This window comes from Oncorhynchus gorbuscha, linkage group LG23, assembly GCF_021184085.1.
Source record: "Oncorhynchus gorbuscha isolate QuinsamMale2020 ecotype Even-year linkage group LG23, OgorEven_v1.0, whole genome shotgun sequence".
NCBI lineage: Eukaryota > Metazoa > Chordata > Actinopteri > Salmoniformes > Salmonidae > Oncorhynchus > Oncorhynchus gorbuscha.
The window spans coordinates 69,981,528-70,044,979 of record NC_060195.1 but is presented as its reverse complement, the minus strand read 5'-3'; the positions used below and the strand labels follow the sequence as shown (position 1 = coordinate 70,044,979).

Sequence of the window (63,452 nt, the reverse complement as noted above, 5' to 3'; positions counted from 1 at the left end):
TACAAATATAACCTCTCTGCCCCCACCTACTGTAAGGTTAGTAAACTGTTGAAGAAAATACATTTCCTTTGCGGAAAAGGGGAAGGGGAACAACGATATCAAAACCAAATAGATAAATAACAACATCCCACTCGTTCAGTCACAGTCCTATTCAAATCACATCCCTACACAGTCTCATGGGCCTCGTAGGGAGGAACATCTTCAGTCAGTATTCCCTGCAATCAGTGAAGTAAAGTACTTAAGTACAAATATTTTAAGTAATTTTGGGTGTCAGGGAAAATGTATGGAGTTTTGGGGTATCTGTACTTTACTTTTGATATTTTTGACATTTTCCCTGACACCCAAAAGTACTCGTTAGATTTTGAATGATTAGCAGGACAGGAAAACATTTAAATTCGCGCATCCCTACTGCATCTGATTTGGCGGATTCACCAAACACAAATACTTTGTTAGTAAATTATGGATGTGGTCTTAAAATCAATCTGGAGTGTCAGAGTGCGCTTGGTCGTTCGTAAATTCCGAGCGTTGTCAGACTGTCAGTTCGTATCGCTCTCGGAGCGTTCAGAGCCACACTGGACGCTCTGGCGGAGGAGGAGGGTTGATTCAAGCGTTCTGACCTCACAACGGCAGTCAAGCATCCAAGATAACTGGTTAACATTGGCTGGCTTGCTGGCTACTTTCAGTACAAATGAGAGAACTCTGACATTTTACTCGCCTTAGCAGAGCTGGTTAGGCTGTGTTCATGTTATCCAGAGCATTGGTGACTTTAACTGTGCTTCAGGCAACAATTTAATTACGCTTTATTTGCCGACGTTTCCTGTCACCGGCCGTATTCACGGCTTGTTAAGCTTTGGTGGTTGATCAATTATTCTGTCCTCTGGCACTCAGACCAGAGTCCTCTGAAATCGGAGTATATACTATAGTATATAGTATATATATATAGTGTTGGAGTGTGCCGCTGACTATCCGAACATTTAAATGAGAAGAAAATAGTTTGCTTAATATAATGGCTTTGAAATTATTTTTACTTTTACCTTTGATACTTATGTATATGTAAAAGTATAACTTTAGACTGTCCCCTCGCCCATACTCGGGCGCAAACTAGGGACCCTCTGCACACATCAACAACAACAGTTACCCATCGCCCCACAAAAGCCACAGGCAGCCCTTGCAGAGCAAGGGGAACTACCTACTTCAAGGGCTCAGAGCAAGTGACGTCACCAATTGAACCGCTGTTTCGCGCGCACCACCGCTAACGAGCTAGCTATTTCACATCCGTAACATACAGTGGCGTGCCGTGGGCCTGGGCCTTCGGTGAGGTCCTACACAGTCCCACCCGAATTAATCCACCTCTTATTACCATCATTATGATGCCATGGCTCTACACACTATACATTTAGACAGAAAATCAGTATAACCAAGCTGTGCGTCACCTTGAAATTGACATTTTTATTCAGAGAATTGCAGGGGAAGAGTACAATACAATACAGTACAGTTCATCTAATAGGCAAGAACATAGTCGAGTGCAACAGAGTTACATTAATATTCTTCTTCTATCCATTTCTGGTCCACAAACTTTGAGCTTTTAAGTCCCCAAAAAATACACTTCCTGTTTACCCAAAACCATAACACAATCAATGAGTCTTTTCAATATTTTCCTATTTTTCTTCACCTTTTCATTGTGCAGCTCCATTGCCCTGCGCGTTTGTTCGTTGAGCTGTAGATCCACTCGGGTGTCTCCAAAAGTTTTCAAAAGCCCCATTGCTTGTAAGTGCCCAGCCGTACTTTGGTGTCTCTTTGCTGCCTTGGTTAGACAACTCAAGTTTGCAAAGCCAGTGTGGCTCCAAACACCAAATCGATCACTTGCAAATAATAGGCATTCCCAGCAGTACACTTTGCAGTGCTTCTCGGTGCCTGTGAGCCATTAATAGCGCTCGTAGTTGGAACTTTGAAAGTGGCGAACGAACCCCTTTCCCGCCTGTGACAGGCTTTGTCGCGTCGGCGTCGGGCAACCTCTCCTTGCAATGTCTAACTTTTCTTAAAAAGTGTGTCTTGAGAATGGCGTTATAATTATATCCTCGACCAGATCGATATCTTCTCCTCCTTCCGCCATTGTGGATTGAAAAAACAGCTTAGTATTACGCAAATTAATTTGTTTATCAAATTCCGTTTCCAGTGCCCATAGGACTTGCCTTTCAATATTGGTGATCCAATCAAAAGACGTGCACGCACTATTCCTGCGAGCTGGCTCCTGTGTAACACTCCTGTGTAACACTGCACGAACAATTCATGTTTACTATCGGTATCCTTCAACTGGTAAACGACATTATGAATCTCAACAGGCTGCGGGGCATCCCCTGCCATAGCTTCCTCAGCTTCCTCAGCACCAATCGCTCTTTAAACTATTTCCCGCGCCTCCCAGTAGGAGAACTACTGTACAGTTTCTTGATGTGGATGTTCCCTGAAAAATACAAATTGATACATGACATTGGTCAGTTTTACCATGGCAGGTTAGGAGACTGAGGTTAAGGTTAGGAAAAGGGTTAGGGTTAGCTACAATGTAACAGCTTTTGTCCCAACGCAAAAGTTCTCAACCAATGGGGAGCATCAATTGGTGTAAAAAGAAAACGATATCAGACCAATGCCCCTCATTGAGTCATCAATTACACCTCTTTCGGAAAGGGTCCAGGCTTCCAGTCTGAAACACCCATGCAACGGATAACAGAGAACGGTTCCCCTAAATTGCGGTCTCAATTGACACCTTTTCTGGATCAAGGGTTCCCCAGGCTTGCAAGACCAGTCAAAAAGCTGCTTTTTCCACTGTGCTCGTGGGTGAGGACATTTTCCGGGTATGGGCGAGGGGACGGTCTAAACTTATACTGTTACATTTTCCGTACTGCAGTTCAGCTGAAGCACGGCCCAATTCCTATTGATGGCCCCATTGCGAAGTCACGTTTTTTTTAAACAAGACAATTTACTCATCAAGTCTGTAAACAAAAAGTATTCTGAATTATTCAAGTAATTGCCGTAGTCAGATTTTTTTCCCTTCACTCACAGCCAAGGATAACCATTTTAGATTCATGCTGTGAGGTGGGTGAGATTATGCCACATGCAGATGCTGAAGGGAAAACACACCTCTTGACCTGCTGTGTATAATGTAGGTGAAGGTGCAGCCTCGTCTCATAGACTAGGTGTAACATAGTAAATATAAATCAGGGACTCTCAAAACAGTATTATGTTACATTTTTCTGGTTCCATAAGACAGATGGTTACTAAATACATGGAATTTGGTGGTGCTGTGCTGTAACAGCGAGCTGAGCCAGTTGAAAGTATTGACAACAGGGACATATTGTTGGTGACTGTGTGCTCCTTCATTAGTTTTGTGTTTATTATTATTTTACTTCTGGTACCTTCCTACCTGAGAGGCATGAGGCCTGTGTGGCGTTGCACTGTTAAAATCATCCCAGTGTGGAGATGAAACACCTGTGTGTTACAAAGCCACATGTTCTGTCCTCTCTGTTCTACCCAGGTGTTTTAATGTGGGTAATACAGAGATAATACTAATACCGAGAGAACCACTGCTCTACCTAGGTGTTTTTATGTTGGTAATACTAATACAGATAACCACTGCCCTACCAAGTGTTTTAATGTGACTCATACAGAGATAACCATTGGACATGCATTGTCCATTATGCCATTGTGTTTATCACTTCAGATCCTTAAATTGTAGTTTAAAGCATATACAGGGCATTATACAAGACCCCTTGACTTTTTCCACATATTGTTACGTTACAGGCTTATACAAAAATGTATTAAATGCATTTTTTTACCCCTCATCAATATACACACAATATACACATAATGACAAAGCAAAAAAAGTTTTTAATAAATTTGTCAATTTATAAAAATTAATACCCTTTCCTCTGAGACTCAAAATTCAGCTCAAGTACATCCTGTTTCCATTGATCATCCTTGAGATGTTTCTACAATTTGATTGGAGTCCACCTGTGGTAAATTCAAATGTATGGATATGATTGGAAAAGGATCACACCTGTCTTTATAAGGTCCCACAGTTGACAGTCCAATCAGAGCAAAAACCAAGCAATGAGGTTGAAGAAATTTTCCGTGGAGCCTCAACCAGGTTTGTGGTGAGGCACAGATCTGGGGAAGAGAACAAAACAATTCTCAACTCTCTGTTGGCTGGGCTCCCCACTTGTGCCTTCAAACTCCTGCCCTACATTGGGCGCAGACCTTTTAAGGGCTCCTGAGTGGTGCAGTGGTCTAAGGAACCTCATCTCAGTGCAAGAGACATCACTACAGTCCCTGATTCGAATCCAAGCTGAATCATTTACTGCCTTTTAAAATAACATGCCTGACTTACTTAAACAAATGTGGTTTCTACTGACAATTGATATTTACAAACTATGGCATAAGGGGAAGGCAAGAGGCAATCCGCAATTTTGATTAAGACATTAATGAGCGAGCTAGGATGGACGTAGTCCAGAACATGGGACATTCTTACAGTATTCTCCCTGTACGCCAAGTCAGAACCGTAAGATAAATAAAGGGGCATATATGCAGACAATGAAAATTCTTACAATATTCAATGATTACATTTCTCAAAAACAGGTTATATCCTACATGTGAACCACCAAGTTGCACTCACCACGCAGTCCTTCGTGGGCATATTTTGTCATCAAACTTCATCAAAGTCTGTCATTCTCTGGATTTATGGTGCTTTCAAGACAACTGGGAACTTGAATTTTAAAAAATGGAATCATGATGACGTCAGTGATCTTCAGGTCGTAGCTGTAGAAAGAGGCCCGAGTTCCCAATTTACAATTCTGAGTTGGATGAAAGTTCAAAACCCAAGCTCCCAGTTGTTTTGAACTCACACAAGTCAGATTTTGCAGTACTGTGTTAAGTTGATTTGAGCAAGGCACAAATCAAGCTTCATTGACAGCATGGCCAATGTTGAATGTTTACAGTTTTAAACTAGGAAAAGAGCCCCTTAGACTTGGGACCACACAGCCACTCCAATGAATAGCAGGCTAATGATTGCTTTGCAATGTTTGCAGTTAGCCACTGATCCCTTCCAAACCACTCATTGTTGAATTTGCAATTTGTTGTGTGATGTTTGTGTCCAATGGCCGATGAGCACCGATACATTTTATCCATAATTTCTCATTATTTCTTTTCATATGACAAAGATTAAAAAGGATTTGCCAGTAGATTGTCGACTTGATTCATGATGATGACTGCTAGCTCAGATTTTGACATGGTCGAACATATAATTTATTTCATATTGTTTTATTGCTACAACTGTGGGGCTCAAAACAGGTGGCTCACCTGCCCTGAATGATGGGTCTCCACTGAACTTATCTAGAACACTGCAGTGCGTCTGGGTGTTTAACCTTCCCAAGATCCCCCATGTCACCCTGCTCCTCCGTACATTCCACTGGCTTCCAGTCGAAGCTCACATCCACTACAAGACAATGGTGTTTATTACGGTGCAGCAAGAGGAACTGCCCCATCTCTACATTCAGGCTCAAACCCTGTATCCCAACCCGAGCACTCAGTTCTGCCACCTCTGGTCTCAAGGCCGTCCCACTGCTACAGGAGGTCAAGCTCCCTCTCAGCCCAGTCAAAGCACTTGTGGTTGTCTCACCTGGCAATCTTAAGATGAATGTACTTAATGTGCTGGTGACATCACAGGGTCAGAGAAAACTCCTGACTGTAGTCATACAAAAAAACACTCAGCCCATAAGCACTGTCAGATCAGAATACTGAATACCATAAGAACCATTCATACTGTCAGATCTAATATGAAGAACTGAATACAACCATAAGAACCATTACAACCATAAGAACCATTCATACTGTCAGATCTAATATGAAGAACTGAATACAACCATAAGAACCATTCATACTGTCAATGAAGAACTGAATACAACCATAAGAACCATTCATACTGTCAGATCTAATATGAAGAACTGAATACAACCATAAGAACCATTCATGAAGAAGAACTGAATCTGAATAAGATACTGTCAGATCTAATATGAAGAACTGAATACTAAGAACCATTCAAAGAGAAGAAGAGGTTGACCAGTACATATTCATGTAACTTTATTTCTCATTGGCAGATCAATAAAGTTTGCTTCAATGCAGTTATCCAAACACATTCATGATCAGTAACTAAAATAACTCATCTAGTTTTAAAGACAATTAATAAACACATGTATTCATTTCATAAACTGTGTATCATTAAATAAAGTTGTAAACCAATCCCCCCCAAACTAATGGTGAAAAGTGATCATCACACCATCTCTATCTGATACATGTCAGGGGTGGAAGGTAGACTAGTGGTTAGAGCATTGGGTCAGTAACCAAAAGGTTACTAAATAGAATCCCCGAGCTGACAAGGTAAAAATCTGTTGTTCTGCCTCTGAACAAGGCAGTTAACCCACTGTTCCTAAGCCATCATTGTAAATAAGAATTTGTTCTTAACTGACTTGCCTAGTTCAATAAAGGTTAAAACATTTTTTTAAGCGTCTACTAACTCCTTCCGATGGACAACCTGGTCTCAGAGCAAGATGTATTTTATGTTACAAAAACATCCGTGCCACTCCATTTAGTATGTTACGTTCCACAAAATTGTTTATGTCCCTGTTAGTGAGCATTTTAGCCTTTGTCAAGATATGCCACACCTGTCAGGTATAGATTATCAAGAAGCTGATAAAACAGCATGATCATTACACAGGTGTACCTTGTGTTGGGGACAATAAAAACACAATGTCACAGATGTCTCAAGTTCAGGGAATGTGCATTTCTCATGATAACTGCAGGAATGTCCACCAGAGCTGTTGCCAGAGAACTCAATATTTATATCTCTACCATAAGACACCTCTAATGTCCTTTTAGAGAATTTGGCAGTTCATCCAACCGGCCTCACAACTGCAGATCACATGTAACCATGGCAGCCCAGGACCTCTTCACCTGCAGGATTGTCTGAGGGGGGCTGAGTAGTATTTCTGTCTGTAATAAAGACCTTTTGTGGGGAAAAACTCATTCTGATTGGCTGGGCCTGGCTCCCAAGTGGGGCTATGCCCTCCCAAGTCCCACCAATGGCTGAGCCTCTGCCCAGTCATATAATATCCTGAGAAGAATAACAGAGGGTATTCAACACCAAGTGCAAATCTTTACAGTAGAAGCTAACAAAACAAAACACACTAAAACTGACAAGGTGCACACTGATTGGTAAAGTAAAGAGAGGCTAAAATTATATAACGCTCCCTTTCCTCTGCAGGGTTCTCTCACAGTGAGAATCTATAGGATTACAGTGTTCTTCATTCATTTCTTCATTTGATCCAATTCAACGTTACAACTTATTTTATGAGATGAGAATTAAGTGATGGAGTGACTTTATTCTTAGCTGGTCAGAGAACTGATGAGGCTTTTCTCCTTAATGTATACGTTGGTGTGTTTTTAAGTTGCTCTGGTGAGAGAAACCTTTGCCACAGCCAGAGCAGACGTAAGGCTTCTCTCCAGTGTGTGTTCTCTGGTGAACTTTTAGCTCATTTGATGTTTTAAAACATTTTCCACAGACTGAGCAGTAATAAGGCTTCTCTCCTGTGTGTGTTTTCTGATGAACTTTTAGCTCAGTTGACGTTTTGAAGCATTTTACACAGTCAGAGCAGGAGTAAGGGTTTTCTCCTGTATGTATACGTTCATGTGTTTTTAAGGTATCCAATCGAGAGAAACTCTTTCCACAGTCAGAGCAGAAGTAAGGCTTCTCTCCTGTATGTGTTCTCTGGTGAAGTTTTAGCTCAGTTGATGTTTTAAAACATTTTGCACAGTCAGAGCAGTAGTAACGCCTCTCTCCTGTGTGTGTTCTCTGGTGTACTTTTAGCTCAGTTGATGTTTTAAAGCATTTTACACAGTCAGAGCAGGAATATGGCTTCTCTCCTGTATGTACACGTTCATGTGATTTTAAATTATCCAATCGGGAGAAACTTTTTCCACAGTCAGAGCATGAGTAAGGCTTCTCTCCTGTATGTATACGTTCATGTGATTTCAAGGTATCTGATCTGGAGAAACACCTCCCACAATCAGAGCAGGAGTAAGGCTTCTCTCCAGTATGTACTTGTTTGTGTGCTTTTAAGCTGCTCATTTGAGAGAATCTCTCCCCACAGTCAGAGCAGTAGTAAGGCTTCTCTCCTGTATGTATACGTTGGTGTGTTTTTAAGGTATCCAGTCGAGAGAAACTCACCCCACAGTCAGAGCAGGAGTAAGGCTTCTCTCCTGTGTGTATTTTTAGGTGTGCTTTTAGCTTTGATAGAAATGGGAAAATCTCCACACAATGTGGGCAGTGGTGAGACCTCTTAGCTCTGTAATCTTCCTGCTGTTGTTGTCTGGATGCAGGGAATGTCTCAACGTGGTCTCCTGTGTGAACAACATCAGAAGAACCAGTCAGTTGGTGTGATATACATGTCAATCAAATGTATATTAGGAAGCCCTTCTTACATCAGCAGTTTGTCCAAGTGTTCTATAGAAACCCAGCCTAAAACACCAAAGAGCAACCTATGCAGATCGAGAAGCACAGTGGCCACGAAAAACTTGCAAGAATGGTAGGAAGCTCGGAACCTAAAGAGGAACCAGGCTCTGAGGGGTGGCCAGTCCTCTCCTGGCTGTACCGGGTGACATAAGTATTCATATAAGAAGGCTGTACAATACAAAAGGGGAATAAAACTATTCTAAAACTGGGTAAAAGTCGTGACAATTATGAGCCATATCATCCTCCACTCACTATCACAAGAGTTAGTAACTACACAGCCATATCATCCTCCACTCACTATCACAAGAGTTAGTAACTACACAGCCATATCATCCTCCACTCACTATCACAAGAGTTAGTAACTACACAGCCATATCATAGAACTTTACTACTTCACTTCTTTAGTCTCTGAACACTCCAGACAGCCCAGTGAATAAAACACATGAAATAACATCTACCTTCTCATTGAAACAGTTCTACTGCAACTTTTAATGCACAGTGGGAAGTTGGAATGAACAACAAACTTAGATAGATAGAACCTGCTGTTACCATGAGAAACAGATGTTCCAATCTTCTCCTCCTCTTCTTCATCTTTAATGTTGACATTCAGCTCCAGTGTTTGACTGCAGTCTTCCAGCTTCACTGATGCCATCTCTGGACCCTGCAGTGCAAACTGGGCTCCACTGTCACAATCAGGACCCAGTGACTGTAGGTTTGGATTCAGTGTGGAAGGAGAGAGACAGGTTGGGTTTGTCCTCACTGTTGATGTTACCGGCCTCAGACTTAATTCAAGTCGTCCTGTAGATATAATGAGAAACGGACACAAAAAGTTATTAGAACTTCTTTATTATAACAAAATATATTATAATGTTTTCTTGTTCATTTCTCTCATTTCCATTTATCAGGTAACTAATCACTGACAACAAAACATTCATTCACACTAGACAAAGTGCACACTTTATAATTGCACAACATAAATGCACTTAATCTATAGTAGATTCCCTAGATTAAAATAAATGACTCAAAAACCATTTAGTTTTAGGCAGCACTATGTACTATTTTCCTGAATAATATTCACTGTATTCTATAGTGTTATTTTGGCCTTTGGCCGTCCCCAGCTATCGTCCAACGGAGAGGGATGGAGGACAGAGATAGGGTCGTAGCAGAATCACAATTAGTTAGGTAACATTGATAAATAAGATGTTTTATTTACATAATAATGCTTATGTGAGATATTTGTCATTAGAATGTCTTCTTTTGGATAATACTGTTGGCAGTTGCATTTTCCTCTCTCTTCTCCAGGGGAAAGTCACTTGGGGCCCAGAGAGGGGAGAGGTCAGGCTTGTCTTCATATGTGAGGGTATCTGTTAAACCATGTGAAGGGCTCCACAATATCTGTACACCAGTCACTCCCTACTTTTCCCATATTGGGAGGAGGAGTATGGCAGTGTCTGGAACCATTGTATGTCCCCTCTTGTGTCAAAACTTATTTTGACCTAGTATATGACCTAGAGGTTCACTACTCTCTGTGAGCTTGTCCAGAAGAGGTTGTATTTCAGATGGGAGTATCTAGAATTGACAACTGATATATGCCATTGGATGAGGTAATGGTTTGGTAATATGAAGTACCAAGAACGAGAAGTAGAACCTCGTCTAAGAGAGCAAACTGAACAATAAGTTATTGCTAATGCCTTCTGGCTATTTACTCTCTCCAGTAAAAGACTTCCTTTGTAATGTTCCTAATATCTGTTATTCGTCATGTGAGTTGAGAGGGGTGTGTCTTGGCTATAAATGATACTAAGAATTGTTTTGTAAGCACTCTCAGAGAGTTCATTTATAGACACTGAATTGATCTGAGAGTCATAGGGCCATGGTGAAGCTGAAATATAATTAAAGATGGACTTTATAATATAACTCTGACTTGTGTGTGGTTTGCTCTCTCAATGTTTAGTAATACAGGAAATTACCACGACAATAGGGAGAGAAGACAGAGATAGGGAGAGAAGGCAGAGATAGGGAGAGAAGACAGAGATAGGGAGAGAAGACAGAGATTGGGAGAGAAGACAGAGATAGGGAGAGAAGACAGAGATAGGGAGAGAAGACAGAGATAGGGAGAGAAGACAGGGAGAGAAGACAGAGATAGGGAGAGAAGACAGAGATAGGGAGAGAGGACAGAGATAGGGAGAGAGGACAGAGATAGGGATGGAGGACAGAGATAGGGAGAGAGGACAGAGATAGGGATGGAGGACAGAGATAGGGAGAGAAGACAGAGATAGGGAGAGAAGACAGAGATAGGGAGAGAAGACAGAGATAGGGATGGAGGACAGAGATAGGGAGAGAAGACAGAGATAGGGATGGAGGACAGAGATAGGGAGAGAAGACAGAGATAGGGAGAGAAGACAGAGATAGGGATGGAGGACAGAGATAGGGAGAGAAGACAGAGATAGGGATGGAGGACAGAGATAGGGAGAGAAGACAGAGATAGGGATGGAGGACAGAGATAGGGAGAGAAGACAGAATTAGGGATGGAGGACAGAGATCGCTGTCTGTACATTGCTCCTGTATTACCACCCTGCACATAGATCCTGTATTACCACCCTGTATATTGACCCTGTATTACCACCCTGTATATTGATCCTGTATTACCACCCTGTATATTGATCCTGTATTACCACCCTGTATATTGATCCGGTATTACCACCCTGCACATTGCTCCTGTATTACCACCCTGTATATTGATCCTGTATTACCACCCTGCACATAGATCCTGTATTACCAACCTGCACATAGATCCTGTATTACCACCCTGTATATTGATCCTGTATTACCACCCTGTATATTGATCCTGTATTACCACCCTGTATATTGATCCTGTATTACCACCCTGTATTACCACCCTGTATATTGATCTTGCATTACCACCCTGTACATTGATCCTGTATTACCACCCTGCATTACCACCCTGTATATTGATCCTGTATTACCACCCTGTACATAGATCCTGTATTACCACCCTACATAGATCCTGTATTACCACCACATAGATCCTGCACCCTGTATATAGATTCCTGTATTACCACCCTTAGATCCTGTATTACCACCCTGTATATTGATCCTGTATTACCACCCTGTATATTGATCCTGTATTACCACCCTGTATATTGATCCTGCATTACCACCCTGTATATTGATCCTGCATTACCACCCTGTACATAGATCCTGTATTACCACCCTGCACATAGATCCTGTATTACCACCCTGCACATAGATCCTGTATTACCACCCTGCACATTGACTCGGTACTGGTACTCCTTGTGCTACTATTACTTTATTTATTTAGAAAATATTTCCCTTTATTTATTAACTATGTATTATTGGAAGGAAGCATTTCACTTTAAAGTTTACATATTGGATTTGGCGCATGTGACCAATAAAATGTGATTTAGCTCGCAAAAAACATTTTATATTTACCATTCACACCATAGTAACAAATATAGATAACATAGAAACAACTGAATGTGTCTGAATATTAATACACATGTAGAAAACTGATAATCATTACATTCAGCTTCAAAACAGTAGAGCAACCGTGAAAATGTCTCTCTGATGCTCCCTCACTGCCTGACTGAAGTCCATTGACTCAGACAGAGTTGCCGCCGCCATTTTATCAGCTCGTAAGAAACACATTACACAACAAAACAATAACTAACATGTAAAACGAACTCAGAAATCTCAAATACATGGATTCTTTATGAATGTATCTTGACGAAGTAATGTATATTCATTCACTCAGACAAACCCAGTCTCTAACGATGTGACTTATCACTCCCTTCACTCACTCGGTTTGACACAACAATAACGTCATAAAACCTTCAGCAAACGTGACAATACATTGACGGATTTGCTACCTAACATGTTATGACATGTTCTTTCGATATTATAAAGTGTAAACGTGCTATTACATACCTGTAGTGATGCATTTGAAACGGATACAAAAGCTATCGTCTTCACAGCACAGTTCTAGTGTTCCTTCTTCTATGAGGTTTAACGGCGGTTGGCATCCAATGCATGTTGCATTACCGCCACCTACTAGACCGGAGTACAACTCGTTAATTAATACTTAAACAAATACGCTACTATCTACACTCACAAATTTAAATAAATTGAAATACACCACCCTATTCCACTATTTTAATCTATTTAGTCATCCCTCAGGCCAACATCCTGAAAGGATGGGACACCACCACTTCACACACCCTGTAACTCTTTTGATGTCAAGTCTCACACACACAAATACCTCTCTGCAGCTGCCACCAACACCTCAGTTTTCTGCGACCTACATTCCATCCCTTCAGTACAGTTGACAACCATTGCTATAAATGCCAAAAATCCAATCTTACTGAAAAATATATCACCGACACCACTCCTCTCATAATCCCTCCCCCTTGACCATCCTCCTCTACTTTCTTCACTGGCTCAGCATATGACAACTTCTGCACTACACTAACCCTGGAAACCTCAACCTACGTCTCTCGCAGTGGTCATTTCTGATCCCCAGCCCCATGGGAACCCCTACAATTAACACATTCCACTACTTTCCCCAATGTTACACATTCCTTTGTCTCATGCCCTTCTGCACACTTCTCACACCCAGGAACCTCCCTCCTACATACTGCTGCCACATGCCCATAACCTTGACACCTGTAATAACGTAATGTTTTCACCACAAAAGCTCGTACAGTATAACTTATATATCCTAACAGCATTTTTAGTGCTGGTTCTTCTTCTCCTTCAATGTTTTATGGCAGACTTCACCGGTAGTGAATAAAACATGTAAATATCAGGCCTCCCGAGTGGCGCAGTGGTCTAAGGCTGTGCCAATAGAGATCCTGGTTTGTGTCCAGGCTCTGTCACAGCGGGCCACGACCGGGAGACCCATGGGGCGGCCCAGTGTCGTCCGGGTCAGGGGAGGTTTTAGCCGGCAGGGATGTTCTTGTCCCATCGCGCACTAGCGACTTCTGTGGCGGGCCGGGCGCAGTGCATGCTGTGTACGGTGTTTCGTCTGACACATTGGTGCGGCTGGACTCCGGGTTAAGCGGGCATTGCATCAAGAAGCAGTGCGGCTTGGTTGGGTTGTGTTTTGGAGGATGCAAGGCTTCGACCTTTCAGGAGTTGCAGCGATGGGAAAAGACTAACTACTAATTGGATACCATGAAAAAGGGGTACAAATACCATTTTCTAAATATCCATTGTGGGAAAGGGGTGGAATGCAACAAATAAAAAACACAAAAATCCCTACCTCCCTCCTTCAGTAATAATCCAAATCACATCCCAACATAGGCTGCCTGTGTGAATGGAACATTCATCGACAAGATTCCTTGTAATGCCTCCGTTGTAAAATTCAGTACATTACCTAAAGTATGTGGACACTTGCTCATCGAACATCTCATTCCAAAATCATGGGCATTAATATGGAGTTGGTCCTTCCTTTGCTGCTATAACAGCCTCCACTCATCTGGGAAGGCTTTCCACTAGATGTAGGAACATTGCTGCTATAACAGCCTCCACTCATCTGGGAAGGCTTTCCACTAGATGTAGGAACATTGCTGCTATAACAGCCTCCACTCTTCTGGGAAGGCTTTCCACTAGATGTAGGAACATTGCTGCTAAAACAGCCTCCACTCTTCTGGGAAGGCTTTCCACTAGATGTTGGGACATTGCTGCTATAACAGCCTCCACTCTTCTGGGAAGGCTTTCCACTAGATGTTGGGACATTGCTGCTATAACAGCCTCCGCTCTTCTGGGAAGGCTTTCATTCAGCCACAAGAGCATTAGTGAGGTTGGGCACTGATGTTGGGCGATTAGGCCTGACTCGCAGTTGCCATTCCAATTCATCCCAAAGGTGTTCAATGGGATTGAGGTCAGGGCTCTGTGTAGGTGATAGAGGAATTCTAAATTCCTTTATGTTTTATTGCCAAAACCAATTCGCACTCATTTCTAATTCATGAATGAATTGTAAGTTCATTAATTATGCATGAAGTAGATTGAGACCAGTCTTAAAAGCCAGGTAAGAGCGTTTAATTCCAGAGAGTACTAAATGCTTACACACATTTCCACAGGTTATAAACTGAACATGACATCATCAGTTTCCCGCCCTCTCTCCGATTCTCACAAGAACCCATTGTTTTAGGAATGGAACATTTCCCAGACATTTCTTATCTGTCTGAAAAGCCATAGCATCACTCCCCTTTTGACTTCCCAAGAGACACAGACAATGCAATTCGTTCTGCTTACATTTTCAGTAACAGCTTAACCAATAACTTTTACTTTTCATACCATAACATAATAGTATTAGAATAAATGGTTCTAATCAATAATGTATACATAATTAATCATCTTAACTACAATTTCCTCTAACAGTAGGCCAGTCAAGTTCTTCCACACCGATCTCAACAAAACTTTTCTGTATGGACCTCGCTTTGTGCACGGTGGCATTGTCATGCTGAAACAGGAAAGGGCCTTCCCCAAACTGTTGCCACGGTATCGTCTAGAATGTATGCTGTAGAAATAAGATTTCCCTTCACTGGAACTAAGGGGCCCGAACCATGAAAAACAGCTCCAGACCATTATGCCTCCTCCACCAAACTTTACAGTTGGCACTATGCATTCAGACAGTTAACGATCAGACAAACCCAGATTCATCCATCGGACTGCCAGATGATGAAGCCTGATTGCTCACTCCAGAGAACGCCAATGGTGGCGGGCTTTACACCCCTCCAGCCGACAATTGGCATTGCACATGGTGATCTTAAGCTTGTGTGCGGCTGCTTGGCTATGGAAACTCATTTCATGAAGTTCCTGATGAACAGTTGTGACATTGCTTCCAGAGGCAGTTTGGAACTCGGTAGCGAGTGTTGCAACCGAGGACAGACGATTTTTACAAGCTACGTGCTTTAGCACTTGGCAATCCCATTCTGTGAGCTTGTGTGGCCTACCACTTCGCAGCTGAGTCGTTGTTGATGCCACCCCCCCACCACACATACACAGTTCCCCAATAGCTGTCCCTCAACCATTCGAGACCCCTCCCCCAGTCCCCCCAGGAAGAAATAAAAAAATAAAAATACAATTAATTCCATTCCCCACCCCCAAGAACAGCAAACAACAATGCAAAAACAATAAACAAAATAAAACATTTAAAACCTTTAAGCCTTGGTTTTCTAATTCTCTAATGTTGTTATTGGATCTGATTTTAATAGCATTTCAATGGACATAACGAATAGATATGGTGACAGCGGACACCCTTGTTTAACTCCTCCTGACAATTCAAAAATCTCTGAGAAGTAGCTATTATTTACTATTTTACACCTGGTGTTGGTCTATATTATTTTTACCCATTTTATAAGAGAATTACCAAATTTGAGACATTTAAAAATAAAATCCAGTCTTACTTTATCAAATGCCTTTTCAAAATCCGCTATAAATACCATTCCTGGCTTCTTATGTGTTTCATGATGTTCTATTATTTCTAGTAGTTGTCGTATTTTATCTACAATGTATCATCCATGTAAAAAAAACTGTCTGATCAGGATGAACAATACCTGGTAAAACCCTTTAAAATCTGAGTGCTATGCAGTTTGCTAGTATTTTTGCCACAGCATCGAAGTGTAAGGGACCTTAGATAGACTGGGTCTTTATATTTGCCATCTGGGTCTTGTTTTAATAATAGAGAAATCAAACCTTCCTGCTGAGTACATGACAGACTACCATTTCTACAGGAGTAGTTAAAACAATCTAACAATGGAGCTTTTAGTATATAAAAAAATACTTGATATACATCTACCGGTATGCCATCAAGCCCTGGGTTTTTCCAGACTGAAAGTATTTAATAGCCTCAAAAAGTTCTTCCTCTGTAATTTGTCCTTCACAATGATCTTTCTGTACATTTGTTAATTTTCCAATTTTTATATTATTTGAAAATAATTCCTTACCATAATCTTCATTCAGTGGGAAAGGATGAGATGGAAAAGAGAACATCTGCCAAAAATAATTAGCTTCCTCTTTTAAAATATAATTCAGAGAATCATAGATGACACCGTCTTCAGTAACGAGTTTCTGCAAATAATATTTGTTAGAGTTCCTGTATTGGAGATTCAGGTAACATTGTGTGCATTTTTCTCTATATTCCATCCAGTTTGCTTTATTTTTGTAATAGATTACATTAGATTGTTCTTGAATAAGTTCCTCAAGTTCTTTTTGTTTTTCCTCCAACTTATTTTGCATCTCTGTAGTATCATTTTTATTGCCATCTACCTGTACTATTAGGTCATGGATTTCCCTTGTTAGTCTTGGCTCTTTAGCCAGAAACTGCTTTTTTATTATTGATGAATATTGAATTGAATGACCCCTGAAGGTACATTTTGTCACACTCTGACCATAGTTTGCTTTGTATGTTTCTATGTTTTGTTTGGTCAGGGTGTGATCTGAGTGGGCATTCTATGTTGGACGTCTAGTTTGTCTGTTTCTGTGTTTGGCCTGATATGGTTCTCAATCAGAGGCAGGTGTTAGTCATTGTTTCTGATTGGGAACCATATTTAGGTAGCCTGTTTTGTCATTGTGGGTGATTGTCTATGTTAGTTGCTTGTGTCAGCACAGTTCTCATTATAGCTTCACATTCGTTTATTGTTTTGTATAGTTTGTATTCAGTGTCCAGTGCTTTCTTTAATTAAAAAATCATCATGAACACATACCACGCTGCGCTTTGGTCTGCTTCAAACGACGATCGTGACACATTTAAAGATATACCAAACAATAAGGGGATTTCCTGAACCTATATTATACTAGAAAAAAATCTGTTATAAATTATTTTGTCTTAGTTAAAAATAAGTTGTCCTCCAGTAAACTGTGATTAAATTGCCAATATCCACGTCCACGTGGAATATCTATAAGAGTTATGTGAAGGCCAATTAGATGATGATCCGATCGCATTCTGTCTCCTATTAAAACTTTTTTAACCTTTGATGCAAGAGAGAAAGAGACAAGAAAGTAGTCAAGACGACGAGCTTGATTAAGTCTCCTCCATGTATATCTCACTAGGTCGGGGTTTTTTAGTCTCCAAATATCCACTATTTCTAATGTGTCCATAATATTTCTGATTTCCTTAAGGGCATGGTGATTAGCTTTACGGTCCATTGAGGTACTTAACACTGTTATAGTCTCCTACCATCATGATTAGATCATTTGTTGCCTATAAGTTCAAGAAATTGGTATAAATGTTTTCAAAGAAGTGTGGATCATCCTAATGGGGACCATATAAATTAATGAGCCAAATCTCTTCTTCGTCCACTTTCATATTCAAAAGTATCCACCTTCCTTGCGAATCATTCCTGACTATTTGCACATTCAGATGGAAATGATTGTTAAATAATATCATCACACCCTTTCCCCATTCCCTTTTCCACGCAACTTCATCTCAGGATGTAGAGTGACTTTCCTGTAAACAGTTTATGTTATATTCCTTTTATTTTAGCCATGAAAAGACTGATCTTTTTTAATAATCTGCTAAACCATTACAATTATAACTGGCTATACTTATTTCACCACATGATCATGAAAGAGACCTTGCATTACTCTAGAGACGACTCCACTACAGTACAAATGTATTCCATACAATATGTTATTATTCCCCAATGCCCCTATTCTGATATCTTCCCCTTGCTTGTTGTAAACATATATAAACTTGTAGACAAATACATAAAAGATAGACAAACAATAAGCACATTAAATTATAAAACAGTTACCAATAGAGAGAAAGGGAGAGAAGAGATGAGAAAAGAGAGAGAGGAGAGCGAGATCGGGTGTTTGTATAAGTCCGTATGTGCAAGCAAGCATGTAATTGAGTACGTGTGTGTTCATATCCACTTCATAATGTTCAGATAATGTTACAGTTCCCATATGTAAATCCACTACACAACACATTACTAAACAATACACGAATTGCACAAAAACGGTGAGAAAAGGTGCCCACAAACTCTTACATAAAGCTGACTGAACAGCATAGTCCCAACAATTTACCACTGCTTCACCTGGCTGTCAGCGGAGCCTTGTCTGGCAACGAAAAAGTTCATTCAGCCTCATTTACTGTTTTTTAAAGTAACATGGCTGACTTGCTTAAACAAATGTGGTTTCTACTGACAATTGAGATGTTCAAACTATGGCATGAGGGGACGACGGATAAGAGGCAAAGCGTAATTTCGATGAAGACAATAATGAGCGAGCTACGACGGACGTAGTCAATGTAACTATTTGTTCAGCACTTTGGAAATGTACAGCAACATAATTCAGAACATGGGCTGTTCTTACAGTGTTCTCCTTGTACGCCAAGTCAGAACCGTAGGATAAATAAAGGGGCATGTAAGCAGACAATGAAAACCTTACATTATTCAATTATTACATTTCTCTAAAACAGGTTATAGGCAACATGTGTGCAAAATGAAGAGGTGAAAATAGACCAAATTATTAGGGTGAGGCACATGGGCTACTAACATCTTACTACACAACATACACTTAGTATTACTTTCTTAGCTACAGTACACACATCTCCCTGGTATATTACATAATTTATGCAGCAGCATACAATACATTTTTGGACTCATCTTGTTGTGCTGTGCTCACTTGAATAGGAAGGTGGCGCGGCAGTAATTTGTGGGCATATTTCTTCATCAAACTTCGTCAACAAATTATGGCATTCTCTGGATTTGTGGTGCTTTCAAGACAACTGGGAACTCAGGGGACAAAATGATGACGTCAGTGATCTTCAGGTCATAGATAAGAAAGAGTTCCCAATTTACAATTCCAAGTTGCATGAGTTCAAAACGTTTTCCCAGTCGTAGCTTGTTTTTCCCTGAGTTCCCAGTTGAATTGAACTCACTCCAGTCAGATTTTGAAGTACCGAGTTAAGTTGTTTTGAACACGGCACAAATCAAGCTTCATCGACAGCATGACCAATGTTGAATGTTTACAATTTTAAACTAGGAAAAGAGCCCCTTAATCTTAGACTTGAGACCACAGAGCCACTCCACTGAATAGCAGGCTAATGATTGCTTTGCGATGCTTGCCGTTAGCCACTGATTCCTCTCCAAACCACGCATTGTTGAATTTGCAATTTGTTGTGTAATGTTTAGGTCCAATGGCCGATGAGCACCGATACGTTTTATCTATAATTTCTCATTATTTCTCTTCATATGACAAAGATTAAAAAGGATTTGCCAGTAGACTGTCGACTTGATTCATGATGATGACTGCAAGCTCAGATGTTGAAAGTATGATGTTGACATGATAAGTCCAATCAAAGCGACTGTAGATATCACATGATTTGAAGTTATTTTATCTGTGGACAATGACATTGAGCCTTCTTGGGTGGGCACTTATAATGTAACTCTATGGCAGCACCCAAGGGGCTTGAATTTTCAAGTTCTACGATTAGACTTGGTAGTGACATATTGTCCCCATGAATGACAGGACACTGAGCCAATCACGGCACAAACGCTCTATTTTCTGCTGGCTTAACCCACCTCCACAGAAAGCACTGATCTAGGCTGAAACACCTGCATTTTGGAGCTGCCTTACTCAAGAAAACAAGAAAGAGACCATTTTTGAATGTGGATTTATTAATAACTCAATTATAAGTTTTTTTTAACATTGTTTGCAAACAGATCATTTTTTTCACACTTTCTCCCTCTGATGTCAGTGAAGCAGAGTCTCTGCCCAACTGCCCGAAATGGTCTGAAACACCTAAGTCTTTAAAGAGTACCCCCCCCCCCCCCCCATAAATACAAATAATAATAATACAAATCATAATAATGTGACACTGACTAATTTAGGAGAAATGTGTTTACTGTGATATGTGGTTGTCTCACCTGGCTATCTTAAGATGAATGTACTTAATGTGCTGGTGACATCACAGGGTCAGAGAGAACTCCTGACTGTAGTCATACAAAAACACTCCAGGCACTCAGCCCATAAGAACCATTCATACTGTCAGATCTAATATGAAGAACTGAATACAACCATAAGAACCATTCATACTGTCAGATCTAATATGAAGAACTGAATACAACCATAAGAACCATTCATACATACATGATCAGTAACTAAAATAACTCATCTAGTTTTAAAGACAATTAATAAACACATGTATTAATTTTATAAACTGTGTAACATTAAATAAAGCTTTAAAAACAATAAAGCTTTAAAACAACCCCCCCAAAAAAAAAAAAAAAAAAAACTTGTGGTGAAAAGTGATCATCTCTATCTGATACATGTTAGGGGCGCAAGGTAGCCTAGTGGTTAGAGCGTTGGGTCAGTAACCAACAGATTGCTAAATCGAATCCCCGAGCTGACAAGGTATAAATTTGTTGTTCTGACTCTGAACAAGGTAGTTAACCCACTGTTCCTAGGCCATCATTGTAAATAAGAATTTGTTCTTTAACTGACTTGCCTCGTTCAATAGAGGTTCAATAAAAAAAAGTGTATACTAGCTCCTTCCCACAGAATACTGCAGAGGGACAACCTGGTGTCAGAGCAAAACGTATTATATTACACAAAAACACATCCGTGCCACTCCATTTAGTATGTTCGATTACATTGGACTACCAATATAAACTGAACTAAAATATAAACTAAACATGTAAATTGTTGGATTCATGAGCTGAAATTACAAAAAATCCAGTAATGTTCCGTCCACCTGACAGGTGTGGCATATCAAGACGCTGATAAAACAGCATGATCATTACACAGGTGTACCTTGTGTTGGGGACAATAATATGCCACACAACACAATGTCACAGATGTCTCAAGTTTAGGGAATGTGCAATTCTCATGATGACTGCAGGAATGTCCACCATAGATGTTGCCAGAGAACTCAATATTTATCTCTACCATAAGCCACCTCTAACGTCCTTTTAGAGAATTTGGCAGTACATCCATCCGGCCTCACAACTGCAGATCACATGTAACCACGGCAGCCCAGGACCTCTTCACCTGCAGGATTGTCTCGGAGGGGGCTGAGTAGTATTTCTGTCTGTAATCAAGACCTTTTGTGGGGTAAAATTCATGCTGATTGGCTGGGCCTGGCTCCCAAGTGGGGCTATGTCCTCCCAAATCCCACCCATGCCTGAGCCCCTGCCCAGTCATGTGAAATCCATAGATTAGGGACTAATTTATTTCAATTGACTGATTTCCTTATACGAACTGTAAATCTTCATACAATATGTTACGAACTTGTAATATGTATGATATGTTACGAATTCCAATTTGTTGTTGCTAACGTTAGCTAGGTTAGGGATGAGGGGTTTAAGGTAGAGTTAAATGTGTTTAGGGGAAAGGTTAGCTAACATGCTTAGTAGTTGCTAAGTTAACATGCTGACATAGGTAAAAAGTAGTAAGAAGTTGCTAATTAGCTAAAATGCTAGTCCTTCTTGATGAGATTCAAACACGCAGCCTTTGGCTAGACGTTTGACTTGCCCACCCATCCACAGAGCAGGAGTAAGATTTCTCTCCTGTGTGTATACATTCGTGTGTTAAGTTGCTATGGTGAGAGAAACTAACCCAAAAGTCAGAGAAGAGGTAAGTAGGCTTCTCTCATGCGCGTGTTCTCTGATCAACTTTTAGCTCAGTTGCTGTTTTGAAGCATTTTACACAGGCAGAGCAGAGCACGTATATGTTGGTGTTTTTAAGGGATCCAGTCGAGAGAAACTCACCCCACAGTCAGAACAGGAATAAGGCTTTTCTCCTATATGTGTTCTCTGTTGAACTTTTAGCTCATTTTATGTTTTAAAACATTTTCCACAGTCAGAGCAGGAGTTAGGCTTCTCCCCTGTATGTATATGTTTATGTGATTTTAAGTGGGAAAGTTGAGAGAAACTAGTTCCACAGTCAGGGCAGAAGAAAGGCTTCTCTCCTGCGTGTGTTCTCTGATGAACTTTTAGCTGAGTTGATGTTTTAAAACGTTTTCCACAGTCAGAGCAGACGTAAGGCTTCTCTCCTGTGTGTATACGTTGGTGTGTTTTTAAGGTGCCCAGACGAGAGAAACTCACACAACAGTCAGAGCAGAAGAAAGGCTTCTCTCCTGTATGTATAAGTTCATGTGTTTTTAAGTGGGAAAATTTAGAGAAACTAGTTCCACAGTCAGAGCAGTAATATGGCTTCTCTCCTGTGTGTGTTCTGTAATGAACTTTTAGCTCAGTTGATGTTTTGAAGCATTTTCCACAATCAGAGCAGACGTAAGGCTTCTCTCCTGTGTGAGTCTTCTGGTGAACTTTTAGCTGAGTTGATGTTTTAAAACGTTTTCCACAGTCAGAGCAGGAGTAAGGCTTCTCTCCGGTGTGTATAAATTGGTGTGTTTTTAAGGTGCCCAGATGAGAGAAACTCGCCCCACAATCAGAGCAGAAGAAAGGCTTCTCTCCTGTGTGTGTTCTCTGATGAACTTTTAGCTCATTTGATGTTTTAAAACATTTTCCACAGTCAGAGCAGTAATACGGCTTCTCTCCTGTGTGTGTTCTCTGATGAACTTTTAGATGAGTTGATGTTGTGAAGCATTTTCCACAGTCAGAGCAGGAGTATGGCTTCTCCCCTGTATGTATACGTTCATGTGATTTTAAGTGGGAAAGTTGAGAGAAACTAGTTCCACAGTCAGGGCAGAAGAAAGGCTTCTCTCCTGTGTGTGTTCTCTGATGAACTTTTAGCTCATTTGATTTTTTAAAACATTTTCCACAGTCAGAGCAGGAATAAGGCTTTGCTCCTGTGTGTATACGGTGGTGTATTTTTAAGGTGCCCAAACGAGAGAAACTCGCCCCACAGTCAGAGCAGAAGAAAGGCTTCTCTCCTGTATGTATACGTTTATGTGTTTTTAAGTGTGAAAATTTAGAGAAACTAGTTCCACAGTCAGAGCAGTGATATGGCTTCTCTCCTGTGTGTGTTCTCTGATGAACTTTTAGCTCAGTTGATGTTTTGAAGCATTTCCCACAGTCAGAGCAGGAGTATGGCTTCTCTCCTGTGTGAATCTTCTGGTGAACTTTTAGCTCAGTTGATGTTTTAAAAGGTTTCCACAGTCAGAGCAGACATAAGGCTTCTCTCCGGTGTGTATAAGTTGGTGTGTTTTTAAGGTGCCCAGATGAGAGAAACTTGCCCCACAATCAGAGCAGAAGAAAGGCTTCTCTCCTGTGTGTGTTCTCTGGTGAACTTTTTGCTCATTTGATGTTTTAAAACATTTTCCACAGTCAGAGCAGGAGTATGGCTTCTCCCCTGTATGTATACGTTCATGTGATTTTAAGTGGGAAAGTTGAGAGAAACTAGTTCCACAGTCAGGGCAGAAGAAAGGCTTCTCTCCTGTGTGTGTTCTCTGGTGAACTTTTAGCTGAGTTGATGTTTTGAAGCATTTTCCACAGTCAGAGCAGGAGTAAGGCTTCTCTCCTGTGTGTATACGTTGGTGTGTTTTTAGCTTTGATAGAAATGGGAAAATCTCTTCACAATGTGGGCAGTGATGAGACCTCTTAGCTCTCTGATCTTCCTGCTGTTGCTCTCTGGATGTTGAGAATGTCTCAACATGGTCTCCTGTGTGAATAACAGAAAAAGCAGTCAGTTGTTGTGATATAAATGTTAACCAAATGTATTTTATGAATCCCTTTTTACATCAGTAGTTGTCACAAAGTGCTTAACCTGTCTGCTAGCGTCCCACCTCGACAACAGCCGGTGAAATTGCAGGGCGCCAAATTCAAAACAACAGAAATCCCATAATTAAAATTCCTCAAACATTCAAGAATTTAACACCATTTTTTACATCAGTAGTTGTCACAAAGTGCTTAACCTGTCTGGTTCAAATCCCATAATTAAAATTATTTTACACCATTTTAAAGATAAACATCTTGTAAATCCAGCCACAGTGTTAAATTTCAAATAGGCTTTACGGCGAAAGCACACCAAACGATTATGTTAGGTCAGCACCGAGGCACAGAAAACCATACAGCCATTTTCCAGCCAAGGAGAGGTCTCATAACAGTCAGAAATAGCGATTAAATTAATCACTGACCTTTGATGATCTTCATCAGATGGAACTCACAGGACTTCATGTTACACAATAAATGTGTGTTTTGTTCGATAAAGTTAATCTTTATGTCCAAAAACCTAATTTGAAATTGGTGTGTTGTGTTCAGAAATGCATTTTCTCAAACAAACATCCGATTAAAGTAAAGAGAGCCACATCAAAAAACAGAAATACTCATCATAAACATTGATAAAAGATACAAGTGTTAAACATACAAATACAGATAAACTTCTCATTAATGCAACCGCTGTGTCAGATTTCAAAAAGGCTTTACGGCGAAAGCACACTCTGCGATTATGTTAGTTCAGCGACGAGACACAGAAACCCATACAGCCATTTTCCAACCAAGGAGAGCTTCACAAAAGTCAGAAATAGCGATTAAATTAATCACTATCCTTTGATGATCTTCATCTGGTGGCACTCCCAGGTCTCCATGTTAGACAACAAATTATCGTTTAGTTCGATAAAGTTCATCTTTGTGTCCAAATACCTCCGTTTTGTTGGTGCGTTTATTTCAGAAATCTAAAAGACACAATCCACACTCTCAACACCAAGACGAAAAGTTTGAAAAAAGTACAATTAACTATAATAGAAACATGTCAAATGATGTTTAAAATCAATCCTCAGGTTGCTTTTAATAATAATCAATAATATTTCAACCGGACTAAAGCTTTGTCAATTGAAAAAGGTAAACAAGAAATGCACGCTCCCGATCACGTGCTTGGTTCATGGATGGAAATTTCCACTGTCCTGTTATTGAAAGTGGTGTATCTCCCTCATTTTTCAGAGTAAAAGCCTGAAACTATTCCCAAAGACTGGTCACATGTTGAGGAAGACAGATCTCCACTGGGTCCTAAGTCTGGGCCACTCAATGACATTCAGAGACTTGTACTGAAGCCACTCCCACGTTGTCTTGGCTGTGTACTTCGGGTCGTTGTCCTGTTGGAAGGTGAATCTTCACCCCAGTCTGAGGTCCCGAGTGCTCTCAAGTTGGTTTTCATAAAGGATCTCTCTATACTTTGCTACGTTCATCTGTCCCTTGATCCTGACTAATCACCCAGTCCCTGCCGCTGAAAAACATCCCCACAGCATTCTGCTGCCACCACCATGCGTCACCGTAGGGTTGGTGCCAGGTTTGCTCCAGACATGACGCTTGGCATTCAGGCCAAAGAGTTCAATCTTGGTTTCATCAGACCAGAGAATCTTGTTTCTCATGGTCAGAGTCATTTAGGTGCCTTTTGGCAAATTCCAAGTGGACAGTCATGTGCCTTTTACGGAGGAGTGGCTTCCGTCTGGGCACTCTACCATAAAGGCATGATTAGCGGAGTCCTGCAGAGATGGTTGTCCTTCTGGAAGATTCTCTCATCTCCATAGAGGAACTCTGGAGCTCTGACAGAGAAGAACCATCGGGTTCTTGGCCACCTCCCTGACCAAGGCCCTTCTCCCCCATTTGCTCAGTTTGGCCGGGTGGCCAGCTCTAGGAAGAGTCTTGGTGGTTCCAAACTTCTTCCATTGAAGAAAAATGGAGGCCTCTGTGTTCTTGGGGACCTTTAATTCTGCAGAAATGTTTTGGTACCTGTCTCCAGATCTGTGCCGACACAATCCTGTCATGGAGCTCTACGGACAAATCCTTCCACCTCATGACTTGGTTTTAACTCTGAGATGCAGTGTCAAATGTGGGACTGTTGTCGTTGAGACTGGTGTTAAGTGACCCCAAACTTTTGAAATGAACTCAGGTGCATCCTGTTTCCATTGATCATCATTGAGATGTTTCTACAACTTGATCTATAAAATATTAAATATATATGTATCAGATATAAATCATCAGGATGTGGTAGTGTACTGGTTATTGTTAACACTTCTCCAATCGTTGTTGAGATCTGATATTCTCGAGACGAAGGTCTATATCATATATCTCAAATACTTTTCAGGCTAAATTCCAGCTGACCATGAAGAGAACAGTAATGACTAACTACAACGAAAACAATACATAAATGCAACATGTAAAGTGTTGGTCCCATGTTTCATGAGCTGAAGTAAAAAACATCTCTGAAATTTTCCAACACACACAAAAAGCTTATTTATCTCAAATTGTGTGCACAAATATGTTTACATCCCTGTTATTGAGCCTTTCCCTTTTACCAAGATAATCCATCCACCTGACAGGTGTGGCATATCAAGAAACTGATTAAACAGTACAATCACTACATAGTTGCACCTTGTGCTGGGAACAATAAAAGGACACTTTAAAAGGTACAGTTGTTTTCCCAGAGAATTTAATGTTCATTTCTCTACCATAAGCTGCCTCCAACGTCGTATTAGAGTATTTGGCAGTACGTCCAACCAGCCTCACAATCATAGACCACGTGTAACAACATTATCCCAGGACCTGATGTGGGTCTGGCTGCCCAGTGGGTGGACCTATGCCTTCCAAGGCCCACCCATGGCTGCACCCCTGTCCAGTCATCTGAAATCTACAGGTTAGGGCCTAATTCATTTCCATTGACTGATGCCCTTATTATATATATTTCTTTGTACATTTAACCTTTATTTAATTAGACAAATCAGTTAAGAACAATTCTTACTAACAATGACGGCCTTCCGGGGAAACAGTGGGTTAACTGCCTTGATCAGGGGCAGAACGACAGATTTTTACCTTGTCAGCTCAGGGATTCGATCCAGCAACCTTTCGGTTACTGGCCCAATGCTCTAACCACGAGGCTACCTGCCACCCCTTAAATGAACTATAACTCAGTAATATCGTTGAATTTGTTGCATGTTGCGTTTATATTTATGTACACTATTTTCATTCAAGAAGCTGGTGAAGAGCTACAAAAGGAAGTAAATAGCCCCAATGGACTGAAAGATGATGGAATTTCATCAAACTTTTCATCAAACATCTCAGTGCTAGAGCTCTACAGACACCCTGTTAGATTCCAGGCTGTATCAGCGGTCTAAGGCACTGCATCTCAGTGCTAGAGGTGTCACTACAGACACCCTGGTTAGATTCCAGGCTGTATCACAGCGGTCTAAGGCACTGCATCTCAGTGCTAGAGGTGTCACTACAGACACCCTGGTTAGATTCCAGGCTGTATCACAGCGGTCTAAGGCACTGCATCTCAGTGCTAGAGGCGTCACTACAGACACCCTGGTTAGATTCCAGGCTGTATCACAACAGGCCGTGATTGGGAGTCCAATAGGGCGGTGCACAATTGGCCAAGTGTCATCCGGGTTTGGCTGGTGTAGGCCGTCATTGTAAATAATAATTGGTTCTTAAATGACTTGCCTAGTTAAATGAAGTTAAATTATAATAATAATAGTTAGGCTCTTTAATAGTTAGGCTCTTTATGAGCATTAGCTGCTACTTCACTCAATCCCGTTTTTAAAAGTGTCCCTGTGTGACATTCTGCTCTAATTTGCTCACCAAACAGTAATTCAAGAAGATTTAAATGCATATTCCCATGAAATTGATTGAAATCAAACGATTGGCATGCAGACGCAGCTTGGTCATTTCACTGGTAAAACGTAAAGAATTATAATTCAATATTGACAGTGATGATGTCATGGCCTATGTTGAAATGAGGTATGCCTAACTTGGTGATTGAGGGTATTAAACATGTTCAACGTTCTTGAGACACTGTGTGGGCAAAAGCAGGCGATACAAGTTTAAATTGTTTTTGCTTCGCTGTGAAGTCTTGAGTTGTTCAGGGATGTGTGATGTCAGAATTACAGAATTCAACCTAGCAATAGACTGGTCATAACTTATGGAGGTCTAATATATGAAGTTAACTTATAGATAGAACCAGCTCTTACCATGACTAACAATTGTCCTAATCTTCTCCTCCTCTTCTTCATCTTTAATGTTGACATTCAGCTCCAGTATTTGACTGCAGTCTTCCAGCTTCACTGATGCCATCTCTGGATCCTGCAAGGCAAACTGGGCTCCACTGTCACAATCAGGACCCAGTGACTGTAGGTTTGGACTCAGTGTGGAAGGAGAGTGGCAGGCTGGGTTTGTCCTCACTGTTGATATTACTGGCCTCAGACTTAATCTGAGTCGGTCTGTAGTAATAAAGACAAACGGACACAAAAGTTATTTTCTTGACAGTTCTGGCACTTTATTCTGTAAAAATATTTTCTATTTTTTCATGTTCAATTATCTAATTTCAGTAGATCAGGTAGATAATCCTTGACAAAACATTCATTCACGTTAGACACAAAGTACACATTTTAAATATCACAACATAAGTGCACTTAATCTATAGTGGATTTCCTAAATTCACATAAATGCATAAATGACTCAAAAACCATTTAGTACAAGATCACAGTATGTTTCAGGCAGCACTATGTACTATTTTATGAATAACCTTGTCTTCACTGTATTATTTCTCTCACAAAAACCAATTGTATTTCCCATTCACACCATATTAAGAATTATCAGGGGTCGTACAGTGGCAAGTCAAATTCAAGGACTTTTTCAGGCACTAATATTTATTTACTTGAAGTCCCGTGTGAAAACCCTGAATTATAGATAAATATAGAAAACACTGAATGTGTCTGAATATTAGTACACATGTAAAGAACTGATAATCATTACATTCAGCTTCAAAACTGTAGAGCAACTGAAATGTTCTCTCTCTGATGAGGCACTACCTGCACTGAAGTCCGTTGATGCAGACCATCTATGGTATCATGGAGGTCCACAAACAAACCTTTAAGGTCCATGTCTGTCTAATTCAGTACTAGGAAAATAAACCAAGAAATCCCTATTACCTTCTACCACCCCCCCTTCCCCAAAAAACCCTCCAAGGTCCTCTCTACAGTAGGTCCTCTTACAGTACGGGATTGGGGCCATGGAAATCTCCATCAGTCTGACAGTAGGTCCTCTTACTACAGGACCAGCCATGGAAGCTCCATCAGTCTGACAGTAGGTCCTCTTACTACAGGACCAGCCATGGAAGCTCCATCAGTCTGACAGTAGGTCCTCTTACTACGGGACCAGCCATGGAAGCTCCATCAGTCTGACAGTAGGTCCTCTTACTACAGGACCAGCCATGGAAGCTCCATCAGTCTGACAGTAGGTCCTCTTACTACAGGACCAGCCATGGAAGCTCCATCAGTCTGACAGTAGGTCCTCTTACTACGGGACCAGCCATGGAAGCTGGTCTGCCTGCTGTCATGGAACCCTGACCTGTTTGGACGTGCTACCTGTCCCAGACCTGCTGTTTCCAACTCTCTAGAGTCAGCAGGAGCAGAAGAGAAACTCTCAATGATCGGTAATGAAAAGCCAACTGACATTTACTCCTGAGGTGCTGACCTGTTGCACCCTCGACAACCACCATTATTATTTGACCATCTATGAACATCTCCACCCAGCACAGCCAGAAGACGACTGGCCACCCCTCAAAGCCTGGTTCCTCTCTTGGTTTCTTCCTTAGTTCTGGCCTTTCTAGGGAGTTTTTCCAAGCCACTGTGCTTCTACACCTGCATTGCTTCCTGTTTGGGGTTTTAGGCTGCATTTCTGTACAGCACTTTGTGACTTCTTTAACCCTCTTTCCTACTGATCAACCTTTAGGCTTCAACCACTCTGTCTCCCTTCACATGTTCTTTAACAATATCATCCATGGACATAGATATTGGGACCTCAGAGATTATTACTCCCTTCAATTTAGCATCAGCTCCAGGGTCATGGCTTCTGAGCTTCGTCCCATTATGATTTTCCAATTGAATAATCTTCCCTTGCTGAACCTGATCAGCACAAGATATTAACAATCTATCACTTTCAATGTTTTATTTCACCTTTATTTAACCAGGTAGGCTAGTTCAGAACACATTCTCATTTACACGGCTGCATCCCAGTTTAACTTCCTTTTTTTTATGGCCTTGGTTAATCAGGGTGTGAATGAGGCCCTGTGGTCTCCTCAAACACCATCCCAACTTTCCACTCTTACACATTATTACTCTAGCTCCCTACCTTGGGCCTATAGTTACTATACTACATGCACCCCTGCTTCCAGTATCATTATCTCTGTTCTTCCTATGTCTTTCCACTACAGAACATTCACATACTAGGCCCTCATCCTCCCGCTCAATATCATCAGAACTGTCCCCCACATTGATCGCATTCCAGCACAGCTGTTGCTTCTCAAACTCTCAATTTCCATTGTTTCAGGGGTCTCAAACTCATTCTATTGAGGGCCAATTCTCATCAGCTTTTCATTTCAATTAAAACCTAGACAATCAGATGAGGAGAGTTCCTTTCTAAATAGTGACCTTAATTCATTAATCAAGTACAGGTGTGGAGCAAAAACACGCAGACACTTGGTCCTCCATGGAATGGGTTTGACACGTGCTCCGATTCATCCGCATTAATCGACACCATTCCATGCAGTTGGCCTCTCTCTCCAAATAGTGAAGGATAACTTCAGTTAGCTTCCCTCTATTTTGACACTTCATCACACAGCCTCATGCCGCCATTTCACCACGAGCAAACTCCTAGAAAGACGACCGAAACCGTTGAAGCCGCCATTTGACTTGCTTCGACCGAATCATCCTGATCTCGCGAGCTTACATTAACGAAACAGTGTATGTAAACTCGCGAGAACAGGATGGTTCGGACAAGGCTATTTACCAGCTCATAAACATTTTACACAAAACCTAGAACATGTAAAAACGAACTTAAATAAATGGAATCTTTATGAAATGACTGACGAAAATATGTACATACACTCAGACAAACCCAAAGTCTAGTTATGTGACTTGTAAAATCGTTTTTCATCACGTTCTTCAATCACTCGGTTCGACTCCAAAATTACACATACAATTAAAACCATTACCAGGCATGAAACGGATTTGTTGCCTAGCATGTTATATATTCTTTTGACATTAGAAAGTTTAAACATGCTATTACATACCTATTACATACCTACAATGATACATTTGAAACGGACACAACCACTATCGACACAACAGCACAGTTCTGTCCTTTCGACCCGGAACTTCCTGTTCCCCACTACGACAGTGCGACAGCGTCATCTTCTTCTCTGGTATACTGACATTTACAGGAATATAACCTGTCTGCGGCCACCTACTGTAAGGTTAGTAAACTGTAGAAGAAAATTAATTTCATTTCCTAAATAGATAAATAACAACATCCCACTCGTTCAGTCACAGTCCGATTCAAATCACATCCCTACACAGTCTCATGGGCCTCGTAGGGAGGAACATCTTCAAACAGTATTCCCTGCAATCAGTGATGTAAAGTACATAAGTACAAATATTTTAAGTATTTTTGGGTGTCAGGGAAAATCGCTTGAGCGATTGTCAGTTCGTATCGCTCTCGGAGCGTTCAGAGCCACACTGGACGCTCTGGCGGAGGAGGAGGGTTGATTCAAGCGTTCTGACCTCACAACGGCAGTCAAGCATCCAAGATAACTGGTTAACATTGGCTGGCTTGCTAGATACTTTCAGTACAAATGAGAGAACTCTGACATTTCACTCGCCTTAGCAGAGCTGGTTAGGTTGTGTTCATGTTATCCAGAGCATTGGTGACTTTAACTGTGCTTCAGGCAACAATTTAATTGCGCTATTTTTGCCGACGCTTACTGACACCGGCGGTATTCAAGGGGTGTTGAGCGTTTGTTTTTCATCAATTATTCTTCCCTCTGGCACTCAGACGAGAGTGGTCTGAAATCGGAGTATATAGCCAGAGCGAAGTTTAGGAACGCAGGCTATGTCTGGGTGTTGGAGTGTGCCCCTTACAGGTTAGATGAATTACCGTGGCAGGTTAGGAGACTAGGGTTAGGGTTAGCTACAATGTAACAGATGTCAACAACTGTTGCCCCAACGCAAAAGAAACGACCACGGACCAATGGGGTGCATCAATTGGTGTAAACTAGATCCGTGAAATGCCCGATACCAGAGAACGCCCCCAATTGCGGTCTTTTTTTTAAACAATACAATTTACTCATCAAGTCTGTAAACAAAACATCCATTGAATTATTCAAGTAATTGCCGAGGTTAACCATTTTAGATTCATGCTGGGAGGTGGGTGAGTTTATGCCACATGCAGATGCTGAAGGGAAAAAACACCTCTTGACCTGCTGTGCATAATTTAGGTGCAGCCTCGTCTCATAGACTAGATGTAACATAGTAAATATAAATCAGGGACTCTCAAAACAGAGTTATGTTACGTTTTACTGGTTACAAAAGACAGATGGTTACTTAATAAATGGAATTTGTTGGTGCTGTGCTGTAACAGCGAGCTGAGCCAGTTGAAAGTATTGACAACAGGGATATATTGTTGGTGACTGTGTGCTCCTTCATTAGTTTTGTGTTTTTTTATTCATTTACTTCTGGTACCCTCCTACCTGAGAGGCATGAGGCCTGTGTGGCGTTGCAATGTTAAAATTATCCCAGTGTGGAGATGAAACTCTTCTGCAAAGATACATCTTCTGCAAAGATACATGCTCTGTTCTCTCTGCTCTACCTAGGTGACTTAATGTAGATAATACTAATACAGAGATAACCACTGCTCTACCTAGGTGTTTTAATAATGTGACTCATACAGAGATAACCATTGGACATGCATTTTCCATTATGCCATTGTTTTTACCACTTCAGATCCTTAAATTGTAGTTTAAAGCATATACAGTGCCTTGCGAAAGTATTTGGCCCCCTTGAACTTTGCGACCTTTTGCCACATTTCAGGCTTCAAACATAAAGATACAGTTTTATATTTTTTTCCGAAGAATCAACAACAAGTGGGACACAATCATGAAGTGGAACAACATTTATTGGATATTTCAAACTTTTTTTAACAAATCAAAAACTGAAAAATTGGGCGTGCAAAATTATTCAGCCCCTTTACTTTCAGTGCAGCAAACTCTCTCCAGAAGTTCAGTGAGGATCTCTGAATGATCCAATGTAGACCTAAATGACTAATGATGATAAATACAAGCCACCTGTGTGTAATCAAGTCTCCGTATAAATGCACCTGCACTGTAATAATCTCAGAGGTCCGTTAAAAGCGCAGAGAGCATCATGAAGAACAAGGAACACACCAGGCAGGTCCGAGATACTGTTGTGAAGAAGTTTAAAGCTGGATTTGGATACAAAAAGATTTCCCAAGCAGCACTGTGCAAGCGATATTGAAATGGAAGGAGTATCAGACCACTGCAAATCTACCAAGACCTGGCCGTCCCTCTAAACTTTCAGCTCATACAAGGAGAAGACTGATCAGACATGCAGCCAAGAGGCCCATGATCACTCTGGATGAATTGCAGAGATCTTACAGCTGAGGTGGGAGGCTCTGTCCATAGGACAACAATCAGTCGTATATTGCACAAATCTGGCCTTTATGGAAGAGTGGCAAGAAGAAAGCCATTTCTTAAAGATATCCATAAAAAGTGTCGTTTAATGTTTGCCACAAGCCACCTGGGAGACACACCAAACATGTGGAAGAAGGTGCTCTGGTCAGATGAAACTAAAATTGAACTTTTTGGCAACAATGCAAAACGTTATGTTTGGCGTAAAAGCAACACAGCTCATCAGCCTGAACACACCATCCCCACTGTCAAACATGGTGGTGGCAGCATCATGGTTTGGGCCTGCTTTTCTTCAGCAGGGACAGGGAAGATGGTTAAAATGGATGGGAAGATGGATGGAGCCAAATACAGGACCATTCTGGAAGAAAACCTGATGGAGTCTGCAAAAGACCTGAGACTGGGACAGAGATTTGTCTTCCAACAAGACTATGATCCAAAACATAAAGCAAAATCTACAATGGAATGGTTCAAAAATAAACATATCCAGGTATTAGAATGGCCAAGTCAAAGTCCAGACCTGAATCCAATCGAGAATCTGTGGAAAGAAATGAAAACTGCTGTTCACAAATGCTCTCCATTCAACCTCACTGAGCAGGATCTGTTTTGCAAGGAGGAATGGGAAAAAAAATTCAGTCTCTCGATGTGCAAAACTGATAGAGACATACCCCAAGCGACTTACAGCTGTAATCGCAGTAAAAGGTGGCGCTACAAAGTATTAACTTAAGGGGGCTGAATAATTTTGCACGTCCAATTTCAGTTTTTGATTTGTTAAAAAAGTTTGAAATATCCAATAAATGTCGTTCCACTTCATGATTGTGTCCCACTTGTTGTTGATTCTTCACAAAAAAAATACAGTTTTATATCTTTATGTTTGAAGCCTGAAATGTGGCAAAAGGTCGCAAAGTTCAAGGGGGCCGAATACCTTCGCAAGGCACTGTACAGGGCATTATACAGGACCCCTTGACTTTTTCCACATATTGTTACATTACAGGCTTATAAATAAATAGATTAAATGCATTTTTTTACCGCTCATCAATATACACACAATATACACATAATGACGATGCAAAAAAAGGTTTTTAGAAATTTGTCAATTTAAAAAAATTAATACCCTTTCCTCTGGGACTCAAAATTCAGCTCAAGTGCATCCTGTTTCCATTGATCATCCTTGAAATTGTTTCTACAATTTGATTGGAGTCCACCTGTGGTAAATTCAAATGTATGGACATGATTGGAAAAGGATCACACCTGTCTATATAAGGTCCCACAGTTGACAGTGCAAGTCAGAGCAAAAACCAAGCAATGAGGCTGAAGAAATTTTCCGTGGAGCCTCAACCAGGTTTGTGGTGAGAAACAGATCTGGGGAAGAGTACAAAACAATTCTCAACTCTCTGTTGGCTGGGCTCCCCGCTTGTGCCTTCAAACTCCTGCCCTACATTGGGCGCAAACCTTTTAAGGGCTCCCGAGTGGCACAGTGGTCTAAGGAACCTCATCTCAGTGCAAGAGACATCACTACAGTCCCTGGTTCGAATCCAAGCTGAATCATTCACTGCCTTTTAAAATAACATGCCGGACTTACTTAAACAAATGTGGTTTCTACTGACAATTATATTTACAAACTATGGCATAAGGGGACGGCAAGAGGCAATCCGCAATTTTGATTAAGACATTAATGAGCGAGCTAGGATGGACGTAGTCCAGAACATGGGCCGTTCTTACAGTATTCTCCCTGTACGCCAAGTCAGAACCGTAAGATAAATAAAGGGGCATATATGCAGACAATGAAAATTCTTACAATATTCAATGATTACATTTCTCAAAAACAGGTTATATGCTACATGTGAACCACCAAGTCAGAACAGTAGGCAAAATTAAGAGGTGAAACAAGACCAAATTATTAGGGTGAGGCACATGGGCTACTAACATCTTACTACACAACATAGACTTAGTATTACTTTCTTAGCTACAGAATACACATCTCCCTGGTATATTACATAATTTATGCAGCAGCATACAAGACATTTTTGGACTCACCTTGTTGTTGTGCTCACTTGAACAGGAAGGTGGCGCGGCAGTTCTTCGTGGGCATATTTTGTCATCAAACTTCGTCAACAAAGTCTGTCATTCTCTGGATTTATGGTGCTTTCAAGACAACTGGGAACTTGAATTTTAAAAAATGGAATCATGATGACGTCAGTGATCTTCAGGTCGTAGCTGTAGAAAGAGGCCCGAGTTCCCAATTTACAATTCTGAGTTGGATGAAAGTTCAAAACATATTTTCTCAGGCGTAGCTTGTTTTCCCCCATGTTCCCAGTTGTTTTGAACTCACACAAGTCAGATTTTGCAGTACCGAGTTAAGTTGATTTGAGCGTGGCACAAATCAAGCTTCATTGACAGCACGGCCAATGGTGAATGTTTACAGTTTTAAACTAGGAAAAGAGCCCCTTAATCTTAGACTTGGGACCAAACAGCCACTCCAATGAATAGTAGGCTAATGATTGATTTGCAATGTTTGCAGTTAGCCACTGATTCCTTCCAAACCACTCATTGTTGAATTTGCAATTTGTTGTGTGATGTTTGTGTCCAATGGCCGATGAGCACCGATACATTTTATCTATAATTTCTCATTATTTCTCTTCATATGACAAAGATTAAAAAGGATTTGCCAGTAGATTGTCGACTTGATTCATGATGATGACTGCTATCTCAGATGTTGACATGATCGAACATATAATTTATTTCATACTGTTTTACTGCTATAACTGTGGGGCTTAAAACAGGTGGCTCACCTGCCCTGAATGATGGGTCTCCACTGAACTTATCTAGAACACTGCAGTACGTCTGGGTGTTTAACCTTCCCAAGATCCCTCATGTCACCCTGCTCCTCCGTACATTCCACTGGCTTACAGTCGAAGCTCACATCCACTACAAGACAATGGTGCTTAATTATGGTGCAGCAAGAGGAACTGCCCCATCTCTACCTTCAGGCTCAAACCCTGTATCCCAACCCGAGCACTCAGTTCTGCTACCTCTAGTCTCATGGCCGTCCCACTGCTACAGGAGGTCAAGCTCCCTCTCAGCCCAGTCAAAGCACTTCTCTGTCCTGGTACCCCAATGGTGGCACCAGCTTCCTTCTGATGCTAGGACAGCAGAGTCCCTGCCCATCTGCCCGAAAAGGTCTGAAACCTTACGTCTTTAAAGAGTACCCCCCAAAATAATACCACTACTACTACTAATAATAATAAGTGACACTGGCTAATTGAGGAGAAATGTATTTACTGTGATATGTGGTTGTCTCACCTGGCTATCTTAAGATGAATGTACTTAATGTGCTGGTGACATCACAGGGTCAGAGAGAACTCCTGACTGTAGTCATACAAAAACACTCCAGGCACTCAGCCCATAAGAACCATTCATACTGTCAGATCTAATATGAAGAACTGAATACTAAAGAGAAGAAGAGGTTGACGAGTACATATTCATGTAACTTTATTTTTCATTGGCAGATCAATAAAGTTTGCTTCAATGCAGTTATCCAAACACATTCATGATCAGTAACTAAAATAACTAATCTAGTTTGAAAGACAATTAATAAACATGTATTCATTTCATAAACTGTGTATCATTAAATAAAGTTGTAAAATAATCCCCCCAAACTAGTGGTGAAAAGTGATCATCACACCATCTCTATCTGATACATGTTAGGGGTGGAAGGTAGACTTGTGGTTAGAGCATTGGGCCAGTAACCAAAAGGTCCCCGAGCTGACAAGGTAAAACTCTGTTGTTCTGCCTCTGAACAAGGCAGTTAACCCACTGTTCCTAGTCCATCATTGTAAATAAGAATTTGTTCTTAATTAACAGACTTGCCTAGTTAAAGGTTCAAAAAATGTTTGTTTTTTAAAGAAGTGTCTACTAGCTCATTCCCACAGAATACTGCAGAGGGACAACTTGGTCTCAGAGCAAAATGTATTATGTATTACAAAAACATCCGTGCCACTCCATTTAGTATGTTAGGTTACATTACAATACCAATATAAACTGAACTAAAATATAAAGTACACATGTAAAGTGTTGGTTTCATGAGCTGAAATAAAACATTCCAGCAATGTTCCATGTGCAGAAAAAGATATATTTCTCTCAAATGTTGTGACCAAATTTGTTACTATCCCTGTTTGTGAGCATTTCAGCCTTTGTCAACATAATCCATCCACCTGACAGGTGTGGCATATCAAGATGTTGATAAAACAGCATTATCATTACACAAGTGCACCTTGTGCTGGGGGACAATAAAAGGCCACACAACACAATGTCACATATATCTAAAGTTCAGGGAATGTGCAATTGCATGATGACTGCAGGAGAGAATTCAATATGTATATCTCTACCATAAGCCACCTCTAACGTACTTTTAGAGAATTTGGCAGTACATCCAACCGGCCTCACAACTGCAGATCACGTCACCACGGCAGCCCAGGACCTCTTCACCTGCAGGACCTGCAGGATTGTCTGGGAGGGGCCTGAGTAGTATTTCTGTCTGTAATCAATACCTTTTGTGGGGAAAAACTCATGCCGATTGAATGGGCCTTTGAATGGGCCTGGCTCCCAAGTGGGCCTATGCCCTCCCAAGTCCCACCCATGGCGGAGCCCCTGCCCAGTCATGTGAAATCCATAGATTATGGCCTCTTATTCAAAATGACTGATTTCCTTATTCGAACTATAAATCTATGAAACTGGTGTGTTTAAATTGTTCAGTATAATACGACTTCAAGGATGTATCGTATGTTACGAATTACAATTCTTACGTTATTTCACGCATTGCTATTCATACAATATGTTACGAACTTGTAATATGTATGATATGCTAACATACTAAGTAATAGCTAAAAAGTTGTAAGTAGTTGCAAAGTTGCATGCTAAGCTAACATGCTAAGTAATAGCTAAAAAGTAGTAAGTAGTTGCATGCTAAGCTAACATGCTAAGTAATAGTTAAAAAGTAAGTAGTTGCAAAGTTGCTGATTAGCTAAAATGCTACAGTCCTCCTTGATGAGATTCTAAACACAGCAGCCTTTGGCTAGAAGTTTGAGTTACACGCCCACCCTTCCACAGAGCAGGAGTAAGACTTCTCTCCTGTGTGACTACATTGGTGTGTTAAATTGCTATGGTGAGAGAAACTCACCCCACAGTCAGAGCAGACGTAAGGCTTCTCTCCTGTGTGTGTTCTCTGGTGAACTTTAAGCTTATTTGATGTTTGAAAACTTTTTCCACAGTCAGAGCAGGAGTAAGGCTTCTCCCCTGTATGTATACGGTCATGTGATTTTAAGTTGGAAAGTTGCGAGAAACAGTTCCACAGTCAGAGCAGAGTAAGGCTTCTCTCCTGTGTGTGTTCTCTGGTGAACTTTTAGCTCAGTTGATGTTTTAAAACGTTTTCCACAGTCACAACATGAGTAAGGCTTCTCACCTGTATGTATACGGTCATGTGATTTTAAGTGGGAAAGTTGCGAGAAACTAGTTCCACAGTCAGAGCAGACGTAAGGCTTCTCTCCTGTGTGTGTTCTCTGGTGAACTTTAAGCTTATTTGATGTTTGAAAACTTTTTCCACAGTCAGAGCAGGAGTAAGGCTTCTCCCCTGTATGTATACGGTCATGTGATTTTAAGTTGGAAAGTTGCGAGAAACTAGTTCCACAGTCAGAGCAGACGTAAGGCTTCTCTCCTGTGTGTGTTCTCTGGTGAACTTTTAGCTCAGTTGATGTTTTAAAACGTTTTCCACAGTCACAACATGAGTAAGGCTTCTCACCTGTATGTATACGGTCATGTGATTTTAAGTGGGAAAGTTGCAAGAAACTAGTTCCACAGTCAGAGCAGACGTAAGGCTTCTCTCCTGTGTGTGTTCTCTGGTGAACTTTAAGCTTATTTGATGTTTTAAAACTTTTTCCACAGTCAGAGCAGGAGTAAGGCTTCTCCCCTGTGTGTATACGTTCATGTGATCTTAAGTTGGAAAGGTGAGAGAAACGAGTTCCACAGTCAGAGCAGATGTAAGGCTTCTCTCCTGTGTGTGATCTCTGGTGAACTTTTAGCTGTGATAGAAATGGGAAAATCTCTTCACAATGTGGGCAGTGATGAGACCTCTTAGCTCTCTGATCTTCCTGCTGTTGCTCTCTGGATGTGGAGTATGTCTCAACATGGTATCCTGTGTGAACATCAGAAAAAACAGTCAGTTGGTGTGATATACATGTTAATCAAATGTATTTTATGAAGCCCTTTTAACATCAGTAGTTGTCACAAAGTGCTTAACCTGTCTGGTTCAAATCCCATAATAAAAATTATTTTACACCATTTTAAAGATAAACTTCTTGTAAATCCAGCCACAGTGTTCGATTTCAAATAGGCTTTACGGCGAAAGCACACCAAACGATTATGTTAGGTCAGCACCGAGTCACAGAAAACCATACAGTCATTTTCCAGCCAAGGAGAGGTCTCATAAAAGTCAGAAATAGCAATTAAATTAATCACTAACCTTTGATGATCTTCATCAGATGGCACTCACAGGACTTCATGTTACACAATAAATGTGTGTTTTGTTCGATAAAGTTAATCTTTATGTCCAAAAACCCCATTTGAAATTGGTGTGTTGTGTTCAGAAATGCATTGTCTCAAACAAACATCCGATGAAAGTAAAGAGAGCCACATCAGAAATACTCATCATAAACATTGATAAAATATACAAGTGTTAAACATACAAATACAGATAAACTTCTCCTTAATGCAACCGTTGTGTCAGATTTCAAAAAGGCTTTACGGCGAAAGCACACACTGCGATTATGTTAGTTCAGCGACAAGACACAGAAACCCATACAGCCATTTTCCAACCAAGGAGAGCTTCACAAAAGTCAGAAATATAATTAAAATGAATCACTTACCTTTGATGATCTTCATCTGGTGGCACTCCCACGTCTCCATGTTAGACAACAAATGTTTGTTTTCTTCGATAAAGTTCATCTTTATGTCCAAATACCTCAGTTTTGTTGGTGCGTTTAGTTCAGAAATCCAAAGGCACAATAAGCACTCTCGAAAAGTCAAAAAAGTACAATAAAAGATAGTAGAAACATGTCAAACGATGTTTAAAATCAATCTTCAGGTTGTTTTTGTCATAAATAATCAATAATATTTCAACCGGACAAAAGCTTCGTCAATGGAAAAAGGTAAACAAGAAATGCGCGCTCCCGATCACATGCCTGGCTCATGGATGGAAATTTCCACTGTCCTCTCATTGAAAGCGGTGTATCTCCCTCATTTTTCAGAGTAAAAGCCTGAAACAATGCCTAAAGACTGGTCACATGTTGAGGAAGACAGATTTCCACTGGGTCCTAAGTCTTTGTATGGTGGATAGGCTATCAATGGAAAAACAGCCTTTCAAAATAAGAGTACTTCCTGGTTGGATTTTCCTCGGGTTTTCACCTGCCATATCAGTTCTGTTATACTCAGACATTATTTTAACATTATTTTAACCTCTTCAGTCGACCCTCTACTTTTTCGAACATTCTGTTAAAAATCGCAACATTTCAGCGCCCTGCTACTCAGGCCAGGAATATAGTATATGCATATGATTAGTATGTGTGGATAGAAAACACTCAGACGTTTATAAAACTGGTTAAATCACGGCTGTGACTATAACAGAACGTGCGTTTCATCGAAAAGTGCAAGAAAATCTGATCACTGAAAATGGAAATAAATATCCTTGCGCCACTTCCAGGAATTGTTCAAAGTGAACCGAATTACATGAGGCCGAGGTTTCAGTGCCTACAGCTTCCACACAATGTCTAGAGCAGACATGGGCAAACTACGGCCCGCGGGCCACATACGGCCCATTAGGCTTTTTAATCCGGCCCGCCGAACTTGTCCAAATTATAGTAAAAACCTCCTTTTTTCCCCTTTCCCTGCAATGCCCACGTTTCCCCAATAGATGGCGCACTCAAAACACATTGACCGTTGTTGGAGTGGCGCGTATTTCTCTTTATTTCACTTTAATTTTCACTTCGTTTCACGTCACCATTAAGCCATTCTGTGAATATGAGCGGACCAAAGAGAAGGAAAGTGGACAGCGAATGCCGAGTGTTTAATAAGGAGTGGACAACAAAATACTTCTTCACTGAAGTCCGATCAACGGCTGTATGTCTGATATGCCAAGAAGCTGTTGCGGTTTTCAAAGAGTACAATATCAGCCGTCACTTTGCCACGAAGCATGCAAACTATGCTAGCAAGCAGTCAACACAAGAACGGGCGGCTACTGCTCAGAGGTTGGCAGCTAATTTACAGAGTCAACAGAACTTTTTTCACCGTGTTATGAAAAAATGCATATGGAAAGTTTGGAAGTGCGTCTTTTAATTAAGAGCAATGCGCATTTACGCACAGCAGCGGTACAGTAGCTTAATTAACAAGCCGCACATCGCTCTTAATTTAAATTAAAATTTTCAGCTGCAGTTAGGATATTTAATACAGCCTATGTCTGTGTGCTTGGCAACGATACACGTGTACTGTTTGCGCGTGAAGGCGAGGGCGTCCGTGGCGAGTTTGTAGAGCGCGCGGTCAGGACAATCCATAAATCACAGTGCGTATGTTATTTTAATCTATTTACATTTCCTCCTCCCAGTATCTGCGAAATAGTATGTAAATGCCATATCTTGCATATTCCTTGAGACAAATTTATTAACTGATAAGGGCTATTTTTCACATTTGAAAGACAGTTAATAAATTGGGTTGTAGTGTTCTTACTGTGCTATGAGGTTTGCACACACTACATTTAATGCTTTAGTATATCCGGCCCAAACACTCCCTCCAAATGCTCCTGGCCCGGCCCCTCTGTCAAATTTTAGAACCCATTGTGGCCCGCGAGTCAAAAAGTTTGCCCACCTCTGGTCTAGAGTCTTGTCATTTGATTCAGCTTTGATTCTTGGTCAAACCGAATCAAGGGAATCGATTCCCTCCGGTCTCCGACCGGATATTTTGGTTGAGAGTTACACGGACATTTTTTCCAGACGGACAGCTAAAGAGTATACTTCGCCTCGTGATCAATTTGATCGCTTATTAACGTTTAATAATACCTAAAGTTGCATTACAAAAGTATTTCTAAGTGTTTTGTGAAAGTTTATCGTCGACTTTTTGAAAAAAAAAATGACGTTACGTTATGAAACGCTATTTTTTTCAGTTTATCACACAGTCTTCATAGATCGATATCTAGGCTTTATATGGACCGATTTAATCGAAAAAAAGACCCAATAGTGATTATGGGACATCTAGGAGTGCCAACAAAGAAGATGGTCAAAGGTAATGAATGTTTTATATTTTATTTGTGCGGTTTGTGTAGCGAAGACTATGCTAATTATTTTGTTTACGTCCCTGCGGGTAAAAATCTTACTTGTTGCCTGGATTCACAACGAGTGTAGCTTTAATTCAATACCCTGCATGTGTATTTTAATGAACGTTTGAGTTTTAACTAATACTATTAGCATTTAGCGTAGCGCATTTGCAATTCCAGAGCTCTAGATGGGACGCCTGCGTGCCAGGTAGGAGCAAGAGGTTAACAGTGTTTTCTATCCAAATCTACTAATTATATGCATATCCTAGCTTATGGGCCCGAGTAGCAGGCAGTTTAATTTGGGCACGCTTTTCATCCAAAATTCCAAAGTGAAGTTAACTTCTTTGGGGTAGGGGGCAGTATTGGGTAGCTTGTATGAAAAACGTGCCCAAATTAAGCTGCCTGCTACTCAGCCGAAAAAGCTAGAATATGCATATAAATACAACATTTGGATAGAAAACACTCTGACGTTTCTAAAACTGTTTGAATGATGTCTGTGAGTATAACAGAACTCATATGGCAGGTAAAATCCTGAGAAGAAAATCCTACCAGGAAGTGGGAAATCTGAGGTTTGTAGTTATTCAACTCAGCTCCTATTGAAGATACTGTGTGATGTTAGTTATTTTTCACTTCCCAAGGCTTCCACTAGATGTCAACAGTATTTAGAACCTGTTTTGAGGATTCTACTCTAAAGGAGGGGCTCATAAGGGCTCTATGAGTGAGTGGTCTGGCAGAGCGCCACAGCCTCGGTCTGGCGCGCTCACGTGAAAGTTAGCTACGTTCCACTTAATTTGTACAGACAAAGGAATACATGTAGAAGCACAGTGGCCACAAAAAACTCCCTAGAAAGCAGGAACCTAGGAAGAAACCGAGAGAGGAACCAGGCTCAGAGTGGTGACCAGTCCTCTTCTGGCCATACCGGGTGACAGGTAGTCTAGTGGTTAGAGCAACCGAAAGGTTGCAAGATCGATTCCCCGAGCTGACAAGGTAAAAATCTGTCGTTCTGCCCATGAGCAAGGCAGTTAACCCAATGTTCCTAGGCCATCATTGAAAATAAGAATTTGTTCCTAACTGACTTGCCTAGTTAACCTGTTTGGGTGCATGTCCAAACGCTAGCAGGACACCTACGACAACATCTGGTGATATATAAGTGTCTTACATAATTTAAAAGCTTCTTGTTAATCCAACTGCGTTGTCAGATTTGAAAAAGGCTTTACGGAGAAAGCATACCACGCGATTATCTGAGGACAGCTCCCCACGTCAAAATACTTTTTCAACCAGCACAGGCGTCACAAAATAACAGACAGCAATTAAATAAATCACTTACCTTTGAAGATCTTCCTCTGATTGCAATCCCAAGGGTCCCAGCTACAGAATGAATGGTTGTTTTGTTCGATAATATCCTTCATTATATCCCAAAAGTATCAGTTTAGATGGTGCGCTTGATTCAGTAGGTCACTCGTTCAACATGCACACAAATGAATCCTAAAGGTTACCGGTAAAGATCGTCCAAAAAAGTCAAACAAAGTTTCCAATTAATCCTGAGGTATTCTAATATGTAAATAAACAATCATATTTAAGACGGAGAATAGTGTGTTCAATAGCAAAGATAAATAACGAAGAGCGCACTCTCGTTGATGCGTGCAACATGACTACTTTTCTAATGGGGGACATCTTGGAAAAACTACAAATACTAATTTTTCAAAAAACAAGCATGAAACCCTTTCTAAAGACTGTTGACATCTAGTGGAAGCCAAAGGAACTGCAATCTGGGTCCTATCAATTTGAATATCCCATAGGCAAGCATTGAAAAAATCTGTGACCTCAAGAAATGAAAATTCCAGATGGATTTTACTCAAGATTTTCGCCTGCCATATCAGGTCTGTTATACCCACAGACATTATTTTTACAGTTTTAGAAACTTCAGAGTGTTTTCTATCCAATGCTATCAAGTATATGCATATCCTAACTTCTGGGCAGTTTACTTTGGGCACGTCAGTCATCGGAAATTCCGGACAATTACCAGTATGCTAAGAAAGTTAAAAGGTTTAAAAAATATATATATTTTTAAATACACTACCATTAGTGGTGAAATAAATGAATAAATTCTAAAGTTACAAATGTCCATGTTTTTTAAAGAATAGCACATTTTTTGTCCAATCAAATAATGTTAAAGTGATCAGAATTACAGTGTAGACATTGTTAAAACCTGTTGGGGTTCAGTGTTCCCATTTGGGAACTCCCCCCCCCCCCCACGTGCAGCTGGAACGTGGCGCATGGAACGCAAAAATATTCCTAAAAATATTTAACCTCCACACATTAACAAGTCCAATGGCTCAAATGAAAGATAAACACCTTGTTTATCTACCCACCAAGTCAGATTTCTAAAATGTTTTACGGCGAAGACATAGCACATATTTATGTCAAACCACCACCGAAGACACAGCTAATTTGCATAGCCAAGTTGAAAAAAATATGCAAACAAACGCAGGATTTAAATAAAAAAAATTCACTAACCTTTTGAAATCTTCATCAGATGACAGTAATATAACATGTTACGCAGTACATTTGTTTTTTTCAATAATATGCTATATATATCCATAAATCTCTGTTTACAATGACGCATCATTCAAAAAATGCTACTCAATTGTCCTGAGAAATGACGATAGCTCCGGCAGATAACGTCAGCTAACAAGGAATACACATCATAAACTTTGACTAAATATGCATGTTCTACATATATATATAGGAAGATACACTTCTTCTAAATGCAATCGCTGTGTTACACATTTATTTTTAACGTTACAGGTTTCGTTCACTATGCTATACTATGAGTCGGCGCTCAGAAAGTAGCATTATGGCTCCTCTATCTTGGAGTCCACAGAAACCCAAATTTACAACATAAATATTCCCTTACCTTTGCTGTTCTTCCATCAGAAGACCTGGAAGGAATTATACTTACCAAAAACAGCATTTAGTTTTGAAGTCTGTGTCTTTCGGTTCTCAAACACGACACATTTCGGTTGAAATGCAGCCAAAAGTCAAGTGGATGCGCACCAAAACGTCTAAATTACATATTATATGTCGACTAAACTTGTCAAACTATGTTCAGAATCAAGCTTTAGCATGCTATAAAGGTGCATAGCAATCGTGAGGACGAACAGAAACACACGCATCGTTTAATCGATCTTGGGAAAAAGACATCACCCGAGCAGAGCGCGGGTAACCTATTTTTTCGCGTGACCGAAAGATTTCGGCCTTGATGACAAGAGATAGTTTGGGAGAATGACTGCCCTGAGAGTTCTGCTTTACATACAGACATAATTTAAACGGTTTTAGAAGCTTTAGCGTGTCTTCTATTCAATAATATTCTTTATTTGCATATATTAGCAACTTTTGACGAAAAAAATGTATGTTTACTATGGGCACGCAATTCCTCCAAAGGGGGCAGTAAACAGCCCTATCCCCAACAGGATAATGTTGTAAATGACTATTGTAGCTGGAAACGGCTGAAGATCTCGTACAACGCTGTGTACTACTCTCTTCACAGAACAATGCAAACAGTCTCTAATCAGAATAGTGTCTAGGAGGCCATCATCCCGGAGTCGCCTATTCACTGTTGACATTGAGACTGGTGTTTTGCGGGTACTATTTAATGAAGCTGCCAGTTGAGGACTTGTGAGACGTCTGTTTCTCTAGACACTCTAAAATAATTGTCCTCTTGTCCAGTTGTGCACAGGGGCCTCCCACTCTTTCTATTCTGGTTAGAGCCAGTTTGCACTGTTCTGTGAAGGGAGTAGTACACAGAACTGCACGAGATCTTCAGTTTCTTGGAAATTTCTCACATGGAATAGCCTTCATTTCTCAGAACAAGAATAGACTGATGACTTTCAGAAGAAAGGTCTTTGTTTTTGGCCATTTTGAGCCTGTAATCGAACCAACAAATGACTCAGATGCTCAACAAGTCTAAAAAAGTACAATTTTATTGCTTCTTTTATCAGCACCACAGTTTTCAGCTGTGCTAACATAATTGCAAAAGGGTTTTGTAATGATCAATTATCCCTTTAAAATTATAAACTTGGATTAGCTAACACAACATGCCATTGGATCACAGGAGTGATGGTTGCTGATAATGGGCCTCTGTACACCTATGCAGATATTCCATTTTAAAAAATCATCCGTTTCCAGCTACAATAGTGAATTTACAACATTAACGTCTCCACTGTATTAATGGTCAATTTGATGTTATTTTAATGGACAAAAACAAGGACATTTCTAAGTGACCCTAAACTTTTCAACGGTAGTGTATGTATTCATTTCAGTAGGCTGTATGGGAAGGGGGATCAAACTATTCTAAAACTGGGTAGGAGTCAAAAACTAATAAGAGGCAAAAGTGGTGAAAATGATGAGCTAAACCATCCTCCACTCAACATCACAAGGGTGATAGTCATTGTGTTTAAACATTCAAATAACTAAAATATTTCACCCTGAAACTGTATCAGTGTGTGTGAAATCCATTAGACACATAAGACTATAAGTTGGTAATATGTGCAGCGTTGGCAGGATAGAATTACAACATTACGTTCCTTACAGGACATTCTGTCCCCACCCGGAGAGGAGAAACTGTTAGGCTTGCAGAAAATCATGAAACATGTTGCAGAATATGATAAACAATGTAAGTGTACAGTGGAACAATACAGCCATCCTAAAGCGGGGTGGGGTTCTCCACTGATGTGTGTATAAAAGATGGGCTCTGAACTTGAGAGGGCAGAGCTCTCTGAATAAAGAACTGATCATTTGTATGCTGGGACTCTGTTTATTAAAACTCAGAGCCTTACAACCTCTAGGATACAGATGGAGATATAAAATAGTTCAGTTAGAACATTGGGATAGAAATTCTCGTGACAAAGGGGATTAGTAACTACACAGACTCATTTCATAGAACTTCAAAACACTGGCAGTTTGTCTACTCCACTTCTTTAGTCTACACTCTGATCACTCCAGATAGCCCAGTGAATAAAACAAATGCTGGCAATACTGGTGTCATCCATACAAGTCTTAGCAGCATGAAATAACGTCTACAATGCATTCAAAAGGTATTCAGACCCCTTGGCTTTTTGTTACATTACAGTCTTATTCTAATTCTCATCAGTCTACACACAATACCCACAATGACAAGGGCAAAAACAGGTTTTTAGAAATAACATGAAATATTACATTTATGTAAGTATTCAGACCCTTTACACAATAGTTAGTTGAAGCACCTTTGGCAGCGATTACAGCCTTGAGTCTTGTTGGGTATGAAGCTACAAGCTTGGCACAATTGTATTTGGGGAGTTTCTCCCATTCTTCTCTGCAGATCCTCTCAAGCTCATGGTCAGAGTCCTTTAGGGGCCTTTTGGCAAACTCCAAGTGGACTATCATGTGCCTTTTACTGAGGAGTGGCTTCCGTTTGGGCACTCTACCATAAAGGCCTGATTAGTGGAGTGCTGCAGAGATGGTTGTCCTTCTGGAAGATCCAAAGAGGAACTCTGTAGCTCTGTCAGAGTGGCCATCGGGTTCTTGGCCACCTCCCTGACCCTTCTCCCCTGATTGCTCAGTTTGGCCAGGTGGCCAGCTCTAGGAAGAGTCTTGGTGGTTCCAAACTTCTTCCATTGAAGAATAATGGAGGCCTCTGTGTTCTTGGGACCTTTAATGCTGCAGAAATGTTTTGGTACTGGTCTCCAGATCTGTGCCGACACAATCCTGTCACGGAGCTCGACGGACAAATCCTTCCACCTCATGACTTGGTTTTAACTCTGACATGCAGTGTCAACTGTGGGTCCTGACATAGACAGGTGAGTTACTGTGCAAATCCTGTCCTATCAATTGAATTTACCACAGGTGGACTCCAAGTTGTAAAAACATCTCAAGGATCATCTCATAGCAAAGGGTCTGAAAACTTATGTAAATAAGCAAAAAAAAAATGTTTTTACATTTACAAGAACTTCTAAAAACCTGTTTTGGCTTTGTCATTATGGGGTATTGTGATGTCATTATGGGGTATTGTGATGTCATTATGGGATATTGTGTGTAGATTGACGAGGAAAAACATGTCATCAATTTTAGAAGAAGGCTGTAACGTACCAAAATGGGAGAAATGGGAAAGGGTCTGACAGTGCCCTCGGAAAGTATTCAGACCCCTGGACTTTTTCCACATTATGTTACAGCCTAATTCTATAATGAAATAAAAAATATCCTCAGCAATCTACACACAATACCCCATAATGACAAAGTGAAAACAGGTTTAGACATTTTTGCAAATGTACAAATGTTTTATTTTTTTTTAAACAAGAGACTCAAAATTGAGTTCAGATTCATCCTGTTTCCAATGATCATCCTTGAGATGTTTCTACAACTTGATATATACAAAATATTAAATATCCACTACTGTTCAAACGTCTAGGGTCACTTAGAAATGTCCTTGTTTTGAAAGAAAAGCACATTGTTTGTCCATTAAAATAACATCAAAATGATCAGAAATACAGTGTAGACATTGTTATTGTTGTAAATGACTATTGTAGCTGGAAACGGCAGATATTTTACGGAATATCTACAAAGTTGTACAGAGGCCCATTATCAGCAACCATCACTCCTGTGATCCAATAGCATGTTGTGTTAGCTAATCCAAGTTGATAATTTTAAAACGCTAATTAATCATTTGAAAACCCTTTTGAGGGCCTCCCGGGTGGCGCAGTGATTAAGGGCGCTGTGGCAGCTGTGCCACCAGATACTCTGGGTTCGCGACCAGGCTCTGTCGTAACCGGCCACGACCGGGAGGTCCGTGGGGCGACGCACAATTGGCCTAGCGTCGTCCGGGTTAGGGAGGGTTTGGCCGGTAGGGATATCCTCCAGCGACTCCTGTGGCAGGCCGGGCGCAGTGCACGCTAACCAAGGTTGCACAGTGTTTCCTCCAACACATTGGTGCGGCTGGCTTCCGGGTTAGATGCGCGCTGTGTTAAGAAGCAGTGCGGCTTGTTTGGGTTGTGTATCGGAAGACGCATGACGTTCAACCTTCGTTTCTCCCGAGCCCAGGAGTTGTAGGGATGAGACAAGATAAAAGCTACTCAACAATTGGAATCCACGAAAAAGGGGTAAAAAAATGTTTTGAATTTATGTCGCTGAAAACTGTGGTTCAGACTAAAGAAGCAATAAACTGGCCTTTACAACTCTGCCTAGAAGGCCAGCATCCCGGAGTCGATTCTTCACTGTTGACGTTGAGACTGGTGTTAAGTGACACCAAACTTTTGAATTGAACTCAGGTGCATCCTGTTTCCATCTCAAGGATGAGATGGAATATTAAATATTAAATAAATATGTATCAGATATAAATCATCAGGATGTGGTAGTCTACTGGTTATGTTCAACACTTCTCCAATCGTTGTTGAGATCTGATATTCTGTGCAGCAAACAAATTATAATTCAATATTGACAGTGATGATGCCATGGCCTATGTTGAAATGAGGTATGCCTAACTTGGTGATTGAGGGTATTAAACATGTTCAACGTTCTTGAGACAATGTGTGAGCAAAGGCAAACGTCACAAGTTTTTAATGTTTTGCTTCGCTGGGAAGTCTTGAGTTGTTCAGGGATGTGTGATGTCAGAATTACAAAATTCAACCTAGCAATAGACTGGTCATAACTTATGGAGGTCTAATATATGAAGATAACTTATAGATAGAACCAGCTCTTACCGTGAAGAACAGTTGTCCTAATCTTCTCTTCCTCTTCTTCATCTTTAATGTTGACATTCAGCTCCAGTGTTTGACTGCAGTCTTCCAGCTTCACTGATGCCATCTCTGGATCCTGCAGAGCAAACTGGGCTCCACTGTCACAATCAGGACCCAGTGACTGTAGGTTTCTACTCAGTGTGGAAGGAGAGTGGCAGGCTGGGTTTGTACTCAGTGTGGAAGGAGAGTGGCAGGCTGGGTTTGTCCTCACTGTTGAGGTTAACGGCCTCAGACTTAATCTGAGTCGGTCTGTAGTAATAAAGACAAACGGACACAAAAGTTATTTTCTTGACAGTTCTGGCACTTTATTCTGTAAAAATATTTTCTATTTTTTCATGTTCAATTATCTCATTTCAGTAGATCAGGTAGATAATCCCTGACAAAACATTCATTCACGTTAGACACAAAGTACACATTTTAAATATGCACAACATAAGTGCACTTAATCTATAGTAGATTTCCTAAATTCACATAAATGCATAAATGACTCATAAACCATTTAGTACAAGATCACAGTATGTTTCAGGCAGCACTATGTACTATTTTATGAATAACCTTGTCTTCACTGTATTATTTCTCTCACAAAAACCAAATGTATTTCCCATTCACACCATATTAAGAACTATCAGGGGTCGTACAGTGGCAAGTCAAATTCAAGGACTTTTTCAGGCACTAATATTTATTTACTTGAAGCCCCGTGTGAAAACCCTGAATTATAGATAAATATAGAAACAACTGAATGTGTCTGAATATTAGTACACATGTAAAGAACTGATAATCATTACATTCAGCTTCAAAACTGTAGAGCAACTGAAATGTTCTCTCTCTGATGAGGCACTACCTGCACTGAAGTCTGTTGATGCAGACCTCCTATGGTATCATGGAGGTCCACAAACAAACCTTTAAGGTCCATGTCTGTCTAATTAGGCACTAAGAAAATAAACCAAGAAATCCCTATTAACTTCTACCACACCCTCCCCTTCCCCAAAAACCCTCCCACACCCAATAAACTATATCAATCGATCCCTTTCTGTATTTGGGGTTTATATCATGCTGAGAGAACCCACCCCCAGGTTATCCAGCTTATCAAAAACCATACCGACAGTAACATCTGTTACCCCAAACAACTCTGCTGCAGTTTACAAGATAACTTTAAACCTGGTATTTCTGCATTACACAATCCAAGTTGTTGATAAGCTTACATATGAATGCTATGAAGTAAATTGTATTCACTATTAAAGAATCCTTTGCCACAGCATATTTATGGGCACAAGATTTCTGAACAGGCCTCGAAACCATGTCAGGACTAGTAGAAAGACCAGTTCTGACAGTAGGTCCTCTTACTACGGGACCAGCCATGGAAGCTCCATCAGTCTGACAGTAGGTCCTCTTACTACGGGACCAGCCATGGAAGCTCCATCAGTCTGACAGTAGGTCCTCTTACTACGGGACCAGCCATGGAAGCTCCATCAGTCTGACAGTAGGTCCTACAGGTTCCATGGAAGCTCCATCAGTCTGACAGTAGGTCCTCTTACTAAGGACCAGCCATGGAAGCTCCATCAGTCTGACAGTAGGTCATACGGGATTTAACCATGGAAGCTCCATCAGTCTGACAGTAGGTCCTCTTACTACGGGACCAGCAATGGAAGCTCCATCAGTCTGACAGTAGGTCCTCTTACTACGGGACCAACCATGGAAGCTCCATCAGTCTGACAGTAGGTCCTCTTACTACGGGACCAGCCATGGAAGCTCCATCAGTCTGACAGTAGGTCCTCTTACTACAGGACCAGCCATGGAAGCTCCATCAGTCTGACAGTAGGTCCTCTTACTACAGGACCAGCCACAGCTCCATCAGTCTCTTACTACGGGCATTGGAAGCTCCATCAGTCTGACAGTAGGTCCTCTTACTACAGGACCATGGCCATCTGACAGTAGGTCCTCCATCAGTCTGAGCTCCATCAGTTAGGTCCTCTTACTACGGGGCCAGCCAGTCTGGAAGCTCCATCAGTCTGACAGTAGGTCCTCTTACTACAGGACCAGCCATGGAAGCTCCATCAGTCAGGTCCTCAGAGATTATTACAGCTAGCCATGTCCACATGTCTTTGGCACTTAAAAATACTGTGATGATTCACCGTTGCTGATCCAGTTTCAACTGTTCTGCCTGCTGTCATGGAACCCTGACCTGTTTACCAGACGTGCTACCTGTCCCAGACCTGCTGTTTTCAACTCTCTAGAGACAGCAGGAGCAGAAGAGAAACTCTCAATGATCGGCTATGAAAAGCAAACTGACATTTACTCCTGAGGTGCTGACCTGTTGCACCCTCGACAACCACCATTATTATTTGACCATCTATGAACATCTCCACCCAGCACAGCCAGAAGAGGACTGGCCACCCCTCAAAGCCTGGTTCCTCTCCAAGTTTCTTCCTTGGTTCTGGCCTTTCTAGGGAGTTTTTACACACTTCTACACCTGCATTGCTTGCTGCTTGTTGTTTAAGGCTGGGTTTCTGTACAGCACTTTGTGACTTCTTTAACCCTCTTTCCTACTGATCAACCTTTAGGCTTCAACCACTCTGTCTCCCTTTACATGTTCTTTAACAATATCATCCATGGACATAGATATTGGGACCGCAGAGATTATTACTCCCTTCAATTTAGCATAAACTCCAGGGTCATGGCTTCTGAGCTTCGTCCCATTATGATTTCCCATTTGAAGAATCTTCCCTTGCTGAACCTGACTAGTACAAGATATTAACAATCTACCACTTTCAATATTTTATTTCACCTTTATTTAACCAGGTGGGCTAGTTCAGAACAAGTTCTCATTTACACGGCTGCATCCCAGTTTAACTTCACCTCTTTTCATGGCCTTGGTTAATCAGGGTGTAAATGAGGCCCTGTGGTCTCCTCAAACACCATCCCAACTTTCCACATTATTACTAGCTCCTTACCTTGGGCCTCTAGTTACTATACAACATGCACCCCTGCTTCCAGTATCATTATCTCTGTTCTTCCTATGTCTTTCCACTACAGACCATTCACATACTAGGCCCTCATCCTCCCGCTCCATATCATCAGAACTGTCCCCCACATTGATCGCATTACAGCACAGCTCGTACGAACCATCCTGATCTCGCGAGCTTACATTAACGAAATAGTGTATGTAAACTCGCGAGAACAGGATGTTTCGGACGAGGCTATTTACCAGCTCATAAACAACATTTTACACAAAGTCTAGTTATGTGATTTGTAAAATATTTTTTTACACGTTCTTCACTCACTCGGTTTGACCCAAAAATAACACATACAATTAAAACCTTTACCAAACGTGATAATACATTGACTGATTTGTTACCTATCGTATTATATATTCTCTCGACATTAGCTAGTTTAAACATGCTATTACATACCTACAATAATACATTTGAAACGGACACAACCACTATCGACAAAACAACACTTCTGTCGTCTCGACCCGGAACTTCCTGTTCCCCACTACGACATGTTCAACAGCATCATCTTATTCTTATTCGCTGGTATACTGACATTTACACAAATATAACGTGTCTGCCGCCACCTACTGTAAGGTTAGTAAACTGTAGAAGAAAATACATTTCCTTTGCGGAAAAGGGGAGGGGGAACTACGACATCAAAACTCAAAATCAAAAATCCATAATTTAAAAATAAAGTATTTGTGTTTGGTGAGTCCGCCAAATCAGATGCAGTAGGGATGCGCGAATTTAAATGTTTTCCTGTCCTGCTGATCATTCAAAATGTAACGAGTACTTTTGGGTGTCAGGGAAAATGTATGGAGTTGAAAGTACATTATTTTCTTTAGGAATGTAGTGGAGTAAAAATAGAAGTTGTCAAAAATATAAAAAGTAAAGTACAGATACCCCCAAAAACTACTGATGTGGCACTTAAAATATTTGTACTTAAGTACTTCACACCACCAATTCCAGGGAATACTGACTGAAGATGTTCCTCCCTACGAGGCCCATGAGACTGTGTAGGGATGTGATTTGAATAGGACTGTGACTGAACGAGTGGGATGTTGTTATTTATCTATTTATGTATTTGGTTTTGAGGTCGTTGTTCCCCCTCCCCTTTTCCGCAAAGGAAATGTATTTCCGTCTACAGTTTACTAACCTTACAGTAGGTGGCGGCAGACACGATATATTTGTGTACATTTTATTTTATTATTATAATTATTTTTTATTTTATTAACATCAAATCAATACATAAAGCACATGAGGGAACACAAGCATACATAGATTACGAACAATGGATAATCGAGCTAGGGGGTACAATATCACATTACAATTACACAAGGACCTTAAGGGACATGCATATACTTACAATTCTAATAGCTTTTTTGTTAGTAGAGCATTTAACCGTCTTAAAATACAGTTCAATTTCCTTTTTGTAGGGTACGAAAATGTGGTTTTCTGTTTGTAAATTTACATTTGTGTATATGAAATTTGGCCAAAAGAATAATGAAATTAATTACAGAAAAATGTTTCAGCTTATTTATGTTGTATGTAAAGAATCCAAACAGTACATCTCTCCACAATAGTGTAAAATATTCATAAATGTGTTCAATTATAAACCTACTGATGTCTTGCCACAGTTTTCTTACATGCATACAATGCCAAAAAGATGCAACACTGTTTCTGGGTGGTCATTACAAAAGGAGCAATTTGAGTTGATGTTTTCCTTAAACGTCTTCATATAGTGGTTGGCAGACTAATATTTATGAATAATTTTAAAGGAAACTTCCTTAATTTTGTTAACAAGTAGGTATGTGTGTGGCAACATCCAAACTTTTTTCTAACATATTATCAATAAATCCATTCCAATAAGGAATGATAAGGTATAGATACAACATCCTGCTGAAACAAGGATCGTATCGCTCTGTTGTTGAATGGACCAAAAGAGAAACAAATCTTTCCTACTGAAGGTAGGCTCTGAGGGTCAGGTCCTGACACGTTCAGTGTTCTCCACTGAATAACATAGCAACACCTGAGGGAATGGCATCTAAAACAATTGCAAAATCTTTAGGTGTTACAGGGACCTTGTAAAGTGATAAGAATTCTTTATAACTGAGTAAAAGACCCTCTGCATTTACCAGTTGGCTCATTATTTCTGAACCAATATTCTAAAAACAGAGAGGTATTTTTATACAATATATCCCGATTATTACATATATAATATCTGTGTGGAGAAAAATTGTGTTTATAAATTAAGGACCATTTCTGGTACCCTCCTACCTGAGAGGCATGAGGCTGTGTGACGTTGCACTGTTAAAATCATCCCAGTGTGGAGATGAAACACCTGTGTGTTGCAAAGCCACATGCTCTGTCCTCTCTGCTCTAACTAGGTGTTTTAATGTGGGTAATACAGAGATAGTTCCCAATTTACAATTCCGAGTTGGATGAAAGTTCAAAACATATTTTCTCAGTTGTTGCTTGTTTTTCCCCAAGCTCCCAGTTGTTTTGAACTCACAAGTCAGATTTTGCAGTACCGAGTTAAGTTGATTTGAGCGTGGCACAAATCAAGCTCCATTGACAGCATGGCCAATGTTGAATGTTTACAGTTTTAAACTAGGAAAAGAGCCCCTTAGACTTGGGACCACACAGCCACTCCACTGAATAGCAGGCTAATGATTCCTTTGCAACTCATTGTTGAATTTGCAATTTGTTGTGTGATGTTTATGTCCAATGGCCGATGAGCACTGGATACATTTTATCTATAATTTCTCTTCATATGACAAAGATTCAAAAGGATTTGCCAGTAGATTGTGGGCTTGATTCATGATGATGACTGCTATCTCAGATGTTGAAAGTATGATGTTGACATGATCGAACAGATAATTTATTTCACACTGTTTTACTGCTATAACTGGGGCTTAAAACAGGTGGCTCACCTGCCCTGAATGATCTCCACTGAACTCCGTCTGGGTGTTTAACCTTCCCAAGATCCCCCATGTCACCCTGCTCCTCCATACATTCCACTGGCTTCCAGTCAAAGCTCACATCCACTACAAGACAATGGTGTTTACTTACGGTGCAGCAAGAGGAACTGCCCCATCTCTACTTTCAGGCTCAAACCCTGTATCCCAACCCGAGCACTCAGTTCTGCCACCTCTGGTCTCATGGCCGTCCCACTGCTACAGGAGGTCAAGCTCCCTCTCAGCCCAGTCAAATCACTTCTCTGTCCTACTGTCAGATCTAATATGAAGAACTGAATACAACCTAAGAACCATTCATACTGTCAGATCTAATATGAAGAACTGAATACAACCATAAGAACCATTCATACTGTCAGATCTAATATGAAGAACTGAATACAACCATAAGAACCATTCATACTGTCAGATCTAATATGAAGAACTGAATACAACCATAAGAACCATTCATACTGTCAGATCTAATATGAAGAACTGAATACAACCATAAGAACCATTCATACTGTCAGATCTAATATGAAGAACTGAATACAACCATAAGAACCATTCATACTGTCAGATCTAATATGAAGAACTGAATACTAAAGAGAAGAAGAGGTTGACCAGTACATATTCATGTAACTTTATTTCTCATTGGCAGATCAATAAAGTTTGCTTCAATGCAGTTATCCAAACACATTCATGATCAGTAACTAAAATAACTCATCTAGTTTTAAAGACAATTAATAAACACATGTATTCATTTCATAAACTGTGTATCATTAAATAAAGTTGTAAAATAATCCCCCCAAACTAATGGTGAAAAGTGATCATCACACCATCTCTATCTGATACATGTTAGGGGCGGAAGGTAGCCTAGTGGTTAGAGCGTTGGGTCAGTAACCAAAAGGTTGCTTGATTGAATCCCTGAGCTGACATGGTACAAATCTGTTGTTCTGCCTCTGAACAAGGCAGTTAATCCACTGTTCCTAGGCCATAATTGTAAATAAGAATTTGTTCTTAACTGACTTGCCTGGTTCAATAAAGGTTAAAACATTTTTTTTAAGCGTCTACTAACTCCTTCCGAGGGACAACCTGGTCTCAGAGCAAAATGTATTTTATGTTACAAAAACATCCGTGCCACTCCATTTAGTATGTTACGTTCCACAGAATTGTTTATGTCCCTGTTAGTGAGCATTTTAGCCTTTGTCAAGATATGCCACACCTGTCAGGTATAGATGATCAAGAAGCTGATAAAACAGCATGATCATTACACAGGTGTACCTTGTGTTGGGGACAATAAAATGCCACACAACACAATGTCACAGATGTCTCAAGTTCAGGGAATGTGCATTTCTCATGATGACTGCAGGAATGTCCACCAGAGCTGTTGCCAGAGAACTCGATATTTATATCTCTAGCATAAGACACCTCTAATGTCCTTTTAGAGAATTTGGCAGTACATCCAACCAGCCTCACAACTGCAGATCACATGTAACCACGGCAGCCCAGAACATCTTCACCTGCAGGATTGTCTGAGGGGGGCTGAGTAGTATTTCTGTCTGTAATAAAGACCTTTTGTGGGGAAAAACTCATTCTGCTCCCATATTTACTGTGATATGTGGTTGTCTCACCTGGCTATCTTAAGATGAATGTTCTTAATGTGCTGGTGACATCACAGGGTCAGAGAGAACTCCTGACTGTAGTCATAATAAAACACTCCAGGCACTCAGCCCATAAGAACCATTCATACTGTCAGATCTAATATGAAGAACTGAATACAACCATAAGAACCATTCATACTGTCAGATCTAATATGAAGAACTGAATACAACCATAAGAACCATTCATACTGTCAGATCTAATATGAAGAACTGAATACAACCATAAGAACCATTCATACATGCTCAGATCTAATATGAAGAACTGAATACAACCATAAGAACCATTCATACTGTCAGATCTAATATGAAGAACTGAATACAACCATAAGAACCATTCAGAACCATTACTGTCAGATCTAACATGAAGAACTGAATGAAGAACTGAAAGAGAAGAAGAGGTTGACCAGTACATATTCATGTAACTTTATTTCTCATTGGCAGATCAATAAAGTTTGCTTGAATGCAGTTATCCAAACACATTCATGATCAGTAACTAAAATAACTCATCTAGTTTTAAAGACAATTAATAAACACATGTATTCATTTCATAAACTGTGTATCATTAAATAAAGTTGTAAAACCAATCCCCCCAAACTAATGGTGAAAAGTGATCATCACACCATCTCTATCTGATACATGTTAGGGGCGGAAGGTAGCCTAGTGGTTAGAGCATTGGGTCAGTAATCAAAAGGTTACTAAATAGAATCCCTGAGCTGACAAGGTAAAAATCTGTTGTTCTGCCTCTGAACAAGGCAGTTAATCCACTGTTCCTAGGCCATCATTGTAAATAAGAATTTGTTCTTAACTGACTTGCCTAGTTAAATAAAGGTTCAATAAAAAAGTGTCTACTAGCTCCTTCCCACAGAATACTGCAGAGGGACAACCTGGTCTCAGAGCAAAATGTATTATATATTACAAAAACATCCGTGCCACTCCATTCAGTATGGATTTCACAGCCCCTGCCCAGTCATGTGAAATCCATAGATTAAGGCCTCATTTATTTCATTTGACTGATTTCCTCATACAAACTGTAAATCTTTGAAATTGTTACGTTTAGATTGTTGTTCAGTATAATACGACTTGCAGGACGTATCGTATGTTAAGAATTCCAATTTTGTATGTTATTTTACGCATTGCTATTCATACAATATGTTACGAACTTGTGACATGTATGATATGTTACGAATTCCAATTTGTTGTTGCTGACGTTAGCTTGGTTAGGGGTGAGGGGTTTAAGATAGAGTTAAATGGGTTCAGGAGAAAGGGTAGCTAACATGCTAAGTAATAGTAGTAAGTAGTTGCCAAGTTGGTAATTAGCTAAAATGTTAAAGTCCTCCATGATGAGATTCAAACACTCAACCTTTGGCATGACGTTTGAGTTTACACGCCCACCCTTCCACAGAGCAGGAGTAAGGCTTCTCTCCTACGTGTAAACGTTGGTGTGTTTTTAAGCTGCACAGTTGAAACTCTCCCTACAGACAGAGACAGACCAGGCTGAGAGGGAAGCAGTACCACCCAGTCAATTGGCAGACTAGTGTTTGTTTTCAAAATGAGAAGAATAACAGAGGGTAACATGAAGTTAATGTATACGTTGGTGTGTTTTTAAGTTGCTCTGGTGAGAGAAACTCTTCCCACAGTCAAAGCAGAAGTAAGGATTCTCTCCTGTGTGTGATCTCTGGTGAACTTTTAGCTCAGTTGATGTTTTAAAACATTTTCCTCAGTCAGAGCAGATGTAAGGCTTCTCTCCTGTATGTATAAGTTCATGTGTTTTTAAGATGGAAAATTTAGAGAAACTAGTTCCACACTCAGAGCAGTAAAACGGCTTGTCTCCTGTGTGTGTTCTCTGGTGAACTTTTAAGTTGGTCTTTTGAGAGAATCTCTCCCCACAGTCAGGGCAGTAGTAAGAAACTATTTCCACAATCAGAGCAGTAAGCACGGCTAAGATCTTCTCCTGTAAGAATACATTGGTGTGTTTTTAAGGTATCCAGTCGAGAGAAACTAACCCCACAGTCAGAGCAGACGTAAGGCTTCTCACCAGTGTGTATAAGTTGGTGTCTTTTTAAGTTGCTCTGGAGAGAGAAACTCATCCCACAGTCAGAGCAGACGTAAGGCTTCTCTCCTGTGTGTGTTCTCCGGTGAACTTTTAGCTCATTTGATGTTTTAAAACGTTTTCCACAGTCAGAGCAGTAATAAGGCTTCTCTCCTGTGTGTGTTCTCTGATGAAGTTTTAGATATGATGTTTTGAAGCATTTTCCACAGTCAGAGCAGGAGTATGGCTTCTCCCCCGGTGTGTGTTCTCTGATGAACTTTTAGATGAGTTGATGTTGTGAAGTATTTTCCACAGTCAGAGCAGGAATAAGGCTTCTCCCCTGTATGTATACGTTCATGTGATTTTAAGTGGGAAAGCTGAGAGAAACTAGTTCCACAGTCAGGGCAGAAGAAAGGCTTCTCTCCTGTGTGTGTTGTCTGATGACGTTTTAGCTCATTTGATGTTTTAAAACATTTTCCACAGTCAGAGCAGGAATAAGGCTTCTCTCCTGTGTGTATATGTTGGTGTGTTTTTAAGGTGCCCACCTGAGAGAAACTCGTTCCACAGTCAGGGCAGAAGAAAGGCTTCTCTCCTGTGTGTGTTCTTAGGTGTATTTTTAGCTTTGATAGAAATGGGAAAATCTCTTCACAATGTGGGCAGTGATGAGACCTCTTTGCTCTCTGATCTTCCTGCTGTTGCTCTTTGGATGTGGAGAATGTCTCAACATGGTCTCCTGTGTGAACAACAGAAAAAACAGTCACTTGGTGTGATATACACGTTAATCAAATGTATTTTATGAAGCACTTTTTACATCAGTAGTTGTCAAAGTGCTTAACCTGTCTGGTTCAAATCCCATAATTAAAATTATTTTACACCATTTTAAAGATAAACTTCTTGTAAATCCAGCCACAGTGTTCGATTTCAAATAGGCTTTACGGCGAAAGCACACCAAACATTTACATTTACATTTAAGTCATTTAGCAGACGCTCTTATCCAGTTACTAAACGATAAAGTTAATCTTTATGTCCAAAAACCTCAAACAAACAGCGATTATGTTAGGTCAGCACCTAGTCACAGAAAACCATACAGTCATTTTCCAGCCAAGGAGAGGTCTCATAAAAGTCAGAAATAGCATTAAAATTAATCACTTACCTTTGATGATCTTCATCTGGGGGCACTCCCAGGTCTCCGTGTTCGACAATAAATGTTTGTTTTCTTCGAAAAAGTTCATCTTTATTTCCAAACACCTCCGTTTTGTTGGTGCGTTTAGTTCAGAAATCCAAAGGCACAATAAGCACTCTCGAAAAGTTCAAAAAACACAATAAAAGATAGTAGAAACATGTCAAACGATGTTTAAACTCAATCTTCAGGTTCCCGTTGTCATAAATAATCAATAATATTTCAACCGGACAAAAGCTTCGTCAATGGAAAAAGGTAAACAAGAAATGCGCGCTCCCGATCACGTGCCTGGCTCATGGATGGAAATTTCCACTGTCCTCTCATTGAAAGCGGTGTATCTCCCTCATTTTTCAGAGTAAAAGCCTGAAACAATGCCTAAAGACTGGTCACGTGTTGAGGAAGCCATAGAGATCTGAAACAATGCCTAAAGACTGGTCACATGTTGAGGAAGACAGATTTCCACTGGGTCCTAGGTCTTTGTATGGTGGATAGGCTTTCAATGGAAAACAGCCTTTCAAAATAATAGTACTTCCTGGTTGGATTTTCCTCTGGTTTTCGCCTGCCATATCAGTTCTGTTATACTCAGTCATTATTTTAACAGTGTTTTCTATCCAAATCGACTAATTATATGCATATCCTAGCTTATGGGCCCGAGTAGCAGGCAGTTTAATTTGGGCACGCTTTTCATCCAAAATTCCAAATGCTGCCCCCTACCCTAGTGAAGTTAACTTCTTTGGGGTAGGGGGCAGTATTGGGTAGCTTGTATGAAAAACGTGCCCAAATTAAGCTGCCTGCTACTCAGCCGAAAAAGCTAGAATATGCATATAAATACAACATTTGGATAGAAAACACTCTGACGTTTCTAAAACTGTTTGAATGATGTATGTGAGTATAACAGAACTCATATGGCAGGTAAAATCCTGAGAAAAAAAATCCTACCAGGAAGTGGGAAATCTGAGGTTTGTAGTTATTCAACTCAGCTCCTATTGAAGATACCGTGTGATGTTAGTTATTTTTCACTTCCCAAGGTTTCCACTAGATGTCAACAGTATTTAGCGGTTTTGAGGATTCTACTCTAAAGGAGGGGCTCATAAGGGCTCTATGAGTGAGTGGTCTGGCAGAGTGCCACAGCCTCGGTCTGGCGCGATCACGTGAAAGGTAGCTACGTTCCACTTAATTTGTACAGACAAAGGAATACATGTAGAAGCACAGTGGCCACAAAAAAACTCCCTAGAAAGCAGTAACCTAGGAAGAAACCGAGAGAGAAACCAGGCTCAGAGTGGTGACCAGTCCTCTTCTGGCCATACCGGGTGACAGGTAGCCTAGTGGTTAGAGCAACCGAAAGGTTGCAAGATCGAATCCCCGAGCTGACAAGGTAAAAATCTGTCGTTCTGCCCCTGAGCAAGGCAGTTAACCCAATGTTCCTAGGCCATCATTGAAAATAAGAATTTGTTCCTAACTGACTTGTCTAGTTAACCTGTTTGGGTGCATGTCCAAACGCTAGCAGGACACCTACGACAACATCTGGT

The 63,452-nt window shown here is 40.5% G+C and overlaps 1 protein-coding gene and 2 pseudogenes across 2 annotated transcripts; all 3 read right to left on the bottom strand.

Annotated features, from left to right (window-relative positions):
• Nucleotides 1-6,100: 6,100 nt before the first annotated feature.
• Nucleotides 6,101-12,439, bottom strand: LOC124011052 (gastrula zinc finger protein XlCGF17.1-like). Of its 2 annotated transcripts, XM_046324024.1 has the most exons (4): nt 12,146-12,407; nt 9,107-9,355; nt 8,273-8,445; nt 6,101-7,159 (listed from the first exon to the last, which is right to left on the bottom strand). In XM_046324024.1, exons 2-4 carry the CDS (start codon nt 9,207-9,209, stop codon nt 7,148-7,150), a joined length of 288 nt encoding a protein of 95 aa, XP_046179980.1. In that variant the 5' UTR covers nt 9,210-9,355; nt 12,146-12,407; the 3' UTR covers nt 6,101-7,147. The 2 variants fall into 2 exon arrangements, with proteins under 2 accessions (XP_046179980.1, XP_046179979.1); XM_046324023.1 differs by having other exon boundaries at nt 6,101-8,445; nt 12,146-12,439.
• A 9,149-nt stretch (nt 12,440-21,588) lies between these two features.
• Nucleotides 21,589-31,702, bottom strand: LOC124011048 (annotated as a pseudogene).
• Nucleotides 31,703-60,603: 28,901 nt separating this feature from the next.
• The window catches only part of LOC124010749, a 27,957-nt pseudogene continuing 25,108 nt past the window's right edge, over nt 60,604-63,452 (bottom strand).

Coding starts and splice junctions, on each gene's coding strand:
- LOC124011052 (XM_046324023.1), bottom strand. CDS start 9,209: ATGGCATCAGTGAAGCTGGAAGACTGCAGTCAAACACTGGAGCTGAAT. Junction 8,446..9,106: donor TGGAACATCTGTTTCTCATG/GTAACAGCAGGT, acceptor TTGTTCACACAG/GAGACCACGTTGAGACATTC.